Genomic DNA, 72,089 nt, shown 5'->3' on the forward strand with positions numbered 1-72,089 from the left:
GTCGCGGATCGAATCTTGTAAGGCGTGGAACCTTTTGAGGATCAGAGGCGCAGCGGAACAAGGAGCAAGATGGATGCGACAACTAGACCCAGTGGCGGTGGCCAAAGATGGCAGCAGCTAGGGTTGGCGACACACGGAGGACAGCAATAGATAAAAGACATAATAGTTGAAAATTAGTTTTTCTATTTATTGCTTTTTATGCTATGTTGTGTGTGCTTATTAGTATGCATGTTAAGTAGGCTAGCATAGTCAAAATTCCTCATTTTAAATAACTAAGTGGGAGAGAGATTTATTTTAAATAAATTCCACGGTCTCCATTACTGGTTTATAAGTGATGCAACAAGCTTGCGCGTTGGCTTTATGTGCCTTCCTCCATATCGGATGAGCTTGTTTGCGGATCACTAGATTAAACTTTCATTTTGGATGACTATAGAAAGTTAATTAAGAGCGTGTGATCTTCCCCATCGGAAGGGCCGCAATCTTATTAATAGACTTAGTGTCAACTAATGGTATACACTTAGGCACGTCTAATAGTATCCTCCCCATCGGAGTCACTGCTATTATTTGTGTGATAGAAGAAAACCAACTATTAATTTGTTAAAAAGATAAGTTGACAGAATAATAAAATTAAAACCCTCTCTTATAAATGTTGAGTTTTTGTATACGTCCACACTATCGTGGCATACAAAATTCACGGTGTATGAGGTAATTTTATTTGTCAGGTTGACGAGAAAATAAAATTAATGGGAAAAACTCCTCTTACAAATGTTTAATTTTGTATACGTCCACACTATCGTGGCATACAAAATTTACGGTGTTTGAGGTAATTTTATTTGTCATAAAGATTTATTGACAAGATAATTAATGGGTAAAACCCTTCTCTTACAAATGTTTAAATTTTGTATACGTCCACACTATCGTGGCATACAAAATTCACGGTGTTTGAGGTGTTGGTGAATTTAAATAATATTGTTTGAGGAATCAATGTTATTTTAAATTCAAAAGTTTTGACCAAATATTTGATCAAAGAAAGATCAACTATTAATTTTATTCGTCATAAAGTAAAGTTGACGAGATAATAAAATTAATGGATAAAATCTCTTCTTTGATTTTGTATACGTCCACACTATCGTGACATACAAAATTCATGGGGATTTTAAGGAATTGATTTTGACCAAATATTTTTGTGATTCTTAGGATTTAAAATGTTTGTCAATTCCCTAGTTGTTATACTATAGAAAAGACTTAGTAGTCCCGATTGTAATGATTGGAAATAGGACTTGGACATTAAGGTAGTCTGTCTTTTTAGAACTAAAGAACAATATAGGTGTATTTAATTCATTAGTTGAAACATATTTAGTGGTGTTATCTACCAGAACCTGGAGTATAGATACAGATGTCATTAATCATGTTCGTAATTCATTGCAGGGTTCCAGGAAACCTGACAACTAAATGAAAATAAAAACACCGTCCACATGGGCACTGCTATAAAAATGGCAGCTATTGCAGTGGGAGATGTTTATCCTTTAATAAGAATAAAATATGGATTTTAAGTAATTATCTTTACGTACCAAGTTTAGAAAGAACTAGTTTTCAGTTTCTAAGCTATTTAACGAACTTGATATTCTGCCTCTTTTAATAACAAAGTTGTTATTAAGAAAAAGAGGGAAGTTATCTGTTCTGGTACGTTGGTTGGCAATTTATAAATCCAATAACTCCCACGATGCAACAAATGGAAATTAGTAACACATCTTCTAACTTTAAGAGAAAGCAACCTTCGGAAATGAACAAATTATATCTTTGGTATCTAGGGCTAGGTTATATTAACTTGAGTAGGATTCATTGGTAGCTGATGAACTTTTGGGTTCATTGGTAGTGGAAATCTTTCCAACTTGTGAATCTTACTTGGAAGAAAAAATAACCAAGAAGCTTTTAAGTATAAGGGGTTTGGAGCCAAAGATACATTGGAATAGGTGCATTCTGATTTGTGTGATCCTATGACAAGAGTTAGTATCGAATATTTCGTCTATTTTATAGACAACTATTCAAGATACAGATACATTTACTTGATGTGCCGCAAGTCTAAGTGCTTTGATTAGTTCAAAGAGTATGAGGCTGATGTGGAGAAACGTCAAAGTAAAAGTATCAAGACACTACGGTGAGATCGTAGTGGCAAGTATCTCTTGGGAGAATTTAGGAGTCACTTATCAGAAGTAGGGATTCAATCCCAACTAACTGCACCTGGTACACCCCTACAGAATGGTGTAGAAAAAGGAAGGTATAGGACTTTTATGGAAATAAGTAGATTCATGATGAGTTATTTGGAAAATTACCAAATTCATTTTAAGGATATACTCTGGAAACGGAAGTGAACATAGTACCTTCCAAAGTTAGAACTCTCTACTCATTTAGAATTGCTAAATAGGCATAAGCCTATTTTGAAGCATATTCAGATTCGGAAAGTCCAACACATATGCTAAAGAGAGACAATGATAAGTTGGACAGGAATTCACTTGTGTGTAAGTTATCCTAGAGAAATGAAAGAAGGTTTATAGTCTTAAAAATCAGAAGGTCATTGTTAGCATCAATGACCATTTTTTAGAAAAGGACTATGCAATAAATCATGTGCCCATAAGAAAATTTGTTCTTAAGGAAATAATAAAGGACATGTCTAATCTAGTACCAACTGTACAAGATGAAATATCACAAGAAACTGCAACACATATCATAAATGATACACAGACAGTGGCTCATCGTAGTGGGAGGGTTGTCAAGCAAACCTAAAAGATTCATGTTTTGGAAGAGTTTTTGGACTTGATCCCAAATGAACATGAGTCTGATCCCGGACATATGATGAAGCACTCCAAGATAAAGATGCAGCATCTTGGCAAAGAGCAATGAATACAGAATTAGAATATATGTATTCTAATAAAATCTGGAAGCTTGTAGAACCACCAGATGGTGTAAAAGCCATTGGATAAAAATAGGTTTACAGTAGGAAAAGAGGGATAGACAGGAAGGTAGAAACTTTCAAAGCAAGGCTTGATGAAAAAGGAAACTTTTTCATTGGTAACCATGCTTAAGTCTATCTGAATTCTTTTATCTATTTGGCAAGTGGATGTCAAGACAGCATTCCTTAATGGAAGTCTTGAAGAAAGCATCCATATAAAGCAACCAGAAGGGTTCATTGCAAAGGGCTAAGAGCATCTTGTGTGCAAGCTCAATCAGTCTATGGACTGAGACAAAGCTTCAAAGGTCTTGGAAAATCCGGTTTATCAAAGTTATCCAGACCTATGGATTTATTTAGTAACCGGATAAGTCTTGTGTATACAAAAGGTGTGATGGAAACGTGGTGGTATTTCTTGTATTATACGTAGATTACATTTTTGATAGTTGGAAACAATATCAAGGTGTTATCAGAAGTAAGGGTATGGTTGTCCAAGCAATTCGTTATAAAGGACTTAGAAAAATAAGCACATATTCTTGGGAACAAGGTTCGCAAGAAAAGAATGTTGTGCTTATCTCAAACTTTATATAAAAATCCTTGCTCGTTTTAAGCATGCAAAACTCCAAGAAAGGTTTCTTACCTTTTTAGCATGGAGTAACTTTATCTAAAGAAATGTCTCCGTAGACATCAAAGGAGATAAAAGACATGAAGGCAGTTCCTTATGCTTCGGCTATGGGAAGCCTAATGTATGCAATGCTGTGTACAAGACTGGATATCTATTTTGTCGTGGGCATAGTTAGTAGATATCAAAGCAACTATGGACAAGGACATTGATCTGCGGTAAAGCATATATTGAAGTACCTTAGAGGCACTAGAGATTATATGCTAGCTTATAAGGCAGATAATTTGTTCCCTGTGGGTTGCATGGATTTTAACATCCAATCGGAAAGGGACAATAGTAAGTCAACCTCGGGGTTTTGTGTTTACTTTAGGAAGTAAAGTCATAACTATGGAAGAGTGATAAGCATAGGTGTTTTTCTGGACTCTACCATAGAAGTTTAGTATATGGCAAGCCTTTGAGGTAGCCATAAAAGATGAATGACTCAATAACCTCAAGATAGACTTAGATATGATTTTTGGTTTGTCCAAAGATTATTACAATTTATTGTAATGATATTGGTGCAGTAGCAAACTCGAAGAAACCATAAGTCTATAAGGCAAGTAAACACAATAGAGCGCAAGTGCCACCTAATACGAGAAATCGTATAAATGAGGAGAAGTTATTGCCGCCTAGATTGCATCAGGTGATGACCTATAGATCCTTTCACTAAGGTCCTTAAGGCAAGAGCTTTTGATGGGCATGTTGAAGGGTTGGGAATTAGATGTATGGTAGCAGATATGACAGCTTAGTCTTTTAGTATAAGTGGGAGATTGTTAGGATGTATACTAAAAGCCTAGCTTTTGGTATAAACATTTATCTAGAAATAAGAATCACATTGGTCAAATGTCTACATTTATGATAAATGTAATTGTTCAATTAATTTATATTATAGATAACATGGTGTGTGGTGTCACACACAGAAGATCATGTTATCGGTTCCTTATAAATTATAAACAGTAGCTCACGACCAAGATGGAAAGGAACAAACCATTGGAAGGTCGTAGTGTAATTAGGTATTAGTTTATCTTAACTATATAATTACACTAGTACACTTAGAGTGTATTGAGTAGGACCATTTGAGGTCGTTTCTTTTATACTGACTTTATAAAGGAACAAAGACCTCAGTTATTATGGAAGTGTGTGCTCTTAATCCTAATATAATAATAAGCACATATATTTGATATTTATTTCTTTAATTTATCAATGGGTGAGATTTAGTTCGATAAATCAATAAGCCCGATAAGTTGGGAAATGATATCGCTTATAGTGTGTGTTGTTGATTATAGAAGGAAACTATGTCCTAGTGATCTAGGTTGAGAATGTCCCCAAGAGAAGCTCATAAGGATTGTCATGTTAAACCCTGCAGGTGGACTTAGTCCGACATGACGATGAAGTTGAGTGGTACTACTCTTGGAGCTAGATATTAATTAAGTGAGTTGTCAGTAACTTACTTAATTAGTGGACATTCAACATCTTAAATACAGGGAGACTAACACACTCATAATAAGAAGGAGCCCAAAATGTAATTTGAGATTGGTGCGGTAGTTCAATAATAGTTCTCTAGTTGAATGAATTATTATTGATAAAATTAAGTTGTGTGTTCGGGGTGAACACGGGATGCTTAATTTTATCGGGAGACCAAAACCAATTCCTCCTCTCGGTCCCTATCGTAGCCTCTTAATTATAGATTACTATACCCACCTTCTTACCCATCCCATAGGGGCCGGCCAAGCTAGCTTGGAGACCAAGCTAGGGCCAGCCAAAGTTTGGTTCATGGGTGCTTCAAGGTGGCCGGCCCTAGCTTGGGTTCAAGCTTGGTGTGGGCGGCCCAAATTTAAATAAAAGGATTTTTATTTTTAAAATTTTTTTTATGCGGATAACATGATTTAAAAGAGAGTTTAAAAAATTAAATATTTCCTTTTATAAGATTCTACAAAAGATTAAGAGAAGAGCTAAATCTCTTTCCTTATTTGTAGATTAAAAGGTTGATTTTAATTTTGGTAAAAACTTTCCTATTAATCATGTTTATTATTTAAAAGAAAGTTTAAAAATTAAAAAAATTCTCTTTTATTAGTTTCTACAAAAGATTAAGAAAAGATTTAATATCTTTCCTTATTTGTAAATTAAAAGAGATTTTAATTTTTAGAGATAACTTTCTTTTTATCTACATGTTAAAAGAAAGATTTTAATTTATAAAATTTCCTTTTTATTAACCAATCATGAAGGGAAAAATTATTGGAGAATTTTTTTTATAAATTTCCGGAAGCAAATAAGGAAGTTTTAATTTGTGTTTAAAATTTTATTTGCTTGGAAATTTTATGGTGTGGCCGGCCATTGTAAATTGAAAAGAAAATTTTTTTTTAATTAAATAAATTTTCCTTTTCAATGGCAAAAGAATTAAGGAAGTTTTTATTAAATTTTCCTTATTTGCCAAGACCAAGGAGTATAAAAGAGGGGGTAGAGAATGCTTCATTGAGAATAACTCTATTCTATTTTCTTCCTTGGTGTGGCCGGCCATCGTCTCCTCCTCTCTTCTCTTTGATGGCCGAACCTCATCCTTCTTGTGGAGATTCATATGGTGGCCGGATCAAGTTTAGAGAAGAAGAAGAAGAAGGAGATAAAGAAAGTTTTGTTTCTAGCATCCCTTGGAGCATGGTGGTGGTGGCCGAACCTCTTCATCCTAGGAGAAGTTTTGATGGCTGAAACTTGTAAGGAAGAAGAAGGTGCTTGGTGGTTCTCATCTCGGAAGATCGTTGCCCACACAACGTCCGAGGTTAGAAGAGGAATACGGTAGAAGATCAAGAGGTCTTTCTAAAAGGTATAACTAGTATTTTTCCTTTCCGCATCATACTAGTTATTTTTGGAAATAATACCAAATACAAGAGGTATGCGATTCTAGTATTTCGAATTTGTTTTCGATGTTGTGTTCTTTTATTTTTTTTTTCTTTTCCTTGTGATTTGATTGTTCTTTTCGGTTGACCTAAAGTTATTTAAGGAAATTAAATATTAACTTTCCTTAAAAGGCTTTGTCTAGTCGGTGGTGGTTGTTCCCATATCCAAGAAGGTCATGTGCCTCGCCACGTCAGTACTGGAAGCCAATTTTGGAAATTAATATTTAATGAAATTAGTAACCTAGGTGATTTGGATCGAACGTGTTAAGTTCCGCAGGAGATCCGAGTCTAAACCTAAAAGAACAAATAGATTAAACTTTGGATCAAACGTGTTAAGTTCCGCAGGCGATCCAAGTTTAATTTAAAAGAACACATGGTAGCTAGGAAAAGGTTCAGACCTTTGTACAAAATTTTTGTACAGTGGAACCATTAGATTTTCCGAGTAGCAACCAACACCTACGAGAAGACATAACAAAAAAAATTCTTTCCGAACAGTTTCTGTACTGTGATTAGGAAATAATTTGATAGAGCATTAATCATTGCTATTTTTTTTGTTGGATATGCTTGGTGAAGTAGGAATATTCCATATATTATCAATCAAACATTGTTGTATAGCAACTAATTGCAGTCGTAATACAAATTGGAATGTATCTTCTTTTCTTGTGTATAACGGTAATTCATGAATACCAAATTTCATAGTCTTGGAATAACCATAAGTATGTACCTTCTTTATCTGGTCCATTCTGAAAGAGGAAATAAGTTAAATAAGTAATCGAGACAAAGTATCAGCTAAAGAATTGTTCGTTCCTTTAATATGTTCCCAAAGTATACTTAAACCTTTATTGAGGATGACATCAGTAAATTTTAACCAACATTTAAAACTGAGCCCTTTTCTTACTTCCTTTGTCTGCTGGCTATATTTTACTATAGGCTCACAATCTGTTCAAATTGTAATTTCAGATTTACTGTAGATAAATAGTATAAAAGCTTCTAAACAATCGATGACTGCTAGAAGTTCAAAGTCCGAGGAGGTTAACTTTTCTTTTTCTTTATATTTGCCTAAAGCATAGCGGCAAAGTTTTTCAGAGTTTTTTGGGTCATATTTAGATCTTCTACTGAATAGGGCTCCTCCCCATCCAGATTGACAGCCATCTGAATCTAAGGGAAGTGTTAACTGAGGAAGATGTTGTACCATAAGTTTGATTTGTCTAATCAAATATATGTTTTACTGATTGAAGTATCTTTGTCCTGTTTAAAATGTTTTATTATATAGAGGACAATTAATTTTTCTAATATCCTTTATATATGGACGTACATAATTTAGAAGTCCTGTCAAAATTTTAATATCCTCCAATTTTAGAAGTCCTGTCAGAATTTTAATATCCTCCAATTTATTTGAAAATCCGAAGAGTTTATTACCCAACCAGCTAGGGGCCGGCTCTGCTAGACCCACAATGGATATGGATTGACCGTTTAGATTAATTTATCAATTTTTAAATGCATTTCAACCCACTTTTCTAATTGACCGTGCTAATTACTATAATTTGTAATAGTTAATCTTAGAATTATTATAATAATATATTTTCAGATAAAGAATAGGATAAAAGTGCTATTTTATTTTTTTAAAATAAAAAAAAATACCTTTTCAATAATCCCGATAAATAAAAAAAAGGGGGGAAAAATAAAAAAGATATGAAGGAAGCACAAAAGTGATCACTCACTGAAAATCTCAATCGAAAAGAATCTCTAAAGCCGCCTCTCCTGTTTACAGTCCAAGACACTTTTGACCTTTAAACCCAAAGCCAACCGGAAAGGAAGCACAAAAGCCCACACACCAAAACCACCCTGCAACCAGTCACTGACAATCTCTGCGCCGACGCAGACACTGCGCCGCCGCCTCCTGCCGCTGCTAGTGGTGGTGCACCACCTTCCGGAAATCTCTCCTCTTCTCTGCCGCCGCCTTGAGACTCACGCTCCCCGAGCCACACTCCAGACGCTGCGTCCACAACCACGCCCAATTGAAAGGAAGCCGAAGCAGAAAGCTAAAAGCACAGAGGAAGATCTCGCGTACCTCGTTTGGATACTGTGCGATTCGAGTCATCGAAGCTGATTGGCCAGAGAAAGTATCCGAGCAATCCACTGCGTCGAGCGAATCTGACCTTGCCCTCGACCACCTGGGGGCTGTCGTAGCTCACCCACAGATCGCCGGACTGGAAATAGGAAGTCGCCGTCCTGCCGTCGTACACAGACTTAGTGCCGGGATCCTTCAAGAACCCTTCGATTTCAAGGAAAGCTATCACCCCTGACTGGTTGCTCATCTTTTGCCGAGGTCCCTCTGCTACGACTGGATCGCCTGGTTCGTTTTTGGATTTGTTCTTGAGGAACCATGACCTTCCGTACAGTGGCACTCCCATTACGAGCTTGCACGGAGGAATCCCTGCGTCCAGCCATGAGGTGACGCCGTAGCTCGCCGAGAAGTGGGAGGTCCGGTCGAAGAGGGCGGCGTCGTTAGCGGTCGCGTTGCCGTTTCTGTGGAAGCCGAAGCAGAGGATGTTGACCCAATCGAGGCTCCTGGAGATCGCATCCGTCGGGTAGTCCGGGCCGTCGGTCGTCGGTCCGTCGAACAAATGGTTGGAGAAGTAGGCGGTGATCGTCAGGAGGAGAGTGCTCGGGGCTGCTTCTTCGCCGATTCGAGCCCGCCACTCCTCGAGGAGGAGGCCGAGGTTGGCCATGTCCGCCGGCGAGCTCGGGAACTCCCAAGCCAGGTCCAAGCCGTCGAACCGGTTTTCCCTGGCGAGTTCCAAGGTCGAAGCGATGAACGCTGCCCGGAGAGCGGCATCGGCTGCCATGGCGGAGAAGCTGGTTTGGCGGCCATCGGCAGCGACGGACAGCAAGGTCTTGAGAGCTGGATTGCTGGACTTGACGGTGCCGGAGAAATTGCAGAGGACGGCGACCTGGTCCGGCGGGACGGCAATGCCGGAGTTGGCACCGTCGAGGGAGAGCGAGTAGTAATAGAGGTGAGTGTAGAGGGAGGTGTCGATGGTTGGAGCAGGCGAGTGAAGGCTGTACTGCGAGAACCAGAAGCCAGCTCTGACCCTGCTGGGGCCTCCTCGTCTGTCGTCGCTGACGCCGCACTGCTTCTGGCACCTTGAGTTATGGAAAATGGAGAAGATCAGCAGGAAGGTGAAGAGGGAGGAGAGGGTAGTTTGTCCCATTTTGTCAGGCACCGCCGCTCGTGATGAATGCCGATGACTGAGCTAGCGTTGTCTGTGAATGCAGATGTCAAAAGCTAGTGATGCTGAAAAGAAGAAGATGCTATAGGGTTATTATTATTATTGTAAATAAATCTGAAGCACACTAAGAAAGACAACCATGAGATATTTGCCTTATTAATTATCCACGAGCGTTTTTCTATTTTCTTACACAAATAACTCTACTCTTATAAGCTGATTAATTATGGGATGGACAATTCAATTTCCTATCACGAATACTTCAATTCAATCATTCCTTCAAATGAGATGCATAATTAAAAAATACTGGATTTTTTGAACTATTATGCATATTTTTTAATTTATTTTGATAGTTGATGAAAAAATTTTATAGGACCGGATGGATCATCTCAAAACTAGTGGTTAAGCTTAACTAAATTTATCATATGAGTACTTCAATCGTCTTAAATGTATCAGGTGTGAAAATTAAACCCTACTTCTTAGCCATTTAGAATATTTTTCATGGACTTTGAGCGTTTGTCATGGAGTGGGAGTGGACAGAGAGCGTGGAAGCTCGTGGGGTAAAAGCGAAAAGGGTGAGTGTCTTTTGCGAAGGGAAAGCATCTGATTCTGTGAGAGTAACTGAATATATACATGCAGCTGAATGGCATGGACTGCTTCTCTTACTTTACCATTTTCTCTCACTCCATCGTCGGCTTGCCATTGTAGCTAGCTGTGTTGCTATAGGGTTCTTAGTTTTTTTATTTTTATTTTAAAAAAAATAGAAAATGCCAAACTTATGAAACTATGTCTTCGGGAGGTCGAAGGTCTGCGGCAGCAATTGCGATAACATCAATATCTATCCGTGCTAAACATCTTCGACCGCCATGTCATCGTCGGGCTCGTATTCACCGTGATTTACTCCCTCTCATACTCGTGGGGCAGGAGTGAGGGGGCCGCTGGGCGGCGGGACCCACCTTTTTGCAACTTGCAACTTACAAAATATATATATATATATATATATATATATATATATATATATATATATATATATATATATATATATGTCAGTCACTACTTTAAAATTAATAATCATCTATAATTTATCTTTTGTTAATCTAAAATAAATTGATGAAAACAATGAATTGATGAAAAATTTTAATGAAAACAATGAACTGATGAAAACGTTAGGACGAGCGTACTCATCATTTACCTCCTTAATTATCATGTGAGACAAAAAAAAAAAAATTTGAGATTGAAAGCTTGTCGTCATGTGCAAAGCTGCCGTCGGCCACGTTAAAGGTCTACAACTGCGGTCGCATGAGGTTCCTCTTGTAGTAGGTAGTAGCCGCGAGCGTTCAGAGACAATTGAGTAGCACGACTCGTGCTCGAAGCCGCCGATGGTCACGTGCATGGTCGGCCGTAGCTGCGCGAGTCGATTACGCGTGGAGTCGCCCGCGGCTTCGAGTTGCCACCAGGCCCGGCCCAGAGGCCGGGCGGTCCTGGGCGATTGCCCAGGGCCCAAGTTTAGATGGGGCCCACACTGTTAAATATTTATATAATATATATATATATATATATATATATATATTAATTATTTTAAGAATTAAGTTTTATAAATCTTCACTTGCACCTGCTCTTCCGCCGCACAAACTCATGGCTCAAGTTCTTGGCGGGGCCCACAACTTTTAAGTGATTATATATATATATATATTAATTATTTTATGAATTAAGTTTTGTAAATCTTCAACTGTTGTCTGCTCTTTGTTGCACCTGTTCTTTCACCGTCACACAAAGCTCAAGCTCTTTGAATTTATGCTGACAATCTCCTCTTTCGTATTCTCTTTACTTCTCAGTTTTCTGTTAGATTTTTTGTTTGCTGCGACTCTGCGAGATCGTGACTGCGTCATAGCGAGGCTGCGTCTTTGCCACTTTTCTACACGGCTGCACTAGCACCTCCGACACGTTGCACCTAAAGGTTTTGAGCTTACGGTGCAGAGATTTACAAGTTGTGGCGTTTGTGGGTTATCATCTATTCATCTTTTTCATCTAGGTGTAATTATTCTAAATGATTTAAATTATAGTTTTATTCCGTTTATTTAAATTATAGTATTGAAAAAGATAAAATCTTGAAATTAATAATATTATAGATGATTTTACACTTTGAAAAATTAGAAAAAATTATTATAAATAATTTTTATTTTATAAAAAAAAATTAAGGGTCTATTTTAATTGTGTCGCCCCGGGCCTCCTGATTGTTAGGACCGGGGCTGGTTGCCACTTGTAGTCGCGATCGTCGTTGAGAGAGATTCGTCTAGCAGAGATAAGGGAGGAAGGAAAGTTTGTATCGTTTAATTTGAATTGATAAAAATATTTATAAATTAATTTATGAATGAATTTTTAAATTGATTTGTCTATAATTTTATAATAGATAAATAAAAGATAATTTTTTTAATTTTTTTTTTATCCTTCCAATAAAGTATCTTTAGCACATATATCTTATTATTGGGATCAGTATACTTGAATTTAATGGATAGAAAATTAAAAAAAAAAACTCTTATTATCATCGTTCTGATCTGAAAATTTTCACGGTCATGATACTGCGGCAGTAAATCCACATGCAACCAAGAATGATGATGTCAAAAGTTTCTCATTTGTTTTTTTTTCATAGCTAGCTCCGGCCGATTAAATAGGATCATCACGTTAGAGAAGCAAAGGAAAAAATAATACGGATGACTTTCGCTTTTTCATTTTTTTTTCTTTTTTTGAAAACACGATCAAGTAAAACACAACGGAGCTAAAAAGCAAAAGAAAATACATTGCTAACACTGTTAAATTTTATTTGATTTAAAGCATATAACGATTCCTACTCCACAGTCCACAAATGAGAATGTTTTCGTTAGATAATTACTAATCAATCAGAAAGTTACAAAAGTAATTACAATTTGAGTACAAGTAACTTGAACAATAAAAGAAATATCGACGACTTAGAGGAAAAGATCTTTAGCATAATTGTTGTTGGAGCAGTTTTTGAGTATCATAGAAACCTTTTCAGAGTAGCGCGCAAGATCAAAAGTTGTTTGAATTGATGTTCTTAAGCTTCTAGTCGAACCCTCTTTTTATAGCCCACTCGAGGCGCCTGGATCTCTCCCCGAGTGCCCCCATAGGGCTAACGTGGCAACACCTCGTCAAAACTTCATATGGCAAAACTCATCCATCTCCAGGTGCCTGGACCGGTCCGGACGCTTGGACCAATGATGTGGGGCGGCCAGTCAAAGCATGCCACCGTAGGAAGAAGATGGATTTTTACTGGTCTGAACGCTTCGACCCGTTCGGTCACCCGGACCGTCCAGGTGACCTCGTAACGAAGACTGGTCACCCTTTGTGCTCCCTCGTACCCACTGCTCCGTCCAGGTGACCCCGTAACGAGGACTGGTCACCCTCTGTGCTCCCTCGTACCCACTGCTCCAGGCACCTGGAGCAACTTCGGGCACCTGGACAACCCTTTTCCAACATTTTTTTTCTTACAAAAGTGTTAGAACTAAGAGCATATATGGAAATCAAAAAAGTAACTTATTTGATAGTTTTTGTACTATCCGATTCTGACTTTAAGTTTTACTGAAACTTTAGGTCGGACCGACGCATATTGTTCTCTCTTTGGGGAACACGTCCTTACCTACTCCTTTTAGAAGAAATTATCTTTTGCCAGACCGGTTGTCACACCCCCAGGGGGTCCCTGCCTGCAAAAATTCGACAAAATCTCCCCTATACCGGTGACAATATGAATCCTAAAATACATAGCCCTCAAGCCCTCAAGCCCTCAAGCCCTCACAATCCTCAACCAACACGGCGGGAATATATACCATAAAGTAAATAACACATTCCACGCAGTTTATTATAGAACAGCCTCCGGCTGACTATACATCAAATCACAACCACGCGGTTTAATAAAGACAACCTTTGGCTGTCAACATAAAACGTAAAGAACGCAACGATATTTAAACCATCGCAGCTATATAAAATACATACTCCACTACAATGAGGAAAACCAACACACCTAAAAAACCTTCGCAGCGGAAAATGAGGGTAGCATACCCAAAACTCAATATAAAAATCCACGAGTGTAAGAACTATACATCACAAGTCTGTAGATCACATGGCAAGGAAACAAAAGACTAGAAATAGAAATCATCACAATATGGGGAGGGGACTAGCAGCTGGAACCTCCTGATGACTTCAACCTGAAATAGGAATAAATCAACGGAGTTAGTTTAATGAACTCAGCGGGTATCTAGCAGACATGCATAGTAATATAACTATCAGTAATAATCATGCAATACAATCTCCTGAACAATAATAAGTAAAGCAAACTGAACAACGGAAGAACTGTACTCACCAGGACCTCTTATCTTGACATAAGAGTGTAAACCATACGCACAGATGCAGGGTCATTAGACCAAATACATAATGTCTCCTGTATGCATGTCAATCATATGCAGCCACCAAAATGCAGCATCTAAAATACATCAATCACACACAAATAAATGTAATCCATGCATATGATGCAAATGACATGGTCACCCCTGATGCAGTCAGCCACCGTCATCGCGATGATGAGATCGAGTGGGTAGGGCTATGACAACTGTGCACTCTTCAATCATTACTCCTGAGTGACCGAGTGGACAAGATGCTGTCGGAGTCTTCAATCCATGCATATGATGCAAATGACATGGTCACCCCTGATGCAGTCAGCCACCGTCATCGCGATGATGAGATCGAGTGGGTAGGGCTATGACAACTGTGCACTCTTCAATCATTACTCCTGAGTGACCGAGTGGACAAGATGCTGTCGGAGTACACCTATCCTCCTACCCCAACTAAATAAGGGAGTCGAAGCTCTCATCTCCTTATGTCATAGTCAAGAGGAGGGATCCCTATCCACTATTATGTTGCGTCACCACTACCCATGAGCGGCCGAGAGGAGCCCTGACAGAGCAACTGCACAACTTGCCTGATGTATCACTAACCCATGAGTGGTTGTGTATGCAGATAATGTAACTGGCGATGTGCTCAACTACAAAGGAGCCGACAATCACTCAGCATGTAATCATGTAAGATGGTGTATGACATTAAATCATGTAACACCTGACAATATGCGCCTCCATCTAATATGTACCAAAAAGAATAATGAAAACTATAACAATAAACTAGGTACCATAATGTCTAGGTACACATGCCAGGTATAACTAGTAGTTAGTCCTGAACCTAGTAATGCATTGTATGTCACTACTTCTATGAACATAAGTACACAGGGCAAGAATCAAGATGTTATAGGCTTAAACACATATCAGATAAATAAAAGACATACCTCAGGTATCAAGTAGTGGCATACCAAGGCAGATATAAAATATAACAATGACTACTAGCTATAACATACTATGCATATCATAATGACCATATCAAAAGAAGATAAGTCAAAGATACCCGCCCCGCCTTTAATTGTAGATCGTGCTAAACAATCCCATATCGAGATACTCGTCTCGAATCAAAGTCATGCAAATCACATAATTACAATTTAGCTAATTACATATGCAACAACTAGCTAAATCCCAAACCAAACTAATTAGGGAAACCCTAATCGAATCATCCATGAATCCTTTAATCTTTCCATTCATAATCTATAATCCATTAATCCATTGTATCATCTACTTAACCTCAAAAATCAACCTTACATAATTCATCTATCTCAATTAATTCAACCCACAGTAGCCCCAGTTAAAAAAAACACTAAATCTGGTATAAATTCGATTTCAACAATCCATTCACATACTTCTATCGGTTAGCAACAACTAAGCATCCAACTAAACAGATAAAGAAAACCATCGAAGCAATCTATTAATTTCTCAATTCCAATCCCCTTACCTCTTCTTCTTTAGCGACTAGCAATGACATGGATCAGACGGAGTTGGCTATAAGCTATCTGCGGTGTGGTGGCTAAAACCAAGCTAGGCCACTACCTTGCTAACAACAACCCCAAATCAACACTATGTAAAGATCAAATGGCCAAATATAAGACTAGGATTAATCAATTACCTCCAATAATCACCGCAGGCAATAAATTACTCCTGGTGATAAGCAGAAAGAGATATTAAGTATGCGAGGGAGAGTACAGAGGTTGTTATCGACCCCTGAACAACCAGTGACGACCAAGATCTAAAGTCGGTGGCTGAGATTCCACTTCGACTAAGGAATCTATGCGACATAGGAAGAGAGTTAGGGCTCTACCATTATAGCTCACTCTAGTGGCAGCAACCTCTACTCCGCCTAATCCTTAGGTTAAGGGAAGAATAGCCCTGTCTTCTTTTGCGTCAATCCTCTCGTCCGGTGACGGCGCCACCTGACGATGGTGCTAGGGCACGACGATGTTGAAAATCAATAGAAGAAGAAGGATCGACTGGAGTGTTGTGTCCGAAGATCGGAGATGCGGTTCACATAGGTGCGAGACAGGAGATCAAGGCTAGGGTTGAATCTCCCCTCTCTTGTCCGAAAATCTACCTAGGGGCGGTGACTCGGAGAGGGAAACGACCGGATGCAACTCAACGATCGTAGGAGGAGGCGGCTCAACTGGCAGTGGGCGAACGACACTGATGCGATTAGGTGGAAAGGGGCACGAGGAAGAGAAGAGAAGGTCGACAGAGATCGAGGAAGAGGAAGGAATTGGGAGAATTATTAGGTTAGGTTTCTATAGAAATGTATAAATACTTAGGTTTTGCTTAATCAAACCCTAAGTACACTTCTAAATCAACTCCCACTAAATGGTTATTCCAAACAGGTTTTTCCCAAGCCTATAAATTCATCCCTTCGAAATACGTCATACGAGCTTCGAAAAATTCTCCGAAAATTTCTAGAAATTCTTAAAAATTCTGGTAAGGTTATTCGCCCATTAAACCTTATTATTTTATTATTATTTTGTTACGGTATTTTATATTCTCCCCACTGATAAAAATTTGGTCCCCAAATTTTGTTATTTACCATCAGTAAGTAGTAGTAATAGATAACCAGTATAAATGCTGAACAGAAATCTAACTCACATATCTCAAGTAAAAAGATGGGGCTATCAAGCTTGGATAGTATCCTCGAGCTCCCAGGTAGTCTCTGTTGGTCCCTTTGGAGGCCGGCAAGAGGGGAGGGGTGAATTACCCTGAAATAAAAATCTAACCTTTCTCGGATTTTTAACTAATAACAGACATTTGTAATAAAAGAAATAGAGACTAATTAAAGAAATCAGACACAAGAGATTTACTTGGTTTGCAATCAAAAGATTGCTAATCCAAGACGAATACGGTGCACTATCTGACGATCTCCTTCGGGTGGAGTAGCCTCTTTACAACGTTGAGAGCACAGAAAGAAACTTAAAGCACTAAGAAATTGATTACAAGTGAGTTCAATGATCTGTGCTAATCAGTGCTATATTTATAGCACTGGTCGGGGCGCCCTGGGGGGATAAAATTTTATTCCCCAACAATCAAATCGAGTCAAAACTCGATCTGGTCAAAATCTTCGCTCCGGGCGCCCTGGTACGTTCCAGGCGCCCCGGACCCCAAAAGTCAACTCTAGTTGACTTTTTTCGTCCGGTAGCTCTGCTTCGGTTCAGCTCATCTCAGTCCGGGTCTTCAACTCCAGTTCTGCTAGCTTGGGTGATCTCGGCCATCCGGAATATGGCTCACCCGAACTCAAGTTCCGGCCTTCTCCTCGAGCAGCCTTCTTTCTCGGTTTCTCGTCCCTCGAACGTCGTGCACATTCTTCTCGTCCACCGGTGTACTCTTCCGCGGTCACCTCATCCCTCGGATGCACCAAGCCCGTCGACTCTCTCCCCGTGTCATCCTTCTCATTAGCCGCGTCTTCCGCTCGACTTCCTGTGTTCCTAAGCTCCTACACACTTAGACACAAGGGTTAGAAAAAATAGGACCTAACTTAACTTGTTTGATCACATCAAAATACCTTGGGGTTCCAACAGCATCCTCGTCAGAATGATACTGCCATCCAACTTTAACCAGCCGGATAATTTTGTTCTACAACTGATGCTCTCTATGGTCCAGAATCTGTACCGGAACCTCCTCATAGGTAGTGTCAGGCTGAATGAGAACTAATATATCTGACAGAATATGTGCTGGGTCGGGTACATATCTCCTTAGCATGGGCACATAGAATACATCGTGAATGCCTGCCAACGACGGTGGTAGCGCCAAACGGTAAGCTACCGCTCCAACCCTCTCCAAAATCTAGAAAGGCCCAATGTATCGTGGAGCTAGCTTACCTCGAAGGTCAAATCTCTTCACCCCTTTCATGGGTGAAACTCTCAGAAATACGTGGTCGCCAATAGAGAACTCCAGGGGTCTCCATCTCCGATCAGCATAACTCTTCTGACGGTCCTGCGCCTCGGGCATCCTCCGTCTGATAGTGCGGACCAACTCTGCCTCCAGCTGAGCTCTTTGAGGTCCTAGCAGCTAGGCCTCTCCAACCTTCTCCCAGAGGGTAGATGTCTGACAAGGCCTACCATACAACGCTTCAAACGGTGCCATCTGGATAGTCGAATGATAGCTGTTGTTGTAAGCGAACTCTACTAATGGCAGGTGGTCCTCCCAGCTGCTTCCAAAATCCATAATGAAAGACCTCAGTAAATCCTCTAATGTCTGGATGGTCTGCTCTGGCTGTCCATCTGTCTGTGAATGGAATACTGGACTAAAACGGAGTTGTGTACCCAAAGCCTGCTGCAGACTCTGCCAGAACCGGGATGTGAACTGTGGGTCTCTATCTGATATAATGCTCAAAGGAACACCATGCAATCTAATGATCTCTCAATAATATAGCTCTGCCAATCGATCCAGAGAATCGGTATTCTGAATTGCTAAGAAGTGCATGGATTTGGTTAATCGGTCAACAATTACCCAATTTTTTTGTTGATCAAAGGGGAGAAGGGAAGATTAAGCCTAGAGGGAGGTATTTTTTTTTTAATTTTTGCACTTGAATTGCAAAGTTATTGCTTTTATTTTATATTTATTTACCCTAACTTAACCTGGGTTGCTCACATCAAAAAGGGAGAGATTGTTGGTACCTCAAGGTTGTTTTGATGTAATCAAATAAGTTAAGTTAAGTTCTGTTGTGTTTGACCTTGTGTCTAAGTGTGCAGAAGCTTAAGAACACAGGAAGTCAAGCAAAAGACGCAGCTAGCGAGAAAGACAACACAGGAGAGAGTCAATGGGCTCAGTGCGTCTGAGGGACAATGTGCTACGGAAGAGTACGTGGGTGGACGAGAAGGAGGCGACGACGTTTCCGAGGGACGAGAAGTCGGAACAGAAAGTTGCTTTAGAAGGCCGGAAGTTGGGTTCGAGTGAGCCTTATTCCGAATGACCGAAATCACCCAAGCAAGCGGAGCCGGAGCGGAAGATCCGGACCGAGGCGAGTAGCACCGGAGCAGAGGGCCCAGACCGAAAAAGTCAACCCTATTAACTTTAGGGTCCGAGCGCCCGGAACCTAATTCTATCCACTTCGACGTGGATGTTGACTGTTGCGTTAAGGATAGAGTTCTATCCCACTCTAGGCACCTGGAACGCTTCCAGGCGCCCCGACCAAGGTTATAAATACAACCTTAGTCCAGAAGCTGGAAAAGCACAAGCAATTCTTGATACAAGACTTGTGAGCTTTTCTGTTTTGTTTAGTTTCTTCCTTTCTGAGTTTTCATTGCTATAAAGAGGCTTCTCCGCCCGAAGGAGAAATTAGTGTGCATCATTTTTTTGGATTAACAACCTCCCCAGTTGTAACCAAGTAAAACTCTCTGAGTTTCTGTCTTTCAGTTTCTTTTATTTATCGTTTATGCAAATGTTCTTTTATGCCCGAGAATGGTTCGTTTGTTTTAATTTTGTGCAGGACTATTCAACTCCTCTTCTAGCCGACCAACAGTCCTAACATTGACAACATAAGGCCAAGTGTGACTTGACAAGATTAAAGTCCCGGAGCAAGGAGCTCTTGGCAATGGAAGACCCGACAATCAGGACAAGCTCGAAAGAAGCTCTTGAAGGCAAAACATGAAGGTTAGGGAAACATCTGAGGGACGCAAGACTGATAGAGGAGGCTAGAAGGAAAGGTCAAAGTTGTGCAGGCAAGGACGAGTGCTGAGAGATTACACTAGGGTAAAATCCTAGGTTTAGGTTTTACCAGTTAACTCGTGGTTGAACTGGAAGAGAACAAAATGCTTCTGTTCTCTTAATCAAAGTGGACAAGTCGACTAGTCCTGGCACCAATCGACTGGTATCGAGCCTTTGAGTTGTAACGGTTGAATTCCACAGAAGACCAGTAGACCGTTGGTGTGACCGGTCAACTGGTAACGATAAAAACAACTTGGCTATTTTCCCTAAGTTCTATATAATGGAGCTTGAGGTGGCTGGCTTGGGTGACGATAATTAGATGTAGTTAACCCCTAATTGTTAGGATCGTTCGTACTCGGCTAGAGAGGGGGGGTGTGAATAGCCGCCCCAAATTCTCGCGTTCTTCCTACAGTTAGGGTTAGTCGCAGCGGAAATACAAGGAAGAAACTAAGGAGAAGAAAAACAAACCGATGTAACGAGGTTCAGAGATGAACTCCTACTCCTCGGCGTGTCCGTAAGGTGGACGAAGCCTACCAATCCGTCGGTGGATGAGTCCCCGGAGAACCGGCTAAATATGAGCTCCTTATGGGTGGAGAAACCTCTCCACAACTACTTCTTGCAACAGCAAGATAAGGAGTACAAATACAAGAGAAGCAAGAAGTAAATACACAGCAAATGTAAACAACCCTTGCCTTCTCGTCGACTGTTGAAGAAGCAACAGCTTCTCAGACGCCAACCACAGCAGCAGCTCAGTCGGAGTCCCAGCCGAAGGAAGAAGCTCACGCGAAGCTTGCGAAGAAGAGCTCAACAAAGCTCAAGCACCATAATAGCAGCTCTGTCGCAGAAGAGAAGAGGAAGAAGCAGTAGCACAGAAGATGCCCTCGTCTCCTTTATACCAGCGAAGAAGAAACATCGAAGAAACTAGCCGTTGCGTTGCAACGGCTAGAACCCTGATCGGTCTATGGACTGATCAGGCCCTGCGCTGATCGGTCCCCAGACCGATCAGTCAGTGCACAAAACATTCTGTGCGTACTCTGATCGGTCTGTGGACCGATCAGGCCACAGCTGGATCGGTCGCCACGACCGATCAGGGAAGCTCCTGATCGGTCCACAGACCGATCAGGCGTCTTTCTCGCGGCTACTGATCACCTTCTGATCGGTCTGCAGACCGATCAGATACCGATCAGTAGCACACTGATCGGTTACTGATCGGTCACCAGACCGATCAGATAACTAGTGACTTGGTTTTTTCCCAAACCAAGTCCCAAGCCTTCCAAACCAACATTCGGTCAACCTCGACCTGTTGGTACTTCATTCCTAGCATCTGGTCACTCCCTTGACCTGCTAGAATTCCCCGCCAAGTGTCCGGTCAATCCCTTTGACCTACTTGGACTTTCCTCAACACCAGATGTCCGATCATCCCTGATCCATCTGGATTTTCCCTTGCCTGGCTTCACTCACCCGGACTTTCACTTGGCTTCACTCACCAGGATTTCCACACTGCCTAACATCCCAGTTAGGACTTTCTCACTGCCTGGCTTCACTCACCAGGACTTTCCAACTGCCTAACATCCCAGTTAGGACTTTCCCACTACCTGGCTTCACTCACCAGGACTTTCCACACTGCAGGTCAACCTTGACCTACGGTTGCACCAATAATCTTCCAAACATCTATTCTTGTCCCATATCAAGAATACAACTCTTCCACGAGTGTCGAACATCAAAATACAACTCAACTAGGTCAATCTTGACCTAAGGTTGCATCAACAATCTTCCTAAGTCAAACATCAAAATACAACTCGAGTCAGGTCAACTCGAGTCAGGTCAACCAGGTCAACCTTGACCTAAGGTTGCACCAACAATCTCCCCCTTTTTGATGTTTGACAAAATCCAAAATCAAATTAGGTTAACCCGATAACCTAACTTAGGTTTTCCAATGTTCTTCCTTGAATATTCTTCCAAAACCTACACTCTCCCCCCTGAGACATCTCTCCCCCTTTTTGACACACATCAAAAAGAGGGAATCAAGGTCAAGAGTTTCTTCCTAATGAAAGTCCCATACCTTTCATTGAAACCCTTAATTTCCCCCTTGATACTAAACCCAACAATCAACTTAGTGGCAATCTCATATCACTAATCCTCAAAAAGTCTTAAGGAGTAAAAACTCCCCCTAAAAGTCAATTCCCCCTTGACAATTAGTTAAGACTCCCCCTAAAGGTCAACTCCCCCTTGACCATTGCACCAACAATGTCTTGGAGAGTTTCAAACCTTTAGAAAACCCGAAACTCAACTCCCACAGCTGAAATTTCAGACCACAGTCGAAATTCAGCAAATTCAGCACGCCTGATCGGTCACCGGACCGATCAGGACCCCTCTGGATCGGTCCCCAGACCGATCCATCCTTCCCTGGATCGGTCCAGTGACCGATCCAGCCTTGGACAGACTCGAGTTCTGATTTCCTTCTCCCGAAATTCAGAAACTCACAACAAATTCCAGAAAATTCCAAAAATTGTGAAATTTTGAGGATACATCCCTCATAACATATACTATCATGGAAAAATAGTTTTCTATGAAAATAACTTCCATTTTTCAATCTTGATACAAAGTTCAAAAACTTTGAAATAGTTCAAGTTTAACTCAACTTTGTATCACAATGTTCAATGATGAATGCAATCACTAAGATGGCTTCATCAAGGTTTTCCAAATCAATTTCAAAATGATTTTAAACCTGTTAATTTAGGACCATAATCTTAGGGCTAAATGTACATGAGTTGTACACAAGCTTTCCCTATGATCCTCCATTTCTTGAATTAGGCTCATCTAGGTACAAGAACTATGCATCTTGATCCTAATTCATGATCCTAATATCTCACACACATCTAAAGTGTATCAAACACATCCATGGCAATTTTGATGTGAGATATGAGTTTAGGTATCTTAGACTAAGGTCTCATACACTTTCTAAACACAAATTTGATCTCAATATCAAAATGTGTTTTTCATCCTTAAATCAATTCAATTGATTATTAATGCAAGGGATGATGACATGGCATAAAATGGTATCATAAATGAAAACATGTGCCAATGTCATGATGTCATGGCATAAAGTTTGAAACTTAAATAAACATGACATAAAAACTAGCCTGAGCATTATCATGACATTTCAAATGATAATAAAACTAAACATGATGTCATGACATGTGAGGACAAACAATCATGGCAAGATTTAGCATAAATAAATATACCTAGATTACCTATCTAAGTATCCTTAACCACTTGGCTAACTTCAAATTTAATCCTAGATTGCCCCAAAATGCCAAAATCCTAATTTTGACACTTCTTGAACTCTAGATTAATTCATGCCACTTAAAGATCAAATTTATCCTCAAAACTTGGCATGTTTCATTTTTTTCTTCGAGAGTTCTCTAGATTTTCCCAAATTGTGCCAATTGAGATTAAAAATGAAATTTCCAATCTTTAGGCACATTTAACTCTTCAAAGGAGTAAATGATAATTCCATTTCATTTTCAAAAGTTCTCAAAACCTTGAAAATGCTCCTTGAGTGTCAATTTCCTCAAAGTTGGGTTAACTACCCTTCTAATCGGAGTTGACACTTTCTAACCCATCTATGGGGTAGAGAAGATGCTCCTAGGAACCCAATACCTATTAGAGCTCATTGGGTTCACTAAATATTCACTAGGGATAGCTTCCCTAGCAACCCTCCTAATGACCCTCTTAGGCTTTAAAGCCTTGGTCATTTGGGTCTCATCAAGGTCAACTATAGGGGTGACTCCCCTTGTGACCTTGGTAATGGTCTTCCTAGCCCTAGGTTTTGTTCCATAATCGAATGAAACATTATGATAAGTGGGCTTGACCAATTGGGACTTAGGTTTGTGACCCAAACCTTTCTTGTCCTTGGACTTGGGTTTTTGACCCCTAGACCCTAGAGTCAAATCCTTAAGAGCCTTTTCTAGAGAGTCAAGTCTTGACCTCAAGACTTGATTTTCTTTCTCTAATACCTCAAGTTTTGATTTATCATTTTTCTTTGAGGTATTCCTAGGCATGTGTCTAGATGATTTGGGATTTCTATCTAGATTTTTCTTAGCCTTAGATGAGTTAATTCTAGGGTTAACATTTCTAGAATTGTTCTTATCTAGGCTAACATGCTTGGCTCCTAAGCACATGTATCGATTTCTAGTGTTAACATGCTTATCATTATTGACAATGGCAATAAGACTACTAGCATGCATCCTACTAGAATTGCAAGAATGAGCTTTAAATGTTACCTTAGGGTTTGCCTTAGCTCCCCCTTTACACGTGTTTGGCCTCTTGTCCTTGTGAGGTTGCCTCCCCCTTGGACATTGACTCCTATAGTGTCCCCGTTGCTTGCATTGGAAGCACACCACGTGCTTCTTTCTCTTGCATGTCGGGACTCCGGCTTCCTTGACCTTTGGTGCCGGTGGAGTCTTTCTAACCCTCTTTGGACACTTACTCTTGTAGTGCCCAAACTTCCTACACTCAAAACACATTATGTGTAATTTTCTTGAAATCACAGTGTTTGAGTTACCTAGAGTTGTGGATGTAGATGAGCTTTCTTCTTCATCCCTTCCGGAGGTAGATGCCTCTTCTTGCTCCGATCTTGAACAAGAGCTCTCCTCCTCTTCTTCCTTGGATGTTGAGTAACCCTCAACTCCCAATTCGCTTCCTCCATGATGTGAGCTACTTGGCTCACTAGGCTCCTCTTCATGGAATTTTGCCAAATTGTTCCACAATTCCTTGGCGTTGTTGTACCTATCTATCTTGCACAAAACATTATTAGGTAAAGCAAATTCAATAATTTTTGTTACCTCGTCATTGATTTCGGATTGTCGGATTTGCTCTTTCGTCCACTCCTTCTTCTTGATAGGTTTTCCTTCCTCATCCATCGGAGGGGAAACCCTTCTTGTACACAAAACCAATTTAACATATTAGTCCTAAGAAAATACATCATCCTTACCTTCCAATATGTGAAGTTGTCGTGAGACTCGTAGAAGGGTTGAATCGTGACATCTTCTCCATAGAGATCCATCTCTAGCCCGTGCTCCCCCGGGTGTTGATCCGTCAAAGAGCGGCCTCGCTCTGATACCACTTGTTAGGATCGTTCGTACTCGGCTAGAGAGGGGGGGTGTGAATAGCCGCCCCAAATTCTCGCGTTCTTCCTACAGTTAGGGTTAGTCGGAGCGGAAATACAAGGAAGAAACTAAGGAGAAGAAAAACAAACCGATGTAACGAGGTTCGGAGATCGGAGATGAACTCCTACTCCTCGGCGTGTCCGTAAGGTGGACGAAGCCTACCAATCCGTCGGTGGATGAGTCCCCGGAGAACCGGCTAAATATGAGCTCCTTATGGGTGGAGAAACCTCGCCACAACTACTTCTTGCAACAGCAAGATAAGGAGTACAAATACAAGAGAAGCAAGAAGTAAATACACAGTAAATGTAAACAACCCTTGTCTTCTCGTCGACTATTGAAGAAGCAACAGCTTCTCATACGCCAACCACAGCAGCAGCTCAGTCGGAGTCCCAGCCGAAGGAAGAAGCTCACGCGAAGCTTGCGAAGAAGAGCTCAACAAAGCTCAAGCACCAGAACAGCAGCTCTGTAGCAGAAGAGAAGAGGAAGAAGCGGTAGCACAGAAGATGCCCTCGTCTCCTTTATACCTGCAAAGAAACAATGAAGAAACTAGCCGCTGCGCTGCAACGCTAGAACCCCGATCGTGGATCGATCAGCTACCGATCGGTCCCCGCACCGATCGCACGTAAACATTTTGTGCGTACTCGATCGGTGGACCGATCAGCATACCTGGATCGGTCGCCACGACCGATCGTGGAAGCTCTTGATCGATCCACGCACCGATCAGCGCCTTCTCGCCATCGATCACCCGATCGGTCGCAGATCGACGATACCGATCAAGAGCACATCGATTCGTTACCGATCGGTCACCGCATCGATCAGATAACTAGTGACTTGGTTTTTTCCCAAACCAAGTCCCAAGCCTTCCAAACCAACATTCGGTCAACCTCGACCTGTTGGTACTTCATTCCTAGCATCTGGTCACTCCCTTGACCTGCTAGAATTCCCCGCCAAGTGTCCGGTCAATCCCTTTGACCTACTTGGACTTTCCTCAACACCAGATGTCCGATCATCCCTGATCCATCTGGATTTTCCCTTGCCTGGCTTCACTCACCCGGACTTTCACCTGGCTTCACTCACCAGGATTTCCACACTGCCTAACATCCCAGTTAGGACTTTCTCACTGCCTGGCTTCACTCACCAGGACTTTCCAACTGCCTAACATCCCAGTTAGGACTTTCCCACTGCCTGGCTTCACTCACCAGGACTTTCCACACTGCCTAACATCCCAGTTAGGACTTTCCCACTGCCTGGCTTCACTCACCAGGACTTTCCACACTGCAGGTCAACCTTGACCTACGGTTGCACCAATAATCTCCCAAACATCTATTCTTGTCCCATATCAAGAATACAACTCTTCCACGAGTGTCGAACATCAAAATACAACTCAACTAGGTCAACCTTGACCTAAGGTTGCACCAACAATCTTCCTAAGTCAAACATCAAAATACAACTCGAGTCAGGTCAACTCGAGTCAGGTCAACCAGGTCAACCTTGACCTAAGGTTGCACCAACACTAATTAGAGCCTCCAAGCTCTCTTATGATCCTTATGTTCTTGATCGAGTTGTGGTGAGGTTTCTCCACCTATAAGGAGGTTTGAGCTAGTCGGAGTTTGCCGAGAATTAATCCACCGACGGATTGAGGGATCGTCCACCTTACGGATAGTCGTGAAGTAAGAGCCCTAATCTCTGAACTACATAAATGAATGTGTTAGTAGTTTGTTTGTATTTCTTTACAGTCTTTTACTAGTTAGCTTTTGTATTACTCGTTTTCTTGTATTCTGCTGTGCTAATGAATGTAGGAAGCGAACGACGTGGTTGATCGGCTATTCACCCCCTCCCCTATCCGAGTAAATCAAGGTCCTCCTGCGACAAGGTAATTGTCGTGAACCTTTCAGCTTCTTCCATCATCGCATTTCCAGAATCAATCGAAGTTCCCACAGACAGTGTCAAATTTGATCTTGTCTAAAATTGGGGAAGATGGTGTGCTAGTTTGTTGGCGTTGGGGTTGACCGCAAGAAGACTTCAAGCAGGAGGAACCTGGTGACGTGATTGAGCCTACATGCCAAAGAAGAGCGAATGATGGAGAGAATGTTAGCAACCAGGGTAGGGAGGGGTCCCGACATAGACACTCTAATACTCAAGTTAGACAAGGAGCTGAGGAAAATGAAGAATAGTGTTGATGAATAATAAATTATGAGAGCCAAATATTGCATACTTGTGTCTTTAGGTGGAGATCTCTTATATGGTACTATTTTTTCTCTATGCACAAACATCGATGTATTTTCAAAAAAGACCGACTATTGTGACATTCTGATAATTTTCCTAAAATAGGCCCACCATTTCTGTACTTTGAAGAGTAGAAGCTTTCATCATACAGATTACATAAGGAACATTCCCTTGATCCTCTAACAACGGTTACACAAAATGCCAAAAAGAAATATTAGGTTGTTAGGTTGATGGACCATTAATTCGCTTTGAGAGTAGGTCGACCAAACCCCCTCTAACGTCTGATCGAACCTCGTTTTCAGATGGGGTGGGTCATCTAAGGAATGCAGAATATCTTGAAGACTCAACCTTCTTGAGGACTCGACATCCTTGAGAACTTGGCCTCCTTAAGGACTCGGCATCCTTGAGGACTCGATATTTGCTCGGACAAGGAGTCCGGTCGAGTCATATGTCTAGTATATTCACTCAAACCAAGAGTACTCGATTCTAAATTGATCTAAAATGACTCGGGATACTCTTAAGTCAGGGGCTCAAGATCTAATCTAATAAAAGGTCTGATTAGCTATTCAGCTGAATCATGGGACAATAAAAGGTCCGATCGACTTAACTATTCAACTGAATCATGCGACAATGCTAACTCTAAATATTAATTCCTCTTTAACTTTTACCACTACATCAATCCACTTTCTTAATTTTGATTCTAACTTTGAACACCGTATCTTATTCGCCGTATCAAACATGTTGCTATTTGAACTCTCCTGAAATTAGTCATTGAACCTTGATAGAGAAGTTACCATGGAACACCAGGAAATATCATGATATATATATATATATAGTTTTCCAATAATTTATAACTGAATTGTTCCATCAGAGTTTTTCACGATCCCCGTAATAAAACCCGAAGTGAATCGCTCCATAATCAACATTTTAAAATTCATCCATTACTAGAATAAATCTAAAAGTACGACTCGTCACTCCACTGTCAATGGTATATAGAGTAATTGTTAAAACAGCTCTAACTCAATTTTAAATAATTACAATTAATTTTATTTTATTTAAATATCAATTAAAATTGTTAAAACTGGTTTATATTATTAAAGTGATCTTGATTAAAATTATTATAATATAGAGTAGTTGATTAAAATTATTTAAAATAGTTTTGATAATAATTTTAAATTATAACAGTTAAAGTTTTTTAACAACGTAATCATTTTTAAAAGATAAAGTATCCTTTTATTTTGTTTGGGTTAAGATAGAGCTCATGATTAATAACAACTAGTAATCGGGCCCACGTTACATCTGTATTGAATACGTATAAATTAGCACATGTGATCTATAAATTAAACTTAGTAAAGGTGTATTAAATTTGCATAGTAATTCTTTCTGATGGATTTAGTAGATAGCGCATAAGGTGTTATCATAATGAGTTCTGAGATTTAAATCTCAGTAAAATCGAGATAAATATCTTTTTTATGTGCTAGTCACTATTCCAAAGACTAGTAGTCATCCGTGATTTATCTCCTCCATGTTGGCCTTGTGACGGATTGATTTACCTCCTCCGTATTAACCTTGTGACAGATTGATAAGGACGTTAGGGGCGAACGTATTCCCCTTTATGTCACAATTAAATCCACATAGTAATATAACACATTGATGACATTTGATAAAAAAAAATTAAAATTATTAATTAAATCTAACTTTGATAATAAAAATTTAAAATTTATTGATAAAATTATTATTTACCAAATATAATTTTAACTTGTAAAAATTAAAATTTCCAGTCAAATCTAATTAACCAATAGAAAATTAAATCTTATTAGCCAAATCTAAGTTTGGCCAATAATTATAATTATTTACCCGTAAAAATTTATTTTAACCGATAATATAAAATTTTAATCACATTTGATGAAAAAAATTCGAGAAAAATATATTTTCTAACGTTATTGGTCAAAATATTTATAGAAGTTTTTAGGTTAAGTTGTTATCAATCATAAGTTATGAGACTAACTAGTTTTAAAATTATATTAGCACGAAAAGTAAAAAAGATATTAATATAATTTAATTTTACATTTCATCAAAATTAATTATTAAAGAGACATATTCTTAATTAAATAATAATAATAATAATAATATAAAATCTATTTTTTAATTTTCTATTAATTAATTTTGGCAGGAAAAAAACTAAAATGATTTTTAATAAAATGAATATTTCTAATAAAAATATATCAAATTGTCTAGGCAAAAAACAACAGAATGGTGAAATTGTTAACCATACAAGCCTCTTCGATCTTTTTGAATGGAGTAAATCATGGGTTTCGTTCAGCGGAGGAGAGAAGTCAGAGGCATTCCATATCCGTTAGGGATGGATCCCTACGTGGCAACACTATCTATGATCGTCAGCCACTCAGCCACTGAGGCCTCATCCATAAGTTCGGCTACCTACGTCGTGGCCCGAGTCGTGGGCAGTTGGATCCGCAGAAAACAGATCGCGTCACGCAATTTCTCAGCGTTTGCCAGCGAACAGCGAAGAGAGCCCTGGAGGTCCGAAACCGACACGTGTGCATTGTCAACCACGCAAACTTTAGATTTTCGAACGCAAGAGTCCTGAAGCCGACACGTGGCCACTCTCCGCTTCAACAAACTCGCCTCGTCTTAAATTTGCAACCGCCTAATTAATTTTAGGTAAAAGTACGAATGCTTTTTTTTTTATTTCTATTATCGTAAAAAGCATTTTAATTAAAAAATATTTAAAATATAAGGAAAAAAGGAAAAAGAACCACTATTTTTCGAATAATCAAAGATGGTCATACTTTTTTAATAAAAGACACCCCATCCCATGCATATGAATTCCTTTGTTTTCTTATTTATTTTAAAATTTTTAGTTATGTCAATAAAATTTCATCCTAATTTACAAATTAGATTATAATATTAAGTATATGTAATAATTATGAAGTTATAATTATTCTAATATGTATAACATTTATAATTTTATAATTGTTATAATACATCTTCGATTAAAAATATAAATGAGGGATAATAGTCATAAACATAATAGCTAGATAATTATATATGAGTTATCCTGAGATGAAGTATTTTTTTAATAAAAAATTAAAATGGGTCTCATTCTAAAAATTAAGGTGGGGCGTCTCATTCTTAAAAAAAAACAAAAAAAAAAATGATGTTTTGACTTTTGCCCACCAACATCAAACGAGTAATTCTAATTAAATTATTTCAAATAATTTTAATAGATATTATAATAATGTTAAAGGAATTTTACTAAATTTAAAATACTTTTATTTTATAATATAGTAAGTACTATCATAATAATATTATAATATAAATAGGACATTATTTTTAATTATTTTCCCTTTTTTTTTATTAGATGGGTGGTCCGGACCGGTCCAGGTGTCTGGTCCCATTATTAATGCAGAAATCTGTTTACTACCACAGATTTGATTGTCGGAGTTGAATGTGAACAGGGAACAAGTTGCCAACCGAAGTCTTTAATAGGGCGAGAAGACCCATAACATCACAATAATAAATGGTTTTGTTTAGTGGCCGGCGACGATTACTTTCCGTTCCGTCCAAGTAACACTAACTCTTATGTTTACTTCCCCACGAAAAAGAAGAGAACACAAGACAAAGAGGTAAAGAGGAAGAAGAGATTCTAACTATTTTGTTTATTCAATGTTTACTATAACGAAGATAAGAGAGGAAATAAACACACAATATATCTAGTAAACATGGAATAAAGATTCTAACGATCAATCTAGTCATCCCATTTACTTCAATCATTAATGTCATATATAATGATTATCAATTCTAAAAATGATGGGAAAATCTATATTGATTGTTACATGATATATAAGTGATTTTATTCAAAATTGATGAAGATAGTTGACTGGGAGCGTGATTTTGATGTTGACTAAATGAAGAGAGTATTAGTGTCGGGTCAGGAAAGAGGTTCCTGGTATTAGCTCTCCGACGTTCAAGTCTGTGATCGAGTTATGAGAAGAAAATAGTGGAAGAAAACTGTAGCAACGAATGTGTGGAATTATAAAGCATTGAATACCTCCGTCTGTAGATAAAGATCTCTTCTTATAGTGTCATTGTTATATTTATGCACGTATTTCAAAGTATTTACACATTTTTCAAAACACTCCTAAGAAAGGACAGATCATAAAATGACTCCGACATCTTTCCTTAAGCCCGCAAATCTTTGTGATTTATTATGATGGAAGCTTTGAAGGCACGATTTGTCTGCGGTATATTCTCTATTTCTAGTGACACAAACTTCCAAAAGAGAGTATGAAGTCGTTGGACCTTGGGTCCCACACTGGGTCGACCGACCATTACTTAGGATCGTCATCCTCTTGGACTCGTAGAATGTGCTGAGTAACTCGATCTTCACTCGGCCTTTTTGCTCGCATTAAGGGTGTCTGTGATATGCTCTATCGGACTGTAAGTCTAATCGGCCAATCGGAAGGTTCGGTCGGCTAGGTTTTCGCTGCTTATTGCACCCTAATGTCTTAAGGTTCAATCGGCCATCCAAGGCCCGAACGGGCCATCCCAAGGTTCGACCGAATACTCCAAGGTCAGTCGTCCTTATGTCCCATTTGAATATGTCTCTGTCTTAGTTGGTGACTCTAAACGTTGATTGTCATTGACTTTGACTATCCCATCGACCCTTCTTCCCAACCTTGACCTGCTTTTTATGGAAGGTCCATCTTTATCACCGTATCAATAAGAAAATAAGAATTATGAAAGGACTATATAAATGGTAGTCTATACACCTCTCATGTGCGGCTAAGTAGATGTGCGTCCGGAAATGGATCCGGACCCTTTAAAGTGATTTCCCACGCACTCAATCATGCACGGGAGATGTACCGACTATCAAAACTCATATAAAGAACATGAATCAGAACTTAGCGAAGCGAGTTCGAGGAACTGAGTTCATCCTTAGCATAGCTGATGTAGTTTACTTAGAGGACTTTAGAGGTGTCAACGTTCTAATCTAACTTGAATGGTCGACCTTTTAATTCGAAAATTGTTAAATATGTAAATATAATATATTAATCAGGAATAAGATCACGCAGTCATGATCTGCTGACCTAAGATAGTTACTATGGTAAACTACCAACATGATATCCACAAAAAAAATAAAAATAAAAATTGTTTACTTGAATGGATAGTCGACTCACTTAGATAACACGCCCAAGGCACGGGTTATGTTCACATAGAACATATCGAACGCGGATATATCCTAGAGCAAATAGCAAATCAAGGACTTCATTATTTTAAAATTTTCAAATGAGTTCTCCTATTATTAAATTTTAATATTTTAGAATCAAAATCGTATCAAATGGTCCACAAACTCTACCTCCGGGCCTAAAAAACTTATAATATTCGATCGTCCGTTACGATTCATCTATACTTATCCATTTAATTTGATGAATGATAAAAAATTTTTATAGGATTTCATCAATTATCTTTAGGATTAGTTAATAATAAAAACTTAATACTTAAGCTAAAAGAAATAAATCAAAGGACATATGTGATAATTTTTCAACATCAAGGTCTTATTTAGATATTTGTCCCAAAATTCTATTAATTTCGATCTTTGCAAAGTTCGTCCTCAATCAACGCGTGTACGAAATCAAGAGACAGGGCGATGAACTCATCAGCGGCTCGCGCAGCGCCGCCCAGCCCGATTCTCCCCGCCGGCGTCCGCGTCGGCGCTCGCCCCGGCCGTGTCCTCCTTCCGCACAGCCCAGCCGGCGGCCGCTTTCCGCCCTCGCTTCGGTCTCCCGCGGCGACGACCCCGCGCGCCGAGGCTGGCGCGGCCGCCTTCACCGCCGTCGAGGAAGAGGGCTTCGAGGCGAGCCTCTACGACCTTCTCGGAGTGCCGTCCAGCGTCAGCGCCGGAGAGATCAAGAAGGCCTACAAGCATCTCGCCCGGAAGTACCACCCGGACGTCTCCCCGCCGGAGCGCGCCGAGGAGTACACCCAGCGGTTCATCGAGGTCCAGGAGGCCTACGAGACCCTGTCCGACCCCCGCCGCCGCGCGCTCTACGACCGCTACATGTGCAGCGGATTCTCCGGCCTCCGCCGCTCCAACGAGGTTACCAAAATTTATACATTTCTGCTCTTAATTATTCGCAAATTGAACCGAAGATCCTTTTGGGGCTTATTGGGTACATGGAAAACAATATGTACTTGTATGTAATATTTGAATATTTAAAATATAAATTAATTTCTAATAATAATTATGTTCTTTTTTATCAATAGGAATCAAGTGTAAGATCAACTTGGCGAGCACGATGGAATGATCAAATGGAGGAGTTGGAGAAGAAGAGCAATAATGAAAATAACTTATCGTGGGGAGCTCGGATGAGGAAGAAGACGATGGAAATGAATCAATATCAAAATTAGGAAGATTAGGAAGATTGTTGGTTGAATTAAAGAGATTATTGGTGATATGATGTGATAATGATCTTGGAGTTTGTTAGATGTGTGGTTTTGGAAAATTAATGTAATAAATAAATAATGTATTTATGTGAATATTGTGATTGATATAATTATATATATTATTGTGAATATTTCATAATTATTATTTATTTCAAGGAAGATCGTCTGCTCGGCAGACAGGGCGGCGCGAGCTGGCGGTGGCGGCGGTCGGTATGGTCTTCCCCTTCGCCGTCGTCGCCGGCGCTTCCTTCATGATCCAGGTATTCACCGGCAAGAACATACACCAGAGCGCCTTCCTCGTCTTCCTCGGCCTCGCGCTTTCCGTCACCACCAGACCGCCTTCCCCGTCCTCGCCCGCCCGCATCCTTGCCGATATCATGCTCCTCAACTCCGACGTCGGCCGCCTCTCCATGACCATTGCGCTGACGCAAAAACAGGGGCACGGCGTAGGCCTCAATCTGGATCCTCACATGCGGCACCCTTTTGGTCCTCCTCTGCTTCTGCGGTGCTCGCCGGGGCATGAAGTGGTTGATTCGGCAGCTGATTAGAGACGGTCACCCCGTCGGCAACTTCCAACTCTGCCTCCTGCTCGTCGGCATGATGGTGGCAGCCATCGCCACCGACACCATCGGCCTCCACTCCGCCTTCGGTGCCTTCATGTTCGGCCTCGCCGTGCCCAACAAGGGCACCCTCGGCGTGGCGCTTCTAGAGAAAATGGAGGACCTTGTCATCGATCGGGTTCTGCTGTTGCCGCTCTACTTCGAGATCAGCAGGCTGAAGACCAATCTGTCCTCCGTCAATGATGGCAGGACGGCCATGCTCCTCTTCATAGCCTTCGTCGTCGACGGTAAAGCCGCCGGCACCATCCTCATCTCGCTTGGCTTTCTGATGAACACCAGGGGCGTGGTGGAGCTGATCTGTATCCTCGACATTGGATGAGACAGAAATGTAAGAATCAATTCAGAACAGAACAAATTGTGATTTAGCGGTCAACGAACAATCCAAGTCACGCGCTCTCCGAAAATTACTGGTGAAGGTGACGAAGAAGAGTAGAAATCCACTTTAAAAAGGGTTAGACTAGCACCGGGACATCTCGACGGAGCATTTTGATGGGAAGTACATGGAGAAAAAGGAAAAAATTGGGTGCGTTTGGTTTGTACCGTTTTCATTTTCATTTTCTGGAAAATGCGCGTTTTCTAGAAAACAGAAAACGACTTTTTGTCATTCTCTGTTTTTCTAGAAAACGATAGCTAATTTTTTAGAAAACGCGCGAGGAAAACGCAAACCAAACACCATTTTCTAGAAAACGCGCGTTTTCCAGAAAATGAAAATGGAAAACGCGCGTACCAAACGCCCCTATTTGTTTAGAAATTGTGCATGTACTTACCTTCTTTAGGAATTTTATAGCCATTCAGAGAGCATCTCTACTGATCCCATCCGGAAGCTGAGTCGGATGAAGACGGGTCTTGTTGTGCTAAAAGTTGACGGAGAGTCATTGAAATGCTGAGTCAGCGAGGTATCCCCCTTTGCACGGTTCGTGCGGGCGATTCTACAAAGAGAAATGATCAGGATGATGACAATATTGCTCTGCACACACTCAGACGAGTCCACCAGTCGTTAGAGACCCAGATACCAGGGAAAAAGTCCCCGGGCCAGGACCTCCAACGCTCAAGTCAGGTACTTTTTTCACCAGAAAATCATAGAGAAAGGACGGAAAGAAAAGTGAAAGACTGGTAAGAAAATGACGAGTGAGCGTACCTGCGTAAGGGACAAAGTTTTCCTTTTTATACTACAGCAGAGGTTTCTGGAACCTGGTGAATGTCAGGGAATGTCGAGTGGCAGGATTTGTCTCCCAGTGATCGATACGTGTCTTTCTCTCATAGGCTGGCGGAGGAACCAAGACAACTATGAGCTTTCCCCCGTGAGAATATTCCCTGACATGTGATGATTCGTCTCTGACAAGTAGTTATGATTCTTTGCAAGTATATTTGTCATGTAGTGTCTGACTTTCTGACCCATCTTTGTCTGTGTTACTAAAGGCCTGCACGTTGGGTTTAATTCCCGACCCACTTTTATTTGCTTTTTATCCAAGGCATGAATGCCCCGCCTTGTACGCTGGGACTGATCCCGACATATGCTGACTGTTATCCATGGCATAAATGTCCCGACCTGTACGCTGGGTCGGCTTCTCGACCTGCATATGCTGGCCGTTATCCATGGCCTGAATGTCTCGACATGTACGCTGGGCCTGATTCCCAACTTACATATGCCGACTGTTATCCATTGCATGAATGTCCAGACCTGTACGCTGGGTCGGCTTCCCGACCTGCATATGCTGGCTGTTATCCATGGCCTGAATGTCCCGACCTATACGCTGGGCCTGATTCCCGACTTACATATGCCGACTGTTATCCATGGCATGAATGTCCCGACCTGTACGCTGGGTCGGCTTCCCGACCTGCATATGCTGGCTGTTATCCATGGTCTGAATGTCTCGACCTGTACGCTGGGTCAGATTCCCGACTTACATATGCCGACTGTTATCCATGGCATGAATGTCCCGACCTGTACGCTGGGTCGGCTTCCCGACCTACATATGCTGGCTATTATCCATGGCCTGAATGTCCCGACTTGTACGCTGGGTTGGATTCCTGATCTGCCCGTTGGCGTTGTCCCAGAGGCTAAACTTCCGACCTCCAGGCTGGCGTGACTTTTGACTAGCCACGAGGGCTAGACTTACATATGTCGACGGTTATCCATGGCATGAATGTCTCGACCTGTACGCTGGGTCAGCTTCCCGACCTGCATATGCTGGCTGCTATCCATGGCCTGAATGTCCCGACTTGTACGCTGGGCCGGATTCCTGACCTGCCCGTTGGCGTTGTCCCAGAGGCTAAACTTCCGACCTCCAGGCTGGCGTGACTTTTGACTAGCCACGAGGGCTAGACTTTTGACCTCTAGGATGACATGACTTTTGACTAGCCACGAGGGCTAGACTTTTGACCTCCAGGATGGCATGACTTTTGACTAGCCACGAGGGCTAAACTTTTGACCTCCAGGATGACATGACTATTGACTAGCCACGAGGGCTAAACTTTTGACCTCCAGGATGGCATGACTTTTGACCCTTCCGTAGCTTGACTCCTTGCCAAATCATCTCACAGACCCCACATTCATATACCGTATCACAAGCCTCCCTCTTAAGTCTAGTCGAAGGAAGACCCGAGTTTGACTGACTAGACCCCTGCACGTCTTCGCGCTCTCTGCTCCCGGCCCTTCACGCCGTACCAACCTTTATGTCCTATCGCCTCCTACTGTGCCAACCTTTATGTCCTATCACCTGGGGTATCCTGTATGTATAGTTGCTTTAGTGGTTGCTTGTGGTACGACGCTTACGTCATTCAGTGGTTGCCTGGGATATGGTGCCTGAGTAATTGCTTTGTCTTGACCACTCAATCTCCTCTTTAAAAAGACCTCAATACGCTCCCTTCTCGTATCCTTCCTTTCCTTTGCTTTCTTCCTGCTTTTCGTCCCTTTGCCTGCTCCCGGTTTTTATTTGACACGATGCATTCGCCTTCCTCCGATGAAGTTGATCAGCCAACCCCCCAAATGCGTATACTTCAACTCACCCAACAGCTTGCAGAGAAGGAGTGCGAACTGAAAAATCTGACGACGGAGCTAGACCGTACACTTGCTTCCTGGCGTGACGCAGACGCCCTATATCGCGTTGCTAAATCTTGTGTTCTTGCTGAAAAGGCGAGGAAAGAGAAATGCCAGTCTGACCTGCAACGCCATCTTATCCTCCATGAACGTCTGCAACGAGAGCATGAGACCGAGCTATCCCTCCTCCGCGTGTGCCTTGATGATAAACAAGATACCATCGCTCGGCAACAAACCGTCATCGACTCCCTTCAAGCAGAGTTGGCCCGAGCTTACAACATCCCGGAGGCTCTTGACCCTCAGGATGTTCCTTCCCTGGGCAGTCTCCACAGACCTTAACTAACACTTGTGGCTCCTGCTTGGGCTTTGATTGTTTCGGTGACTCCTGCCCGGGTTCTAGCTGTCTCAGTGACTCTTTTCCGGACTTCAGTTGTCTCAGTGACTCCTTTCCTGTAATACGTTCTATTTTCCAGAACGTTCATTTCTATAATAATGCTTGTATCCCTTCTTTTCTGTTTTGCAGCACGTTCATTTCTGTAATAATGCCTGTATCCCGTCTCTTACGTAACTCCAGCTTGTGTCACTGATGTTTATTAATTGGAGAGACTCATTCCTTTGGACAGTCTATTTTTTGTCCATTCGGTCTGCTGCGAAGATCACCTGGCTGCCTGATATGCTACTTTAGAGATGCTTTAGTCAGTGCAATATATGCCCGTCTAATTGTGAGACAACTGAGCACCTCTCACACTCTCATTAACCCTTCGACTTCCGAGTTGATCTGCCTTTATTATGACACCAGTTCCCAAGTTCCTTTTCCCACTTCGAGAGAGTCCTTTCCTCTTCCTTACCTGTATAAAAGATTTGGGGGTATTTCCTCCTACCTATACACACACTCTCTTTTACCCCCACTAACGTATTTATGGAATCCCCCGAATTGTTGGCTTTGCGTCGGAGGATGGCTCTTACCAAAAAAGCTTTGTGTGATGTTACCCGGAGCCGGGACCCACAGACCTCTCTTTGCAGGGAACTTGAAGAGCTATGGTGTGCGGGTAAATGCAGGACTCGGGCAGAGATGACTCTGAAGATGAAAGCGCAAGCGGACTTTCACGCTCAACTCCATCATATCCTCTATTTGAAGTTGAAGCATGAGGATGAAGTGACATCTTTAAAAGAAGAGAATCGACTGCAAAACGACACCATTAATCAACTGCGGATCACTCTTGATCATGCCAAGGTAGAGCTGGCTCGAGCTAGAGCTTGCTTAGAGGAAGGGCCTCAAGTATCTGAATCGGATAGCGACTGAGAATGCTCTTAAATGTTTCTCTCTATGAATCCCTCTTTATGGAATGAAACCAATTTTCTACTTTATGACTGTGTTCCTTTCTCCGATCTGTACTAGCCTCTATATCTATAAAGCATTCACACTCCTTTAGTTTTACTAGAAAATATAACAAAAGCATTTCGCGTACCTCACTTTCTTCTTACCCCAAGCCAAAGCAGTAATAAGTCGTAGTACCTGTAAGGCATGTGGTACTTTGCTGTATATGTAAAGGATAAAGATACTGACCGAGAAAATGATTGAACCAACCGCTAAGTTTGTTGAGCGTGAGAGCAGATCTCACTTATAACTTGCACTGAGGCAAGAGTCTGGGACAGCTGACCGAGCAGCTCGGTCGTTGAGCGTGAGAGCAGAGCTCACTTATAACTTGCACTGAGGCAAGAGTCTGGGACAGCCGACGGAGCAGCTCGGTCGTTGGGCGTGAGAGCAGAGCTCACTTATAACTTGTACTGAGGCAAGAGTCTGGGACAGCCCCGACCGAGTAGCTCGATCGTTGGGCGTGAGAGTAGAGCTCACTTATAACTTGCACTGAGGCAAGAGTCTGGGATAGACGACCGAGCAGCTCGGTCGTTGGGCGTGAGAGCAGAGCTCACTTATAACTTGCATTGAAGCAAGAGTCTGGGACAGTCGATCGAGCAGCTCGGTCGTTGGGCGTGAGAGCAGAGCTCACTTATAACTTGCACTGAGGCAAGAGTCTGGGACAGCCGACCGAGCAGCTCGGTCGTTGGGCGTGAGAGCAGAGCTCACTTATAACTTGCATTGAGGCAAGAGTCTGGGACAGTCGACCGAGCAGCTCGGTCGTTGGGCGTGAGAGCAGATTTCACTTATAACTTGCACTGATGCAAGAGTCTGGGACAGCCGACCGAGCAGCTCGGTCGTTGGTCGTGAGAGCAGAGCTCACTAAGAGTCTGGGACAGCCGACCGAGCAGCTCGGTCGTTGGGCGTGAGAGCAGAGCTCACTTATAACTTGCACTGAGGCAAGAGTCTGGGACAGTCGACCGAGCAGCTCCTTCCTTGGTCCAGCTACACGTTGCCATCTAGCTGATCCATCCGCTTACCAGGACACACGCAGCCGACCTGGAGTTTCAGTTTTTTGATCCAGATGAAAAGTTACCGACCGGGGATTCGAACTCTCAGGCCGGAATCGTTCGAAGAGCTTCATCTGTTATCAAAAAACATTATTAGTAGTGTTGAACAGATAGTCATATTGCCACCCTGGGCCTTGCAGTGTTTGAATTTATTTCCCGCTACTTTTCTTTCACGGCTCCCCAGAAAATCCTGTGGTAAGCGTTTCCATATGCCTACTTCATATCATAACTTCCTTATCACATCCATCATTAATGTGGCTCCTCGGAGGTTGACACCTGTCCTCTGCCTTTACTGCCTATGCAAAATGACGCCGCATACGTCACTCTTTTTTGTACACACTTCCCGATGCGGGTATGTTCTTTGACGATCAGACGGCCTTAAGCGCTTTCCCCAAAAAGATACTCATTCGATATTTCCTAGGGGAACTCCCTTTATAAACCCTAAAGGCCGTCCGCAACTATTGCCTTGCACACATTGCCTACTTGCTTCTTGCCGCTTCGACTTCTCAGGTGTCCGCACTCTTTCTCTTTTAAGCTCCTCCATTTAGCGTTTTTCTCCTCTTCGACTAATCTCATCCTCAACCTCTTGGATCCTGATAATGGCTGATGGTAAGACCACTCTTTGGTATTCCTGCTTCATTTCGGATATAGACGACCATGCCCTTTCCGTGATTTGCTCGGACCTAAACCTAAGTGATGCCTATGAACTCCGAGTTCCTACACCGCAAGAGCACCCCGCTAATCCTCCGGAAGGCTTTGTGACCATTTTTAAAGACCAAATTTTAGGAGGTCTTCGTTTTCCCATCCATCCATTCATCTCCTCTTTGAGCGAATATTTTGGCATTTGTATCTCTCAGTTTGCTCCTAACTTCTTTCGAGCAGTCTGTGACACCCTTATTCTCTGTCGTATGTATGAGCTTCCCTTGACTGTTCATCTTTTTCATCACTTTTATTCCTTCAAACGGTCAGAGCCCGGAGTGTTTATGGTACAGGCTAGGCCTGGCTACAAGTTTTTCCCAGATCTGTCTTCTTCAAACAAGGGGTGGAAATCCCGCTTTTTCTTTGTCAGACTTCCTGAGCCACTGGTCGGGCCTACACAATGGCGACCTGACCTTCCATCTGACCTTCCTGTACATCATCATCAGCCCTCTTGTGTCCCAGCTTCCGAAGCACTTCAAGGAGTACTTGTTAACCTCTCTGTGTTGTTATTGGAAGGCTTTCTGTACTTATTTGGGCTTAGCCCTGTTCAGCAGGACCTTGGGGCTCCGTTTGGTAAGACCCCATTTTTCTTTTCCTCTACTATTCGCTAACTGAGGTATATTTCTTTCTTATCGCAAAGGCTGCCATGTACCGAGCTCACACCTCTGATGCCAAGCGCCGATCTGTCGCTTATTTGAAAAATCTAGGTGAAGAACTTAGGAGGGGAGTAGCGGCCTCTTCCCGGTCTGGTCCCTCTGCTTCACCATTACCACCTTCAGCTTCCTCTACTATCTTGCCTGCAGCGGCCCAGGAAGGAACTTCCTCTGTTCCCTCTGTGGGTGCGGCTCCGACTGAAGGACAGGTCACTGTAGAACAAACTGATCCCCCCCTAACACAGCATGTTGAGGAGGCTTCTATAGAGCAGGCTGGAGAGGTTACTGCAGAGCAGGCTGGGGAAGCTACTATAGAGAAGGTCGATGAAGCCACTGTAGAGCAGACGGAGGACAGGCAAGTGACATTCCCCCGATCGATTGAGCGCCTCAAACTTCAGCGCAAGAGGAGAGGGTGACTCCAGCTCTTCAATCGTCACCTCCACCTATCCCGTCCAGCCGTCGCTCTTCCTTCGTTCGTCGCCCCTTGGAAGTTTCTGATGCCCCTCCTGCCCGTTCTAGTACTGTGGAGCTTGAAGTTCCTGTTGCTTCACCTCACATATCGGCTTTGACTGCTGATCAAGATATAGTTCCCGAACCAGCTTTTACTCAAGCGCCAGCCTCCGCTCCCAGTCAGCCATCTTTACTCTCAGCGGAACAGCCCGGGAGCTCCGCAACTCCATCTGCCCCCCTTCCCTTAGATGTTCCCGCTTCTACTTCTAGATCCCGGTGAAAGACTCGCAAGAGATATTCTTTTACTGATTTTTGGCGCGTGCCTTCCTCCTCAGGCTCAGAGGTAACGACCAAAATTACTGATGAGGCCCCTCCCCTCACCGCTTCAATCGAATTGGAGGGAGACCTAGCGACCTCCTGGCGATCTGGCAATCGCAAGTTTTGCAAAAACGCTCCCCGGGAAGGGCTGGATCAAGCGGCTTGTTTGATGTCTGCTGTAAGTCCCATTATTTTTATGTCCCTCGACTGTCACTTTTTTATGACTTTTCTTCTGATATCTAACACATGCTTGCGCCGCCAATCTAAGTGCTGCTAAGTACGCCTGCGACTTACTCACAGAAAATGAAAGGCTGAAAGCTCGACTAGAGGAAGTAGAGCTGCCCTTGACTCCTCGCGACCCGCTTAACCCCACTCTTGGAGATTTGGCACAATATCTTCGCTTTATCGGAGAATTTGCTGACACGGCCCGCGATATTTCCCATGCGGCTTTTGACAAAATAAGGGCCTTGGAAGCAGAAGTGCAGACCAGCAAGTCGGCTTTGACCTCCGAGGTGGAAAAGCGCCAAGAGCTGGCGGCCGAGCTGGCAAAGAAAGATGCTCAACTGGTCGGCTTACAAGGAACCTGAGAGAGTCTTCAAAAGACCTTGGCGGAAGTCCAAAGCCAGCTAGCTTCTAGCGCCGACCGGGAGAAGACTCTCCGAACCCAGTGGGAAGCCAGCCAAGTCACTCTTAAGGCTATGCAAGTCAACCTTTCGCAAGCTCAAGAGGAGGTTTCCCAAAGCCGAGAGACCCTCACTCAAGCTCGTGCGGCCACGGAAGGAGCCCAGACACAGCTGACCAAGTATCAAGCAGGCGAGGTGGGTCGACTGAGGGCCTACAGACGAGCATATGTCACCTCCCCCTTCTTCATAAGGAAAATGGGTGATGCAATGCATTTTATGGTATGCTGCGGTGTGGTTGGAGGAGCTCGTCAAATGCTGGAGCAGAATATGATTTTATCTGTCCCTTCGGAGGATTTTGTAGACATAGACAGCATCATGGACGAGATTCCTGATGGGTCCTTCCCCTCCTTCAAGGATGATGACGACTTCTTTCTTCTGCCCGGACTTCCGGCTGCCTCTACTCTAGACTCACATGAACCCCTCGCTGACCCTGTTGTTGATAACTCATCTCCTGCAGATAACCCTCCATAGACTGGCATTGTGTATTATATGCCTTGGTGTGAAATTGTACTTGAACAACCTCTGTTTCCAACATTTTTCTGTGACATGCCTGTGCTTCTTTTGATATGCCTTAGTAGTGAACCTTCGACGTTGACATTTATCGTGGTACTCAGCTGATATTGTGTTGATCAATTGTTGTTGACAATCGATCCTTCTTCCGTTCATGCTTCGGTCTTTTGTTTTAGATCTCACTTGCCCATGGTCAGGGATTTCTTTAATTTCCCGACCTGCTTCTTTACCTTCTACTAATTGCAGGCCAAGATTCATCCAGATTCCGGTCGGTGTTAAGGATGACTAGGAAATCAACTGTAGATCTGAGCCACTCTTTCTTCAGGTCTGCTCACACACCAGTTGTTATTTAGGAGATAAGCCAACTCGGGAAAGCGCACCTGCTTTTTTGAGATCCATATGCCTTTTCCCAATGTCTGTCTCTTCGTACTTCGTGCCATCACTTTTCCCCGCATGCCCCTAGGCGTTATTATCGAAGCTGATCCTACCGCTCTCGTTTTTTCCACCCATGATTTTGCGCCGATGGATGATAATCTGACGAAAATACCCCTTTGCTGGGCGCCTATAAATATTCTCCTTTCTTTCGCTTTGCAATGTTTGGCCTTCTTTGTTTCTACTTTGTACTTGCATCCTTCTCGCTTCTGCTCCTTTCTATTTGATCCTTTTTCTCCTCTTATTATGGCGTCCTCTTCTTTTCTTTCTTCTTTGGTATCGATTTTTTACCCTGGCTCTTCCTCTTTTGATGAATGTGCTCGGGATGACCTACGCTACACCTATGGGGTCGAGGATGACGTGCAAGTTATCATCCCGACTGGGGTATATCGATTTTCTGAGCCCCCTATTAGCTCCAGTACCTATTTCCAAGAACAATTTGTGGCTGGCTTCCGTCTTCCCATTCATCCCTTCTTTACTGATGTCGGCCGCTATTTCCGTATTCCTCTGGGGCAACTGACACCCAATTCCCTAAGAATCCTCTGTGGCTTTGTAATTCTATGTGAAGTATGCGAAATATCCTGGTCCACCTACTTATTTCATTGCTTCTTCACCTTACGGCACCAAGAAGGTGTATTTCGCTTCCAGCCCCGTCTTCGCACTAATTTTTTCTCCTCCTTACCGTCTTCCGACCCTAACTGGAGAAACCAATTCTTCTTTATTGTCTTTCCTCGCGACGTGGAGTGGCCTCTACGATGGCAACAATCACTCCTCTCTTCTCCTGAACTGGGTGAATTTCATCTCGACGCTTCCTATTTGGAAGCCTCGTCTCGCTTGGCAGGCTGGCGCATTAACTTAATGCGTCTGCTATCGGAGGAAATGTTGTCCTACTTCCTCCTGAGCAATCTGACCCAGGAGACGCCTCGTTCATTGGGTGAATATTTCTTTTTGCTCTGTCCTTATTTCTTGGGTACTTTATTCGTCTTCAGTGTCAAGTTGTTTCACACTTTACTTGATACAGCGGAAGCCTTAACCCATGCCTCAGAGGTTCATCCCCTTCCTCTGAGTGACATGGAGATAATGAGGCGAGGGCGAGTTATCCTGGAAAGAAGGGCCCTCCCCTTTTCATCTTCAACCCCGATTGGTGGGGCTTCCTCAGCTAATCCACCGCCCAGACCTGTTCGGCGAAGACCTGCTGTCCGACCTGGTCTTTTGGCTAGTCCCACTCACCCTCGGACTGCTCGCGTACCTCGATCAACTGCTCGTGCTAGCCCCCGGGCCCCCGCTCGCCCCCAAGCCCCACGTACGGCTCGACCTACTGCTGCAACATCCTCATTGGAGAACCCTCCCCGGGCCTCTTACATCCCCGGTCTGGGTCTTAGTGCAAGGCTTATGGGCCTTGGCGGACGAACGGGCAACGCCCCTTTTGTTGATCCGGATTTCAGAGAAGCCTCACAGGCGGCTCGCCGGGCTTGTGCCACGGATGAACGCACGCGTTATAGTGTTTCTTCTCTTTCTAGACGTCGGACTCGACCGCCTTCCGATGATTCTGACTCTGACAATCAACCACTATCTCAGAGACGCCGGCGTCAAGCTCCTCACCCGACATCCAATTCTGGCCCATCATCTGTCCCTTCTCCTCCTCCTAATGCAGATATCTCTCTTACACACCCTCAGGTGACTCCACCTTCATTCTCGAGTCAGGCGGCTGATCCTCCTACTTCATCTATTAATCGAACCGAGCCGTCATCTAATCCTTCTGCCCCCTCGCAACATGCTCAGGCCGATGGAGCCGACCCCTCGCAACATGCTCAGGCCGATGGAGTCATCCCCTCACAACATGCTCAGAGCGATGAAATAGGTCCCTCGGAGCGACCTTTCTATATCCCTCCAGTACCTCCTCCAGGACCTTTTTCAGCTCCTTCCGATGAAACCGCCGAGCCTTCCGCTCCTCCTGACTCCGCTGCGGGTCCCTCAGGCCCTCCTCCACCTATCTATCGAAAGTATTGCACTACCCTTCCCTCTGAAGAGCGATTATGGGCTCAGACAAATATTCCTACCAGCTCCTTAACAATGAAAGGTCGTCTGGCCACTATATGGGAAGAAAGCCTGCGGCATATGAATTCCCTACCTTCTCCAGCCCAGATGGACCAATTTGCAGAATTATACACTAAGGTAACCCTTAAAGATTCCCCGACTGTTGCTTTTCTCCCTCTTATCAGATATTTTTTATGTATCGCAGGCCTGTGCGCAATCTCTGATAATGAATCATTCTTTCCACACAACTTATCATCAGAAGAAGATGTTGCAAGATCGTGTCGCCGAACTGGAAACACAACTGAACGATCCAGCCCAGGCCAGCTATGCTTTGCGAGTGGAAATAAAAGAGCTGACCAGAAGGAAGAATAGTCTAGAAGTGTCCCTAGCTCGGTCCAACTACGAACTTAAAGATCTCCAGAAGAAGCTAAGTCAAGTCGATACTGTGCACCAACAGAATATGGATCAGCAGGCTTTAGAGCAGCAAAGAGCTATGGACCAGTTGTCTCAAAGACTGCGGGCGGCCGAAACTTTGGTGCATGATCAGGATCAAAAGTTAAAATCGCAGGAGATCCTTTTACAATCCCAAGAGGCCCGTCTGAGTTCCCAAGCGACAGATCTGGCTACTGCTAAAAATGAACTAGCTCAGGCTAGAGCCACAGCAGAGGGCGTGTCAACTGCTCTAACAATTTATAGGGAAGGAGAGAACGACCGCTGCTTGCAGAGCCGTGCTGCGTATCTGCGTTCTCCAGAATTTTGCGCCTAAGTGGGACATCGTTTTTCCACGTCTGTTATTTACGGGGCGGGCGGAGCTTTGCGACAGCTTCACGAGCAAGACTATTTAAAATCCCTTCCCCCTCCCGAATTCTTGGACCATGATCAAATCCTTAAAGAAATACCAGACGATATATTCAATCCTTTCGATATACAATGACCTGAAAATTGCTTGTAAACTTCTTTGCTGTTTCTTCGCTTTCTTTTTGATGCTTGCTTTAAGATGCTTAACTTGGTCATAGAATTTTTCATACAATCTGCTCTTACATTTTCTGCTTTTCCCGATCTGCTCTTTTATACTAACCCGACCTAGGAGATGAGTCACAACTAGGCCCATCATTTGGTCTTCACTTCCCGGTCTGTCTTTTCAAACTCAATAAGGTCGTAGGTAATTAGCGCTCCAGGGCCGGTCTAGCTTCTTGCCTCGTTCATCTTGCAAATAATAAGCTCCGGAAACTAACTTTTTAATGATCTTATATGGTCCCTCCCATTGCGGTGCCAACTTAGTCACATCCCCCACTGGCTTGATTTGCTTTCAGACCAGATCTCCTTCCCCAAAGAATCGGGGAACTACCCTTCGGTTGTAATTTTGTCTCATTCTTTGCCGATAAGCCTCTAGCCGAGCCATTGTTCGATCTCGGGTTTCGCTAATAAAATCCAGCTCCGCTAGCCGGCGCTCCGTATTTCCTTCATCATAGAGTATCCTTCTAACTGACGGTACACCAATCTCTATGGGTACTACTGCCTCGTTACCATAAACCAGGTGAAATGGCGTCAGACCTGTGCTTTCCCGAGGTGTTGTACGATAAGCCCATAGAATGCTTGGTAGCTCTTCCACCCAATTGCCTCCTACATGATCCAGCTTAACCTTCAGACCTCGTACTATTTCTCTGTTAATTACTTCAGTCTGACCATTTCTTTGAGGATAGGCCACTGAAGTGAACACTTGCGTTATATCAAATCCCTTACACCAGGCTTGGATTCTATGTCCCTGAAACTGTCTTCCATTGTCAGACACCAGCTTATGAGGAATACCAAATTGGCAGAGGATGTTCTTCCACAAGAATTGAATAACCGCATCCTCTGTAATCCAGGCCAAGGCTTCTGCTTCCACCCACTTGGAAAAATAATCCACAGCCACCAATAGGAAACGCCTTTGACCGGGTGCCATTGGAAATGATCCTACGATATCTATGCCCCATTGATCAAAAGGGCATGACACGACGGACGTTCTCAACAGAGCTATAGGTCGATGTGTCAAGTTCTGATGTTTTTGGTAGGACAAGCAGGTGTTCACCAACCTCTGAGCATCCCTTTGCAAAGTAGGCCAAAAATATCTAGCCAGGAGCACCTTGCGAGATAACATCCGACCTCCTACATGATTGCCACAACATCCTAAATGTATTTCCCGCAAGGCCTGGTCGGCTTCCTCCATGCTCAAGCATTTAAGTAAAGGTCGAGAGAAGGATCTTTTGTATAGCTGGTCCCCAATCATGACATAAGCATGGGCCTGCCTTCTTATTAATCGAGACTCTTCTGGATCTGTAGGTAAGACCCCTTGCCTGAGATAACTTATCACGGGTGCCCGCCAGTCAATAGTTGCCCCCGCATTGTTTTGAAAATCTATCTGGGCTATCAGGAAGGTTTGTGCTGTTGACCGATCCAATACCCAAGTAGTTAAGGAACTGGCCATCTTTGCTAGTTCGTCCGCTCGCTCATTCTCCGACCTGGGTATCTTTATTACGCTGACTTCTGCAAATTCTACCTTCATCTTTTCATAAGCTTCCCGATACATTTTCAATTTATCACAATTTATAGCAAAGTTGTCAGTAATCTGCTGAGTCACTAACTGAGAATCTGAATAGATGATGACCCGGGCTACTCCAACATGCCAGGCTGCTTGCAACCCAGCCAACAAAGCCTCATACTCTGCTTCATTATTAGTGGCCCGAAAATTCAACCGTACTGCCACCTGGAGTATATCTCCTTGCGGAGATATTACTAGGACCCCGACTCCGCTTCCTTGATGATTAACCGACCCATCTACATAGATTTTCCATGTTTCTTCAGAGCTGGTTTGATGTACCTCTGTTAAGAAATCTGCCAAGGCTTGTGCTTTAATAGCTGTACGTGGCTGATACTGTATGTCATATTCTCCCAACTCTGTGACCCATTTAATAAGCCGACCCGCAACTTCTACATTAGTCAGTGCTCTTCCCATGGTGCTGTTGGTTAAAACTATGACGGGATGCGATAAAAAGTAAGGTCGTAACCGTCTAGCCATAAGAACCAGCCCATAAACCAACTTCTCGAGTGTCGTGTATCGGGACTCGGCTCCCTTCAATAAATGGCTGAAGAAATACACTGGTCGTTGTACACTATCATGTTCTTTAACAAGCACTGCCCCTACAGCCTCAGGGGTGGCCGACAAATAAACCCATAAAGGTTCCCCTACAACTGGTTTAAAAAGAGAAGGCAGGGTCTCCAGATACTTCTTCAGCTCTTTAAAAGCTTTAGTACATTCTTCATCCCACTAGAATTTAGAGGCCTTCCTTAGTATTTTGAAAAAAGGAGCGGCTCGGTCCGCAGATTTAGAAATAAATCTTGACAGGGCTGTTATTCTGCCGACCAGCTTCTGGGTTTCCTTCAAATTCTGAGGAGGCTGCATATCTTTGAGCACTTGAACCTTTTCAGGATTGACCTCTATTCCTCGCTCGGTTACCAAGTAACCCAAGAATTTTCCTCCCTTAGCCCTAAATAGGCATTTCAAGGGATTGAGTTTTAACCCATACTGTCGAAGAGTTCTGCATGTTTCCTCCACATCCTTGATCAAGTTTTCAGCCACCGGGGATTTGATGAGGATGTCGTCTACATAAACCTCCACATTCCGCCTGATCTGCTCCCGGAAGATTTTGTCCATCATTCGCTGATATGTGGCTCCGGCATTCCTGAGGCCAAAGGGCATGACAGTGTAACAAAAAGTACTGTCAGCCGTAATAAAACTAACCTTCTCTTGGTCCTCCCGGGCTAGAGGTATCTGATGATACCCTTGATAGGCGTCTAGCATGCATATTCTTTCACATCCGGCGGTGGAATCTACCATTTGATCAATTCAAGGCAGAGGATAACAGTCTTTGGTGTTGGTGCAACATCCCTCAGGTCAAGGTTGACCTGGTTGACCAAGCTGAGTCTTGATTTGGGTTTAGATGTTTGACAATAAGATATTGATTGAAGAAGAGTCAAGTAGGTCAAGGATGACCGGATACTTGACTGGGAAGTCCTAACTGGGATGTTAGGCAGGAGGAAAATCCTGGTGAGTGAAGCCAGGTGAAAGACCTAGTGAGATCAGCTAGGCAATTGGGAAGTCCTAGTGAGTGAAGCTAGGCAGGAGAAAAATCCTGGTGAGTGAAGCCAGGTGAAAGACCTAGTGAGTGAATCTAGGCAATTGGGAAAGTCCTGGTGAGTGAAGCCAGGCAAGAGAAATCCAGATGGGTCAAGGTTGACCAGACATCTGGTGAGAGTCCAAGTAGGTCAAAGGGATTGACCGGATACTTGGCACGAGGAAGAAAAGTCCAAGTAGGTCTTAGGGAGTGACCGGATACTTGGCAAGAAGAGAAAAGTCCAAGTGGGTCAAAGGGATTGACCAGACACTTGGTGAGAGAGTCCTAGCTGGCCAAGGGTGACCGGATGCTAGGTCTTATGTACCAACAAGTCATGGTTGACTAGATGTTGGTTTAGGGGGCTTTGGGCTTGGTTTTGGGCAAAAACCAAGGTTTGGATTGATCCGTGGATTGATCCAGCAGGTTTGGATTGATCCGTGAATTGATCCAGCAGGTTTGGATCGATCAGTGGATCGATCCGGTGAGTCCCCACGAACAGAACCTCTCTGGATCGATCCGTGGATCGATCCAGAGGTCCCAATCGATCAGTGGATCGATTGGGACGCTGCTGCTTCGCGCGATAAGTGCTGGATCGATCCGTGGATCGATCCAGAAGTTTTTCCAGAGCACAGAGGCGCTCTAGATCGATCCGTGGATCGATCCAAAGCCTCCCCAATCGATTGGGAGCAATCCAATCGATTGGGATTCGACCGTTGGCGTTGTTTATAGCTGTTGGCGTGCAATTTCTTCAGCACAACTTCACCGATTCATTCCAGATTCAACACAGCTCCTCCCCAGCACTCTCTAAGCTCCTCACCGCCAGTTCTTGAAGGTTCTTGGAGGTTCATCCAAGTCAAGAGGCGAGTTGCAACGAGAAGAAGAAGAAGCTAGGGTTTTTACTGCATTTCTTGTAAGCTTTTGCTTATTCTTTACTACCCTTTCTTCTTCTTGTACTGAGAGTCTTGTAGGGCTTCTCCGCCCTCGGTAGTTACCGAAAAGGAGTGTTTTCATAGTGGAGGGTGCGTGCGTGGTGTGGATCCTTGGATTAGTCATCTCCGTTGGAGGTGGATACCAAGTAAACTCCTAGTGTTAGCGTGTTTGTGTTTGTTTATGTATTTTCCGCTGCGCATTCTTGAAGAAACAAGCAACACCGAGCAACGAGCACGCGACGAGCTATTCACCCCCCCCTCTAGCTACTTTTGGTCCTAACAAGTGGTATCAGAGCAAGGCCGCTCTTCACCGGAATCATCGCCGGAAGGGTCAAGCATATCAAGAAAAGCTAGAGGGTGAAGAAGTTGGAGCAAATTATTCAAGTTCAAGACTTTATCAAGCTCAACTTCAAGATGCAATTCCAAGATGGGCTTGGATTTGACACAAGGGTGGCTCCACCATACACTTCTACGAGTTTCGATTCTTGGAAATCAAGAATCGAAAATTTTCTTATGATGGAGATAGAGCAATGGTTTGCTCTAATGGAAGGCTTCAAGGCTCCAAGAAATTCAAAGGGCAAAGTTCTAAAGAAAAGCAAATGGAGCCCGGAGCAAGTCCAAAGGTGCGAGGCAAATGACAAAGTGACCAAGCTTTTGGTCAATTTATTGCCAAGCACCATCCTTTGTAAAATTGGAGAGTTTGAAGATGCAAAGGAGCTATGGAGCAAATTGGCCAAGCTTCATGAAGAGATCCCCTCCACTGTACAAGATAATGAAGAATCCAGAGAGGGTGACTCTTTGGAGCAAGACCAAGAGGAGGACTCCGAGGTTGAGAGATGCTCAACCTCCGAAGAAGAGGAAATCCAAGAAGCTTCATCCTCAAGGGAATGCAACGAAGGGAACAAGGAGGGAGCATACTTCTTGTTTCATGTTCAAGATGATGAAGCCTCCACCTCTAGGATTGAGGGGGAGCAATCCTTGGTGACGCCGGATCAAGAAGAAGGAGAAGCTTCTACATCCGGGTCAAGTGAAGAAGAAGAAGATGGTGCCACCTCCGAAATTCAAGAAATAGCAAATGGAGGAGCAAGTGCCATCCCTACACAAGAAGGTATAAATGTTTCAATTAAAAATAAAAATCATATAATATGTTTTGAGTGTAGGGAAAGTGAGCACTACAAGAGCAAGTGTCCCAACTTGGCCAAGAAGAAGGACAAAGTGGCACAAAAGGGCAAGGAGAAGCCCAAGGAGACCATCCCCGGAATAAAAAGGAGCAAGGAGCACATTGTGTGTTTTTCTTGCAACCAAAAAGGGCATTACCGAAGTCAATGCCCCAAGGGGAAGAAGATGGTCAAGGCTCAAGGAGGCATTAGTCAAGGGGGAGCCTCCAAGGTAAAGAAGAAGGTAACATTTATTGAGCCTACCCCTTACATTATGGTAAAAAGCATGATAGTTCTAATTTTTATCATTTTAATGCGATTTATCATAAGAATAGGAAGCATGAGGGCTTTAAGGAAAAGCATGTGGCCCTACATGCCAAAACTACTACACCTAAGGCTAGGAATGTAGGTAAAAGTATAGGCAAGAACTCTAAGGATTGTAGCTACAAGCCTAGAAACAAAAATGCTCATGGACTTAATGGAAAACCAAAAACTAAGGACTTAGTGATGGAAAATCAAGTCTTGAGGTCAAGACTTGATAAAATGGAAAAGACCCTAAGAAGGATGGAAAATATCTTATTAGGCCAAAATGAGCATAGCCTAGGTCTAGGAGCACAAAGGTCATCCAATGGTCATAGAGGTTTGGGATACAAACCCAAAGCTAAAAAGGATGTGCCTAGTTATCATAGGGTTCCATATAGCTATGGAACAAACCCTAAGTCTAGAGGTCAAGTCCAAGATACAAGGGAAGATATCCCTAGAAGTATCTTTGCAACCAAAGTGACTAAGACTTCTAAGAAGTCTAAGAAAGTCACTAACAAGGTCACAAGAGAGGCTATCCCTAGAGTTGACCTAGAAAATGTGACCAAGGCTTCTAAGAAACTCAACAAGGTTACTAGGAAGGTATCTAGGGAAGTTATCCCTAGTGAGTACCTAGAGCATCCAAGGAGCACCAATAGGTGTTGGGTTCCTAGGAGCATCTTCTCTACCCCATAGATGGGTTAGAGAGTGTCAACTCCGATTAGAAGGGTAGTTAACCCAACTTTAAGGAAATTGACACTCAAGGAGCATTTTCAAGGTTTTTGTTAACCTTTGAAAATGAAATGGAATTATTATTTACTCCTTGAAAGAGTAAAATGTGCCTAATGGTGGAAAATTGATTTTATCTTAAAAAGGCATAAATTGGGAAAACCTAGAGAAATACCAAGTTGGGATTTTGATATTCTCTTATAAATTTTAAGGCACTCCGGGCCTTGATTTATGTGATTACTCTTGAGGAAAAATGGAATATGCCAACATTTGAGGATAAGCTTAATTTCAATTGGCATAAATTAATCAAGAGAATTAGAAATGCCCATTTAGGTTTTGGCACTCTCTTGAAGCACTTTGGGCAATCTAGGGTTTAAGTTTTAGGATTAGCTAAGATTAACGATACTTAGATAGGTAATCTAGGTATATTTTATTTATGCTAAACCTTGCCATGATTGTTTGCTCATAATATGCCATGACATCATATTTTATCTTATTTGTATTTTGCATTCATGACTTATCATGAAAAATACAAAAATACCATGTCATGCCATACATACATCATGTAGTTATAGGAATCTTTCTTTTGAAAGCTATTTTATTTTGATGTATGCCATAACATTATCATGCATTATGTTTATTTCCTTAAAAATTAAGGACATATGGCATTAGTTAAACAAGTGGCATTTGTTTACAACAAGTGGAATAAACAAGTGACATTTGTTTAACAAGTAAATCAACAAGTAACATCCTTTGTGGATGTCTACCTCTCAAAATGCCTAGATAGATATGCATGATCCCTAGATTAGGGCAAAACCAAAATCTACATCTCACAAAGACCTATAAGATGACTTGTATGTGTTTTAGTGCACATTAGATACAAGTGAGATGTTAGGATGATGAACAAAACTCAAGATGTTGATTTAGTGCATTCTTTTGAGTTTTAAGTTCATCAAAACACATAGTTATGTGTTTTCCCATCATTGGGAAAGCTAATGTACAAGTCATGTGCATTATGCCCAAGGAACATGATGGGATATTGGTTTTGAAAATGTTTTAAAATGTTTTTGGAAAACTTTGGTGAAGGCTATCTTTTGATAGTAATCACCATTGAATAGTTAGACACAAACTTGAAGAAAACGCTAAAGTTTTTGCAAGTTTTCAAGTTTGTGTCAATCTTTGAAAATATAAAGTATTTTCATAGAAAGCTATTTTTCCATGATTAAGTATGCCCTAAATAATGTCTACACGAAATTTCATGATTTTTGGATTTTTGTAGAATTTTCTAGGGGTTTCTGAAGTTGACTGAAATAGAATTTCAGCAACTATCAGAACTCCGATCGATCCATGGATCGATTGGAGTTCCTGAATCGATCCGTGGATCGATTCAGAAGGTAAATCTTGCGAGCAGAAGCTCGCTGGATCGATCAGTGGATCGATCCACACATACTGAATCGATCAGTGGATCGATTCGGTTGGTTCAATCGATTGGATCCCAACTCCAATCGATCCAAGTTGCTGATTTTGGCTGGGAAGGCCTGACTTCAGCATCTTTGAACCATGGTTAGTCTATGTAACCATTCCAAACCCTTAAAATACATTTGTATACATAAAAAGGGTGTTTTCGTGTTGAAAACAAGGATGGAATGGTTAAGGAAGACTTCATTGAAGTTTAGGTTGAGGTTTGTTTCAAATTTTGAACATTTGAACCTCAAAACTTCTAAATCTGGGTTTCCTAAAGGTTTAGGGATTCCAAGTCATTGTTGGTACAATGACAGAAGTTACCATCATGTCTTTAGGGGGAGGGACTCTTTAAAGGCATGAAAATTATTTTTCATGAACCTTGGAAGGTGGTTAACCTTCTTTAAAGAAAATGCTCATGGACGAGCTTTTGAACTTGAAATGGGGAGTGGATATCCTCATTATTTCAAGTGGGAACTCAAGATGTTAGAAAATGCTCAAGGTTGGGTATTTGTCTATATTGAGGAAGAAGTTAAGGATAAATGAAGGGTATGAGACCTTCATTATCATGTTGGTTCAACGAGTGAAGTTGTAACCAATGATGAGCAACTCTTCAGGGGGAGAGTTTTCAACAAATGGATTTGTTGAAGTGTGCCCAAAGAGGGGGCATAGGTTGATGTGTGCCAATAGGGGGAGAATGAAAGGACGTGTGAAAGGGAGTAAGTTAGGCTTTCATTATCTAAGAGGGAGTTTTCCCTCTTAGGGGGAGAATGAAAAGCTTAACTTATGCTTTCATTACCTAGTGGCATGAAGAATGAGGCTATGAGATTAGCCTAACTTACATGTGGCATTGTAAGTGTTATTGTGGTATTGTCAAACATAAAAAAGGGGGAGATTGTTGGTGCAACATCCCTCAGGTCAAGGTTGACCTGGTTGACCAAGCTGAGTCTTGGTTTGAGTTTAGATGTTTGACAATAAGATATTGATTGAAGAAGAGTCAAGTAGGTCAAGGATGACCGGATACTTGACTGGGAAGTCCTAACTGGGATGTTAGGCAGGAGGAAAATCCTGGTGAGTGAAGCCAGGTGAAAGACCTAGTGAGTGAAGCTAGGCAATTGGGAAGTCCTAGTGAGTGAAGCTAGGCAGGAGAAAAATCCTGGTGAGTGAAGCCAGGTGAAAGACCTAGTGAGTGAATCTAGGTAATTGGGAAAGTCCTGGTGAGTGAAGCCAGGCAAGAGAAATCCAGATGGGTCAAGGTTGACCAGACATCTGGTGAGAGTCCAAGTAGGTCAAAGGGATTGACCGGATACTTGGCACGAGGAAGAAAAGTCCAAGTAGGTCTTAGGGAGTGACCGGATACTTGGCAAGAAGAGAAAAGTCCAAGTGGGTCAAAGGGATTGACCAGACACTTGGTGAGAGAGTCCTAGCTGGCCAAGGGTGACCGGATACTAGGTCTTATGTACCAACAAGTCATGGTTGACTAGATGTTGGTTTAGGGGGCTTTGGGCTTGGTTTTGGGCAAAAACCAAGGTTTGGATTGATCCGTGGATTGATCCAGCAGGTTTGGATTGATCCAGCAGGTTTGGATTGATCCGTGGATTGATCCAGTAGGTTTGGATCGATCAGTGGATCGATCCAGAAGATCTGGATCGATCCGTGGATCGATCCGGTGAGTCCCCACGAACAGAACCTCTCTGGATCGATCCGTGGATCGATCCAGAGGTCCCAATCGATCAGTGGATCGATTGGGACACTGCTGCTTCGCGCGATAAGTGCTGGATCGATCCAGAAGTTTTTCCAGAGCACAGAGGCGCTCTGGATCGATCCGTGGATCAATCCAAAGCCTCCCCAATCGATTGGGAGCAATCCAATCGATTGGGATTCGACCGTTGGCGTTGTTTATAGCTGTTGGCGTGTAATTTCTTCAGCACAACTTCACCGATTCATTCCAGATTCAACACAGCTCCTCCCCAGCACTCTCTAAGCTCCTCACCGCCAGTTCTTGAAGGTTCTTGGAGGTTCATCCAAGTCAAGAGGCGAGTTGCAACGAGAAGAAGAAGAAGCTAGGGTTTTTACTGCATTTCTTGTAAGCTTTTGCTTATTCTTTACTACCCTTTCTTCTTCTTGTACTAAGAGTCTTGTAGGGCTTCTCCGCCCTCGGTAGTTACCGAAAAGGAGTGTTTTCATAGTGGAGGGTGCGTGCGTGGTGTGGATCCTTGGATTAGTCATCTCCGTTGGAGGTGGATACCAAGTAAACTCCTAGTGTTAGCGTGTTTGTGTTTGTTTATGTATTTTCCGCTGCGCATTCTTGAAGAAACAAGCAACACCGAGCAACGAGCACGCGACGAGCTATTCACCCCCCCTCTAGCTACTTTTGGTCCTAACATTTGGGACTGACTCGATTAAGGTCACGGAAGTCAATACATACTCTCCATTTATTGTTGGGTTTCTTCACCAAAACGACATTGGAGAGCCAGGATGGAAATTGAACCTCCCGAATATGTCTTGCTTTTTTGAGCTGATTCACCTCGGCTCTTATTATTTTATTCTGATCCGCTGAGAAATTTCTCTTCTTTTGCTTCACGGGTCGGGAGTCAGGTAACAGATGCAACTTGTGCTCAGCCACCTCTGGTTTAACTCCGGGAAGTTCCTCTGTAGACCAGGCAAAGACATCCCGATTGCGGATTAAACACTGAACCAGTTATTCTTTGAGGGGAGGGGGAAGGTCACTAGCCACCCTGGTTAGACTTTCAGGTCTATCAGCGTGTAGTTGTATTTCTTCCCAAGGGATGAACTTCTCAGCTGTAGGCAGAGGCTCTTCTTGAACAACATGCACACCTCCATCCTGCATCCTTTGATGTTTCCGAGCCTCCACTCGGACCATATCGATATAGCACCGCCGAGAGACCCTCTGCTCTCCTTTAACTTCCCCGACCTGCTCCCCCACAGGAAACTTGATTTTATGATGAAAGGTCGAGACAGCGACCCTAAATTCATGCAGAGCGGGCCTCCCTAGGATAACATTATAGGAAGAAGGAGAGTCCACCACTATAAACGTGCTCCTCCTCGTGCGCACCAGTGGCTCGGTGCCCAAAGATATAACCAGCTTGATTTGACCCATAGGCTTCACTTCATTGCCCGTGAATCTGTATAAAGAGGTGGCCGCTGGCTGAAGTTCAGAAGCATCAATCTACATCTCTTCAAAGGCGGTTCTGAATAGAATGTTAACTGAACTCCCGGTATCGACGAAAACCCGAGCCACTCGACTGTTGGCAATAATGGCCTTGATGATGAGTGCATTGTCATGAGGCAACTCCAGACCTTCCAGGTCTGCAGGCCTGAAGCTAAGAACAGGCCCGCAGCTTGCTCTTGACTACATCCAACAACATGAACCTCCAACCGCCGAACATGGGACTTACGGGCTCTTCCTGAATCTCCGTCAGTTGGCCCTCCAGAAATCATGCCGATCTCTCTAACAGCTGCGTTACCTCTGTTTTCGACCTCTCGTGCACCTTCCGGCTCTTTTCCCCGGCCAGGCTGATGAGTACTAGGTCCCGCTAGATCGGGAAGGGATGACCCTGCCTGCCCCGCCATCCTTTGTTCCTCCATTATCTTAATCAGCTGAGGCGCTAGCTCAGGTGGGGGCAGGCCCATCTCTGCAGCTCGTTTAGAGTCTCGAGCAAATTGAAAACATCTGTTAGTATCATGCGTGCGAGATCTATGATAAGTGCAATAGCGATTACTCCCTGGCCCCGGCCGGGGGATATGCACAGCGGCCACTCTAGGGGCAGGTCGAATTTCGGGCCCGGGATGAAAGGCAGGTCGGGCATCTCGAGCTTGCGGCAGAGGCTGGGGAGGGGGGTGGTTGAGGAGCTCTTCTCTCCTGCTCGTTGGTGGGAGGAAGTGGTTTTTCGGCCGTCCTGCGAGCCGCTTGTGCTTCTTCTACCTTGATGTAGGAAGCAGTTTTCTCCACCATCTCATCAAAATTCTTGGCGGGATTCTTGATGAGATCTCAGAAGAATTCACCTTCTCCCAATCCATGAGAAAAGGCGCTCATCAGTATCTCTGAAGTGGCAGTGGGAACATCTTGAGCCACTTGATTGAAGCGATTGATATAATTTCTTAGAGGATCAATCGACCCCTACTTTAGAGCGAAAAGGCAATGATCTATCTTTTGATATTTTTTACTGCTAGCAAATCGGCGCAAGAAAGCTGTCTTGAAGTCCAAAAAACAAGCGATGGACCCTTGAGGCAATCCATCGAACCATTTTAGGGCTGAACCAGATAAAGTGTTCAAGAAAGCTCTGCATTTGACAGCGTCGCTATATTGGTGCAGCAGAGCTGCATTTTTGAATTTTCGCAGATGATCCTCTGGATCCTTACTTCCATCATATTCTCCGATTGAGGGAGCTCTATAACCCTTAGGCAATCTTTCATTTAGAATCCTGGTTGAGAAAGGTACTTTCTCATCCGGGTCTTCGGGAAATGCCTCAGGTATGACGAGGGCTTTTCCTTTCCTCGAATCAAGAGGTTGTGAACTCTCTACTACAGATGCTTGAGGTTGCTCCTTCTTCAAGCTTTGCGCTCGGGGCTCGGGATGATAATACCCTACGCCAGGCTCCCGATAAGGATGTTGAGGAAACGCCTCAGGCTGCTTTCTTTTGGAACCCCGATCTGAAACAGGCAAGGGCTCCTTGGAAGCCTTAGCAGGGGCTTGTCGTGGTCGTGAGACAGTTGCCTGTCTCTCTGAGGCCGCCAATCTTTTGGTCTCCTTGAAGAGTTCATATTCCCCAGCGGTCATAGTAACGTGAATACGACCAGACTCCTCCATCGTCATGTTTCGGATCAGGTTGTTGTGTTCCCACAGACGGCGCCAAATTTGATCCCGTCCGGAAGCTGAGTCGGATGAAGGCGGGCCTTGTTGTGCTAAAAGTTGACGGAGAGTCGTTGAGATGCTGAGTCAGCGAGGTATCCCCCTTTGCACGGTTCGCGCGGGCGATTCTACAAAGAGAAATGATCAGGATGATGACAATATTTCTCTGCACACACTCAGACGAGTCCACCAGTCGTTAGAGACCCAGAAACCAAGGAAAAAGTCCCCGGGCCAGGCCCTCCGACGCTCAAGTCAGGTACTTTTTTCCCCAGAAAATCACAGAGAAAGGACGGAAAGAAAAGTGAAAGACTGGTAAGAAAATGACGAGTGAGCGTACCTGCGTAAGGGACAAAGCTTTCCTTTTTATACTACAGCGGAGGTTTCTGGAACCTGGTGAATGTCAGGGAATGTCGGGTGGCAGGATTTGTCTCCCAGTGATCGATACATGCCTTTCTCTCATAGGCTGGCGGAGGAACCAAGACAAGTATGAGCTTTCCCCCGTGAGAATATTCCCTGACATGTGATGATTCGTCTCTGACAAGTAGTTACGATTCTTTGCAGGTCTATTTGTCATGTAGTGTCTGGATTTTTGATCCACCTTTGTCTGTGTTACTAAAGGCCTGCACGTTGGGTTTAATTCCCGACCCACTTCTATTTGCTTTTTATCCAAGGCATGAATGTCCCGCCTTGTACGCTGGGACTGATTCCCGACATATGCCGACTGTTATCCATGGAATGAATGTCCCGACCTGTATGCTGGGTCGACTTCCTGACCTGCATATGCTGGCTGTTATCCATGACCTGAATGTCTCGACATGTACGCTGGGCCTGATTCCCGACTTACATATGCCGACTGTTATCCATGGCATGAATGTCCCGACCTGTGCGCTGGGTCAGCTTCCCGACCTGCATATGCTGGCTGTTATCCATGGCCTGAATGTCCCGACCTGTACGCTGGGCCTGATTCCAGACTTACATATGCTGACTGTTATCCATGGCATGAATGTCCCGACCTGTACGCTGGGTCGGCTTCCCGACCTGCATATGCTGGCTGTTATCCATGGCCTGAATGTCCCGACCTGTACGCTGGGTCGGATTCCCGACTTACATATGCCGACTGTTATCCATGGCATGAATGTCCCGACCTGTACGCTGGGTCGGCTTCCCGACCTGCATATGCTGGCTGTTATCCATGGCCTGAATGTCCCGACTTGTACGTTGGGTCGGATTCCTGATCTGCCCATTGGCGTTGTCCCAGAGGCTAAACTTCCGACCTCCAGGCTGGCGTGACTTTTGACTAGCCACGAGGGCTAGACTTACATATGTCGACGGTTATCCATGGCATGAATGTCCCGACCTGTACGCTGGGTTGACTTCCCGACCTGCATATGCTGGCTGTTATCCATGGCCTGAATGTCCCGACCTGTACGCTGGGCCGGATTCCTGACCTGCCCGTTGGCGTTGTCCCAGAGGCTAAACTTTCGACCTCCAGGCTGGCGTGACTTTTGACTAGCCACAAGGGCTAGACTTTTGACCTCCAGGATGACATGACTTTTGACTAGCCACGAGGGCTAGACTTTTGACCTCCAGGATGGCATGACTTTTGACCCTTCCGTAGCTTTGACTCCTTGCCAAATCATCTCACAGACCCCACATTCATATACCGTATCATCTACGTAGACATTACATATCCCCTTGCCATCATCCTCGTATGTGCCAGTAGAGATACCAGATCTGATAATGGTAGAGATACCAGATCTGATAATGGTTAGCTGTCTTTTCGTCCATGAAATGTCACGTGTTTGAAGGAGAGTATCTCAAAGACCAATTTTAACAAGCTAGTAACTGCCTCTTCATTCATCCAGCGACATGTGTCGTGGAATATTATGGATGAATGATCTCAATAATGAGCCCTTCATGTACTTTAAGTCAGACAAGTGAGGCTCAATGAGGAGATAAGAAAATAACATTATTTTGGAGTAACCTTGAGAGTAGATGAGTTTAGGACTCGAGACAACCCATGGCAATATCAACGCTTGAGGTCAAACTAAGTAGGCGTTGTCGAAATCCAAGGTTGAGCTAGAGAGATGTCGATGACTTAGGACGAGCAATATAGATGGCGCTGAGATTTGGAGTTAAGCCAGGGGCAATGCTGACAACTAAGGTCGAGCTAGGTAGATGGTGCTAGGATCTGAAGCTGAGCTAGGGGCAATGTCGACAACTAAGACTGAGCCATGTAGATGATACTAGAATCCAAGAATGAGCCAGAGGGAGTCGGGGTCAATTATTGAGACTGAGATGTAGGCGGAGTTGGAGTTAGTTGTTAAGACTGAGATGTAGGAAGAGTCAGAGTCAGTCGCTTAGACTGAGATGGATGTTAGTGGCTGGGTCTGAGCCTGGGAGTGAGTTGGGGTTGGGACCTAAGACACAAAGAATGTCAGTAGCAGAGACTAAGTCGGTTGTTGAAACTGAGCCAAAGGAAGTTCACTAAGATTGAGATGTAGGCACAATCAGGTCAGTTGCTTAGACTAAGATGGATGCCGATGGCTAGGATTGAGCCTAGGAGTGAGTTGGTGATTTTTACTTAATCAAACTTGAACCTTTAGGATAAACATACTGAGCCTTTTCAATCAGACCTGAGTCTCATCCAAGTAGAGTCACATTCTCTTTAGGTTATGTTTGATTCATCTTGACTTTGATTGACAGATTAGCATAACTTCTGACCGCACAAGACATGTGCGGGCAACAGAAAATTGCCATATCGCAAGTCCTAGACAATGAAGCCTTTTCGGTGATTGTGATGGCCTTGTTGGTATTGACGTCGTTGGTGACGTCAGCCGTGAGGTATTTGCATCGCCCAATGCGGTGGTGCGTTAGGTAAAAGCACTGATGCAGAACTCTGGGTGGTGGCTTGTGTCTACAACACCTGTAACATGTCGTCCATCCTCAGCCTCCTCAACCTCTCCAACCCCACCAAGCGCTCCTCCATATTTGTCTATGCCCTCCATCTCATCGAGTTCACGAGCGTGCATCTACCATGATTATCATCAATAGATCCGCTGAGCGAGGCGGTGACCACATCTCCTATGCCTTCGAGAGCTACGAGTAGCAAACTGGGGCGATCGCTGTTCAAACCCTCACCATCATCTTGCCCTACACGTCGATGCACGAGAACATTTGGGGCCTCGCCTAGGAGAAGCACAACGTCTTCATGCTCCTCCCCTTCTACAAGCAATAGATCGTCAGCTGCGACATGTAGCCCAACTCCCCCTCCATCAAAACCCTAAACGGGAACATTCTCGATGTTGTGTCTTGCTTCGTCCACATCCTCGACAACCATTGACTGACCAACAAAACCTTATCTGACAGCCACTCCTACATAATCATCCAAATCTTCTTCAACGAGCCTGATGACTACGAGGTGTTGGCCTACACCTCACACATGGCAGAGATCCCCTATGTCAAGCTCACCATCATTCGACTCATCCCTAGTGACGTAGTGGCCTTCACGGTGCTGCCATAGACTTTCAAGATGCGCGTTCTTGGCGGAGAATTGGATGAGGAAGGCGGATGACATGTCGGTCATCTACTTGGAGAACAAGGTGGACAGTGCAGAGGAGATGTTGGGGGTAGTCTATGTTGAATGCCTCTATGTACATTTTAAAATTTATTTTCAAAAAATATATAGCTGAAGCATAATAATTTTTTAAATTATTACAATATGCATCACCCACATCTACAAGAACATATATGTGTAGATATAATCGTAGAATAAAATCTTTGTTTAGGAGTTTGAAATCGAACGTTGAAGAGTGTTTAGCTAACCTCACAAGGCTAGCATCTAGTAGTATCCACATAGATATACCTTCAAGATAACTCTTTGAGCAACAAGCCATGTCTCCGCTTTGTTACTAGCCTCATGCTCCAATTGCTACTCTTGTGACTCTACGGCTGATTGAAACACTTCATGCTCCAATTGCGACTCTTGTTGGAACCTCTATTAGACATGGGCAATCTCTCGAGTCTTTTGTAGGAGAGACACTTCCCCGAGACTCTCTTCGAGGTAAAGGTCCTTTTATTGGTGGCGCGAAACACACCAGATGCACCCCTTTCTCCAAGAGTGTGCTAGAAGATGAACTGTCACGTTATTTTTGACAGTCACAGTTCAGAGAATTGATGAAAGAGGTTAGAAAATTAAAAAGGCTACTGAGCAAGAAATTTGACATGAAAGATTTGGAAGAAGTTCAAAAGATTATTGGGATGGAGATTCACAGGGATAGAGCTATGGGGAAATTATAGTTGTCTTAAAGTAGCTATGTGAAGATGGTGTTGGATATGTTCAATATGAAGAATGCAAAGTTGATGAGCACACCCCTAGCATATCACTTCAAGTTATCCAGTACATAGTATCCAAAGATAAATAAGGAGATCCAAGAAATGTCAAAGGCTCCTTATGCCATTGCAGTTGGTTGTTTGATGAAAGCCATGATTTGCACGAGACCAGATTTGATGTAAACAGTTAGTATGATGAGTAAATTTCTCTTAAATCTTGGTCGATCGAATTAGGATACAACAAAATAGATTTTCAGATACTTAAGAAATACAACTTATTATAACATCATGCTAAGTAAATAATTGAAAGATCCTTCAGTTGCTAGGCACATGGATGCAAACTATGTAGGAGATTTAGATGATAAGAGGTCTACTACAGGATAGACATTCACTATGGCGGGAGGGCATATCTATTGGTAATATATGATTCATGCTATTGTTGCATTGTCTACTATAGAGTCGGAGTATATGACAATAGTTAAAGTAGTGAAGGAAGCTCTATAGCTTACAGAGTTGGTGAGAGAACTGGTGTTCAGCAAGGTGGAGTCAAGTTGTTATGTGATATTTAGAGTGCTATCTATTTGGCGAAGAATCAGGTGTATTATGCGAGAACTAAGCACATTGATATGAGGTTTCACAAAATCAGAGAGCTGATTGCTTCTGAAAAAATTCAACTTGAGAAGGTTCATACTACAGACAATACTACAAACATGTTGACAAAGCCAGTGACCACAGATTCTAGAGGAAGGAAGCCTAGACACAGAGATCTATGTGGAGTTTTGCTCAAATACTCAAGTTCTTCGAAGGGATAAATATTTACCAAGGTGGAGATTATTGATGGGTGACTCATATCTGAGTGAAGGCCAATACGAGGGACATTATGGATGAAAGGAAAGAAATAATAGAAAAATTTTGTTATGATTTTTCTGGTGTATTTTGACATGTTAGAATTTAAGCACTATTTATAGGGATCATTATGAATCTATTAGTAATATTATCATTATGGCGTGGATTCTTTTGTGTAAAGAGAATTTTGATAAAACTTCGGTCATTTTGTGGAGTAGGCACGCTGCCGAACCATAGTAACTCTTCTACTTCTTCTTCTTTCTCATGTTTACTCTTTCTTGTGTGTCTTTGTCTCGTTGCTCTGTATGATCTCTTTCTCTATCCTCTTCTTCCATGTTAGAGGTTGGGAGGTGTTTCCATCCTCTTTGCACAACAAATGGTATTAGAGTCATGGTCCAAACCAGATGTCATGTTGGGCAACCTTGAACAAAGCTAAGGGAAGGCCTGAAGTCAGTCAAGAGTGACTGGATGCTTTCAGGGAGGTCTGGAGAAGGTTAAGAGTGACCAGATTCTTTCAGGGAGGCTTCGACCATGAGAGTAATGGTGGTCATTCGTTTGAGTGGAGGATTGTTAAGAATACAATTAAAGTCCCACATTAAAAAATATAGAAAAAATTATGAGTTTAAAGGGATAAAGATATCTCTATTGGTATGAGGCCTTTTGGGTAAAGCTTAAAAATAAAATCACGAAGGCATAAGTCTAAAGTAAAAAATATCATACTATTGTAGAGATATATGAATTATTTTGATTCCAGCACACGACTCAAAAGGCATTTAAGGTAGGCCTTCTCAATATAACATATGATATGCAAAGGGTGCATAGACTGCTGTTAGAGGTGTGTTGAGTCCTTCGTAGAGACTCTTGTCCTAAAGATATTTCCATACTGATTTGATCGAATGACTACACCTTATTGTTAGATCAATACACATGTGAGAGGGAGGGGGGGGGGGTGAATCACATGGTTTTGAAAAATTAATTTTATTATTTTAAAAATACGAGTACGCTCAGTGGAAAGTACTTACAAATTTGAAAATATCAAATACAAGAAAACACGGTTGGTTTACTTAGTTCGGAGCCTTCGACGACTCCTACTCCAAGATCCAAGTCTCGTGGACCTATCGATGGGTAATCTACTAAAAGTATTTTCTGGTACCTCCGAAAGAGGGAATCAAATATAAAGAAGATCGGAGAAGTGTGACAGACTACACTTTTCATTTGCAAAATTTAAATACAATAAAAACTTTATTATCGACAGGTAGGGATTGAAGTGAGAGCTTTTGTGCGTCGGTGTTGTTTTGCCGGCCGTGAATGGAATTCCTCAGAGCAGTCGTTAGGCACAGTAGAGTCACAGCAGGAGCTTGGAGCAGTCGAAATCTTAAATGGTCACATAGTAGCTTGTATAGAAGGTTATGTTTGAAGCTTTGGGTGAGCATCCTTATAAAGGGCTTAGATGATGCTTTCCATAGCCATTGAAGGTGCCTCCAACCTGAGAAATCTGATCCCGATCATCCTGGCTCTTATCCGCGACAAGATCCAAAGTTCATCCTGTGGAAGACACCTTCCAAAGCCTTTGAATGCGCCTTCCATGATCAATGCGAATGCGCCTTCCATCAACATTGAAGGCACCTTCAGTACTGTTCATCCGAAGGCTTTTTGCTCTTTTGTCCTGCAAAAAGATATTAGTCCAAAACTAAAACATGTACCCTGTAAAATAAAGTTAGCACAGTTATAATAATGAATAGTAATTAGTTCCTGTCCTCCCAGAATCAGGAACTAATCAAGGTCTCAGATTGGGGATCTGAAATGTACCTAATCTGTGCTGACGCCTACTGTCCTCTCAACCGGGATGCATCCTCACTTAGTCACTCTCCTCCAGTGACTTACCTTTACTTGCCAGTTTGCTAGTTGTCTGATCCGCAGACCCAACTAGACTTCCTGCTAGATATCCGGTCAGTCCATCGACCTATCTATACTTCTTGCCAAATATCTGGTCAGCCCGTCAATCTATCTAGACTTCTTGCCAGATATTCAGTCAGCCCGTCAACATATCTGGACTTCTTTCCAGATATCCACTTGGCCCGTTGACCTATCTGGTTAACTCCTGCACACTTGGTAAAGTGGTTAGATCACAATAATACATAACTTAACTTACTTTGTCATTCATCAAAACCTTAGTAAGACCGTTAGTGCAAATTGTACCAACAATCTCCCATCTTTTTGATGCAATGATAATCTGTGTTAAGTTAAGAAAAAGATATGCAAAATAAATATAGAAAATGATTTCTAGGAGAAACACAAATTGAGACAGTTTATTTTGTTCTGAAAGTAATGAACTTTGGAAATAAAAAAAACTTTCAAGATTACTCAGGGGAAGAGAGAAAGAATTTTTAACTTTTTCAAACAAATTATTTGAAAAACTAGATTTGCAATACACTATTTGTAAAGTAGTTTAAAAGAATTTGCTAAGTAAAATAAGATTATTTTTTAGCACAGTTTTAGAAGGTTTGTGAAATATTTTTAAAAACTTTCTAAAGTAATTTGAAAAATATTTTGCAGAGTTACAAATTTTTAAGGTGTATTTAAAAACTAGTGTTAAAACATTGTTCAAAATTTTGAAGTTTTATACTAAGTTTTAAAATTTAACATTTACTAAAGTTTTAAAGTTTAAATAACTTTGAAGAAACTTTCAAGGTAATTTTCAAATATACTAACTTTTTTTAAAAAATAGCATAATAGTAGTTTGGAAAGTACTTTGCAAAATATATTTCTAAAATAATAAGCTTCGAAGAATTTCAGAATAAGGAAATTCAAGGTATAATTTGAAAATATTTTCAAAATTTCTAAGAATTTATAGAAGTAGTTTCATCCATAGTTTTAAAAGGTTTGGCAAAAAAAAAAAAAACAGTTTTGCAAAAAAAAAAAAACTGTTCAAAACCTTTCCAAGGTATCAAAGGTTTTAGTAAGCTAAGGATTTTTCAAAGTTTATTTTTAATCTTTAAGGTAACTTTGAGATTCAAGATTTTGAACACAATTAAAATTTTAAAATAAATAACAATTTTGAACACAGTTTTAAATTCAGAAATAGAGTTGAAATTATTCTTCAAATATTCTCCCCCTGATATGATATTATTTGAAAAAGGTAAATATCTAGAAATTGTCCTTACATGTCAAACCGATAGTTATTAACTAACTATCAAAAGATAATAGCATTCACTTGGTTAGTCAAGTTAAGTAAGTTTAACCAGTTAGTGTTTGACTTAAATGGATTACTTAACCTGATCACTGTTCTGTTTGGCATTTTACGTTCAGACTTGTGTTGATGCATTGATATAAACATCTTAAGTCTAGGCAAAGGGCCTACGTATCTCACGTCATTCTAAATTTTGGAATACACAATCAAGGGAGTCCTAGTGTGTTTGTGAGATGCTCAAGTCCTAGGTCTATAGGAACATGCTTTCTATGGATCTGATCTAGACTAAGGCTGAAATCAATTTCAAAAGTCTAAGGAAATGAGAATTTTAAGAAAAAGATTTTTTCTTAGAATTTTCAAAGTATTTTAAAGAAAAAGAAGAAAAAATAGCAATCCTATTCTATGAAACACATTCCTAGTTGTTGTCGTAAGTAGCTAAATTCATTTTCAGGGAATGACTTGGTGAAGATGTCGGCTAAGTTGGACTTAGACTCAATATAATTGAGTTCAATATCTCCTCTAGCGACATGATCCTTGATAAAGTGGTGTTTAATTTCAATGTGTTTAGTTCTTGAATGATACACTGGATTTTTTATTAAGTTGATTGAACTCATATTATCAATTAACACCTTTGTGTGTTTAAAACTTATATTGTAATCTTTTAAGGTATGCATCATCCATAATAGTTGTGCAATGCATTCTCCTATTGCAATATACTCTGCCTCACTAGTAGATAATGCAACACAGTGCTACTTTCTACAAAACCATCTGGCAAGTGATGATCCAAGTAGTTGACAACCACCACTTATACTTTTTTGAACAAGTTTACAGCTGGCATAATCAGAGTCAAAGTATCTTATTAGTTCAAAATTGCCTACTCGAGGGTACCACATTCCTACATTGGATGTACCTTTTAAGTACCTAAAAATTCTTTTAACACTAGCCAAGTGTGATTCCTTGGCACAAGTCTGGTACCTAGCACACATACTAACTACAAATAAGATATCTAGTCGACTTGTAGTTAGGTACAGTAGGCATCCTATGACACTTCTATAATATTTGAGGTCCATAGGTTTTCCACTTGGGTCACTATCTAGGGTTGTACTAGTAGCCATTGGAGTTTTAATATCTTTGGAGTTTTTCATTCCAAGTTTCTTAAGTAATTCAAGTGTATACTTGTGTTGATAAACTTAGTTATCTTCATATGTTTGTTTGATTTGGAGACCTAGGAAGAATATTAGTTGTCCTACCAGACTCATTTCAAACTCCTATTTCATTAGGGTTATGAATTCTTGTAACAGTTTTCAGTTAGTTGATCCAAATATTATATTGTCCACATAGACTTGAGCTATAAACTGATCTTGATTAATGACTTTTACAAAAAGGGTTGGGTCTATTTGACCTTGTTTCAAGCTTTGAGATTAAGTATGTGGTTAGCCTTTCATACCAAGCTCTGAGGGCCTATTTTAGGCCATACAAGGCTTTCTTTAATTTGAACACATGATTAGAGTTTTCTAAGTCTTCAAACCCGGGGGGTTGATCTGCATACACCTCTTCCTTAATTAGTCCATTTAGGAAGGCTGACTTAACATCCACTTGATATAATTTGAATCCCTTATGGACTGCATAACTTAGTAACATTCTAATTGATATGAGTCTAGCAACTGGTGCATAGGTTTCATCATTGTCAAGTCCCTCAACTTAGCCAAATCCTTTTGCAACTATTCTGGCCTTGTTTCTAATAACTTCCCCTTTTTCATTTAGTTTGTTTCTAAAGACTCACTTGGTTTTGATTTTCCTTTTATTTTTTGGTAATGAAACTAAATTCTAGACTCCATTTCTTTCAAATTGGGCTAGTTCCTCTTGCATGGCCAAAATCCAATCTGGACCACTTAATGATTCTTCTATTGTTTTAGGTTCGATGTTAGAGATTAACGCTATTTGACTTAAGTTTCTAAAAACCGATCCATTTTGGACTCTTAGGTCTGGATCACTAATTACTTGGTCAAGTGGATGGTTTGGGTTAACCCTCATGGTTCTAGTTTATTATTCTTGAGGTTGATTGTCTTCTTCGTCACTTACTCCCCCTAGATTAGTGTTTACTCTAATAAAGTCAATTTGTTTAATATGAGTTTGTTCTAGATTGGATTCTTCAAATTTTACATTTGTGGTCTCTTCGATTCTTAGTGTACTCTTGTTATATACTCTGTACCCTCTACTGTTTAATTAGTAGCCCATAAAAATTCCATTTTCTACTTTTGAGATAAATTTTTCTAAGTTTTCTCTTGTATTTAATGTATAAGCTGGGCACCCAAATATTTTAAAATATTTAATATTAGGTTGTTTATTAAAATAGAGTTCAAATGAGGTCTTATTATAAGTTTTATTTATTATGGTTATGTTTTGTACATAGCAAGCTGTGCTAACAGCTTCTGCCCAAAAATATTTTGGAAGTTTGTACTCATTTAGCATTGTCCTGGAGGCTTCAAGTAGAGTTCTATTCTTTCTTTCTACTATTCTATTTTGTTGGGGAGTTTTAGGACATGAAAATTCATGATGATAACATTTTCAAGGCAAAAAAGGTTAAAATTATGATTCTTAAATTTATCTCCATTATCACTTCTGATTCTTTTGATTTTCTGATCTTTTTCATTTTCACTTTATTTGCAAAATTTACTGAACACTTCAAATGTTTTATCTGTTAGAGTGTATACTAAAAATCTATCTTTTTGTATAAATATATAAGAATTACATTGGTTAAATGCCTACATTTATGCTAAGTGTAGTTTGCCCATTTAATTTATATTGCAGATAACATGGTGTGAGGAGGCACACAGAAGATCATGTTATCAGATCCTTATAAATTATAAACAGTTGCTCACAACCAAGATGGAATGAGACAAACTATTGGAGTGGTTGTAGTGTAATTAGGTATTAGTTTATCTTGACTAATAAATTACACTAGTACATTATGAGTGTATTGAGTAGGACCAATTAAGGTAGTATCTTTTTATACTGACTATATAAAAGAACAATACCTCTATTATTATGGAAGTGTGTACTCTTAATCATGATATAATAACAAGCACATATACTTAGTATTTATTTCTTTGATTTATCAAAGGGTGCGATTTAGCTCGTTAAATCAATAGGATCGATAAGTTGGGAAATAATATTATTTATATGGTGTGTTGTTGATTATAGAATGAAACTGTGTTCTAGTAATCTAGGTTGATGATGTCCCCTTGAGGAGCTCATAAGGATTGTCATGTAAACCCTGCAGGTGGACTTAGTCCGACATGACGATAAGGTTGAGTGGTACTACTTTTGGAGCTAGATATTAATTAAGTGAGCTGTCAGTAACTTATTTAATTTATGGACATTTAATATCTTAAACACAGAAAGACTAACACACTCATGATAAGAAGGAGCTCATATAGTAATATGGGATTGGTGCGGTAGTGTAATAATAACTCTTTAGTGGAATGAGGTATTATTGATGAACTTGAGTTGAGTGTTCGGGGCAAACACGAGAAACTCAAGCTCATCGGGAGACCAAAACCAATTCCTCCTCTCAGTCCCTATTGTAGCCTTTTATTTATAAAGTCTTATATCCACCCAAACCCAACTTCTTACCCACCTTAAGGTGGTCGGCCAAGCCAAGCTAGGGCCGGCCAAACCAAGGTTAGATGGGTTCAAGTTGTGGCCAGCCCTAGCTTAGAGCCCAAGCAAGGGTGGCCGACCACATTGAATTCAAAAGGAAGTTTTATTTTGTAAAATCTTTCCTTTTATAGAGATCCATTAAAAAGATTTAAAAGGATGATTTTAATATAAAACTTTCCTTTTTTAGATTGGTCATAAAAGGAAATAAAAGGAAGTTTTTATTTTGTTGAAAACTTTCCTTTTATGTTGGTTTTAAAAGAGAGTTTTAAAATTTTAAAATATTTCCTTTTATAGCTTTCTACAAAGGAATAAAAGAGAGATTTGAAATATTTCCTTATTTGTAGTTATCTATAATGTGAAAGAAAGATTTTAATTTTTTGATAAAATTTTCCTTTCTTGAAACCATGTTTTATTTTAAATCTTATCTTTTATAGATATCCATAAAAGGATTTAAAAGAGAGAGATTTTAATTTATAAAATATTCCTTTTAGAACTATCCACAAAAGGGATTTTTAAAAGAGATATTTTAATTTTTATTTAAAATCTTTCCTTTCTTGGAGAACAAGCATATGACCGACCATGACAAGAAGAAAAGGAAGTTTTATTTTTTTTTATTTTAAAACTTTCCTTTTTAGTCATTGATAAGGAATATAAGGAAGTTTTAATTATGTTTAAAACTTTCCTTATTTGCCAAGACCAAGGAATATAAAAGAGAGGGTAGAAGTGCTTCACCTAACAACAATATACATCTTCTATTCCTCTCCTCTCTTCCTTGGTGGTGGCCGACCCTTACTCTTTCTCTCTTCTCCTTTGTTTTCCCTCTTGGTGGCCAGCGGAATATTGGTGTGGAGATCCATTGAAGGCCGGT

General features: G+C 42.0%; 3 protein-coding genes across 3 annotated transcripts; 1 reads left to right on the top strand and 2 right to left on the bottom strand.

The window, feature by feature from the left end:
• Positions 1-8,192: 8,192 nt before the first annotated feature.
• On the bottom strand, positions 8,193-9,914 carry LOC122045784 (nod factor hydrolase protein 1-like). The gene is made up of 2 exons (XM_042606155.1): positions 8,571-9,914; positions 8,193-8,495 (listed from the first exon to the last, which is right to left on the bottom strand). Exons 1-2 carry the CDS (start codon positions 9,712-9,714, stop codon positions 8,290-8,292), a joined length of 1,350 nt encoding a protein of 449 aa, XP_042462089.1. The 5' UTR covers positions 9,715-9,914; the 3' UTR covers positions 8,193-8,289.
• A 22,956-nt stretch (positions 9,915-32,870) lies between these two features.
• Positions 32,871-33,847, top strand: LOC122045785 (chaperone protein dnaJ 20, chloroplastic-like). Its single transcript, XM_042606157.1, has 2 exons — positions 32,871-33,371; positions 33,539-33,847. The coding sequence occupies exons 1-2, from the start codon at positions 32,922-32,924 to the stop codon at positions 33,680-33,682; spliced, it is 594 nt and encodes a 197-aa protein (XP_042462091.1). The 5' UTR covers positions 32,871-32,921; the 3' UTR covers positions 33,683-33,847.
• Positions 33,848-46,896: 13,049 nt separating this feature from the next.
• Positions 46,897-48,582, bottom strand: LOC122048323. The gene has a single exon (XM_042609909.1). It carries the CDS (start codon positions 48,580-48,582, stop codon positions 46,897-46,899), a length of 1,686 nt encoding a protein of 561 aa, XP_042465843.1.
• Between the last annotated feature and the right edge of the window lie 23,507 nt (positions 48,583-72,089).

Source organism: Zingiber officinale, chromosome 2B (assembly GCF_018446385.1).
Source record: "Zingiber officinale cultivar Zhangliang chromosome 2B, Zo_v1.1, whole genome shotgun sequence".
Classification (NCBI taxonomy): Eukaryota; Viridiplantae; Streptophyta; class Magnoliopsida; order Zingiberales; family Zingiberaceae; genus Zingiber; species Zingiber officinale.

Bases quoted from the DNA above. Each gene is read 5' to 3' on its own strand.
- LOC122045784 (XM_042606155.1), bottom strand. From the start codon at position 9,714: ATGGGACAAACTACCCTCTCCTCCCTCTTCACCTTCCTGCTGATCTTC. The intron at 8,496-8,570 runs GTACGCGAGATC...TTGTGGACGCAG, and splicing joins TCGCACAGTATCCAAACGAG to CGTCTGGAGTGTGGCTCGGG.
- LOC122045785 (XM_042606157.1), top strand. From the start codon at position 32,922: ATGAACTCATCAGCGGCTCGCGCAGCGCCGCCCAGCCCGATTCTCCCC. The intron at 33,372-33,538 runs GTTACCAAAATT...TTTTATCAATAG, and splicing joins GCCTCCGCCGCTCCAACGAG to GAATCAAGTGTAAGATCAAC.
- LOC122048323 (XM_042609909.1), bottom strand. From the start codon at position 48,582: ATGGGAAGAGCACTGACTAATGTAGAAGTTGCGGGTCGGCTTATTAAA.